Genomic DNA, 60,948 nt, shown 5'->3' with positions numbered 1-60,948 from the left:
AGGGCTATGCAAAATGACTAGCCTCACTTTCTCTTCTAGAACTATTTGAATCCAGTGTCAACATATAGATCAGGATGACTGGAGATGGGCCTGGATAGAGTGGGAGCCCTGGGCCTTTTTAAACCAAGGTCTTTAACAGGTCTCAGTTTGACTGAGGCAATGCCCTTTCAGTGATTAAGGCTAGGTAAGAAATGAAGGGAAAAATGCACTCTTTTACCTAGTCAAAATAAAATCCATCTGGGAGTGGAACACCCTCTGGGAATAGTCTCCAAGTTGATTGTCTCACAGCAGGGTACTGTGCCAGTTAGTTTGGTGAGAACATACTTTGTTTGTTTTGCTTAGCAGTTACAAGAAAGAGGGATTGTGAGCATGTCAAAAGGTGTAATGAATGGCTGTAGTCTGCAGCACATTGACTCTGTGGAATAGGCATCATCAGAGTGGAGAAGAATAGGAAGTAGTGAAGGTGTGGGGAGAAGTCATGTGTTTTTAGCTGGTTCTTCAAGGATGAATATGATGGGAGTGACAGTGGAGAAAAGAGGAAATGCTTAATGGTGGGGAAATGCCCAAAGTGGAGCTATTTATTAGTTCCTAATAGTGCACAATAAGTTTTGAATTCTTGCCTTCTCCTGGCTATTCCTAGCTGCCTGTTCCCATGTACTGAACATAAGAAATTAGGAAATTCTATGTGTTACTGTAAAATATCAGACTACATTCTTCTGAAAGGCATTGCTATTTAGCAAGCAGTGTGATGGACCAGAAAGTCCTTTAGACTTGTTGTCAGGAGACTTGGGTTCAGATGATGTCTGAATCCTTTATTGACTATGTGACCCCTTTTCCTTAAACTCTCTTTGTATCAACAGTTCCCATGGTGGAGACTAGGTAGGAAATGATTCTGGTTGTCAAAAGTTCTTCTTGCATACAACAGCCATAGCAACTGATGCAACAATGGGCAAAAGAAACTTTACAACTTTCCAAAGTGTATTTCCAAGATTCTCAGCCTTACTTCGGGCACCATCAGAATTTTTCTTGTACTTCTGCCATGAGTCTTTGAACTCTTCCTTCTTCTTATCCTCATAGAACTTCTTTTTCTCCTTATAGAATTCCCATTTCTTATCATCATGTTCTTTTTCCTCTTTCCACTTTTCCTTTTCCTTCTCCAATTCTTCAATCATCTTTTCATATTTCTGTCTAATTTCTTCTCTCTCCTTTTCAAACTGCTCCTTGTAGTGTTGTTGAAGAGCCTCTGTTTCCTTCTGGAGGAGATCTTCCACAGATTTGTATGTATCAGTTGTGTAATGGGTGCCCCCATTAGCTTGCACCATTGTCTCAACCATGGCCATCAGCTCTGAAACCTGGGCATCTCTCTGGGCTCCACAAGCTTTATTGTTAAATGCACAGCATCTGTGCTCACAGTTCTCTAACAACTCCTGGAAAAAGGGGTCATCAATGGTTCTTACAAAATCCTCTACCCTTTCTCCTTCCAGGTCTTCTTTCCGAGTGAAGACAATGATTAGAAACTTCACTGATCCATCTCCTAGAATACGATAAAGACGTTCAACAGCTGCCTTCTCCTCCTGGGTGAAACGACCCACTTTCAGCACCAGGAGTATGGCATGTGGTCCTGGAGAGGATAGTGTCATGAAATGAGATATTTTTTTCAAGTTTTTCTCCTCCTTACCATCAGTGTCAAAAATGCCTGGAGTATCAACAACAGCAATATCCCTCCCATTCCATGTGGTCCTGGCTTTCTTGCAGTCCTTGGTGACTGACTGTCCTTGAGGCTTGGAGTCAAATTCTGTCCTGCCCAGGAGGGTGTTTCCTGTTGCACTTTTCCCAGCCCCTGTTATTCCCACAAGGACAATTCTGAGTTCTGACTCCCTTGAGCCTCCTCCACTGCTGTCTGTGTCTGTAGGAAACAAGTAAGAAAGAAGAATGAATGACCGGGTTTTGTAGATGATTGTAATAAAACCTTGCTCAGAAATCCCAGCATGACAAAGAGGTGACCCTTAGGTTCTTGAAGGCCATGCCAGTAGAGCACTAGCTGAGAAGGATCCTAGTAATCTGGACAAGCTTTGAGCATGGCTATATATTGTCCTGATGAAATTCAGAGATCCTTGTCAGCAGAAGGGAGGCCCCCATCCCCATGTGACTGTTTTTTGAGGAGTATTAGGAGGTGGCATCTCTTAGATTTATGTAACTGCAAATTCCACCCTTTCTCTGGGGCATGTAATGAATGAATTATTATTGCTTGGAAAAACCATGCATGTGTGTACACAGTTATGGCCACATTATGCTCAGCTATATTAAACGTTGAGGCCTTTACCCATGTTAGGATCTTTGCATGATGTGGAGGTCTATTCCTTCCTTCCCCAAGGAATTTGAAGGACTATTTCATAGTGAGAATTGTAAAGGAAAAAAGCTATCATTCCCTCTGAACTCTGAGTACAGATAGAAGAATATTCACTTAATCTTGCTTTTTCTTTTTTGTTTTCTTGCCACATGGCAAATATGGATATATGATTTTAATGACTTCAAATGCATGTTGCTCCTCTTTTCAATGGTTGGGTAAGGGATGGATGAAGGGTGAGTATTTGGAATTCAAAATAAAAAAGAATTAAAAAGGTACAAATGTAATTAGGAATCATTTAACAAAGTAAATAAAAATTAAAAAGAAAGTTTATTTCTCATCCCCTTGAGAGTCTGAAGTAGTAATAAATATGTAGAAGCCCAGAAAAAAAACTGGAAACAAATATGAGCCCCTCTGAAAATTTCTGATTTCTCACTTATGGGAACAACCCAAGGCAATTCTCCATTCACTTGACAGATAATTCCCAAGTTTCCCTAGGGATTGTCTATTACTTTTTGCTACTGCCTGTAAAACCAGTCAAGAAGGTCTTTCAGTCTTGTCCAATTAGCTTCATTGATGAGGGTCCATTTTGAATCTGTTGGCCCCGTATCACCTGACATCACAGATAAGTTCATATATAGCTCCCTTGTCAACCAGTCTTGAATAAATTGAGAAATCTTTCAATTCTTTTTGCTCTTCTCCTCAATCAGTTGCTTTACTCCTGGATTCCATAACTGAGTCTTGGAAATTGAGCAAATAATACCTTTGTCCTCCTCAATGATCAGCCTGGAATCTCCACCTCCCTCTCCACCCACCCAAATTGGACTACTCTAGCTGAGATCACAGCAGTGACTGTTCATATACAATAAAGGGAAAATGAAAAGTCATCTCTGGAACCTCCACACAACCCCAGTTCAGATGCAGATTTGGAGCAGTACAGCTTCCCATTCTGATCTACAGTCCTCCTGGACCTTGGGAAGCTATATAGGAGTAACTGTTAATAAATCAGTATTCAACATATAAATCTTATGTTTAGATTGTCCTTCCTAGTGTACACATTGAGTTACCACATAATCACTCATTGAGAGGGACATTTAAAACCAAATGAAGGACATAGGTAGGGTGCCCTGAATAAGTCTTCTTCCTTAAAAGAAATCAACAACAAAAAACACTTTCTCAAACTCAGGAATCCCTTGTTCTAATAGTTGCCAGTGAGGAGCCCTGGTTGGGGTCTCACTCTGTCTTCCCAATTAGGATTGTATAGATGAGTGTCCACATGAGCCCAGACACCAATCTAACACCTTGGATTCATAAATGTGATATTCCACATGCCCTTTCTTATCTGACCTTACATATGGGGAGGTGACATTCCAGTCCTATAATGCATGTGCCTCCCACTTATGACAGTGATCAAAGATCCCAGCATACAGATCTGGAAGCAAAAGTGGCAGACAGCACCTTTTTCTCCCATCAATCACCATTCTGTAATATTCTCTCCTCTCCCATCTCAAAAGAAGAACACGTCCCTTACATGCATCACAAAAGGCATTTCCTTGTACAGAAGGGGCAAGCTAAGCAACTAACTTAGGAGTCACTTCCTGACCACCCCCCAATCTGGAAGCCAAAGCCTTCATTAGAATGTTAGATTTCCCCAGTAGAATGTGAGCTCCTTGGAAGCAGGAATTTCTTCTTTCTTTGTATTTGTGTGACACAGCACCAAACACGGTGTTAGACACGTAGTAATTACTTAATAAATACTTCTTCTTTGACTGGCTTTCTTAACTGCAACATCTCCTTCCCTTTAATAGATCTCTTTTGGACATCTAAGTCTTCCATGGATTTTTCTTCCTTTCTCTTCCTAGCATAGATGCTACATTATCACACAGTCACAGATTTAGAAAGGCCTTTTCCTCCTGGTGTAACCACTGAAACGCATTTGAGGAATTGACCCAGTGTCCTCACTTCTAAGCCCCCTGAACTCAGACAGAGCCTGCACTCAGGCTTCTGCAGTGAGTGGCCTGACTTCAGGACAAAGATAAGGACACGGTAGGGCAAGAATATCAACCAGGGGATGATGGGTGGTGGTGGGGTTGGAGCCATGAACAGGGAGGAACAGGAGTGTATATGTTTCTGTGAAAATAAAGGGGCTTAGTTAGCAGTAGATGCCATTCTCCTGATTTCATGGTATCCTCTTTCCAGAACACAACTTTCCTTCCTCTGTTAAAACATTTAGCCACTAGCCAGAAAGAGCCTTGGGCCCAGTCAGAGAGCCCAGGGTGGTGGTGAAGTAGGGGTGGTGGTACAGAAATGGTGCTCCGATGGACAGAATGCATACTGTGGATTGCAAAAGTCCTAGTGAAGTTTTAAGTGTGAGGCCCAGTCAGAGGGCCCAGTGTGGTGGGGGGAAAGGGGAGAGAAATAGGACTCCAACTAACAGAAACAAGTAAACAGCATTTGAAATAATTTAGTTCCTGAAAATTAATGAAGCACTAGGATTAAAGGAGGAAAAAAGAGAAAAATTAATCTCTGTCCTCAGGGTAAATTCTTCCAGATGAAAACATAGAATAAACCAGTTAAGATTGGAAAGTTGTTCACAGCCTCGAAGTTTTAGTGGGCTGCCCAACATGGGCCTGAACGAAGCATCAAGGTAACATGGCCACTGAAACATTCATGGAATATGAGGTTACTTTAGTAGAATCATAGTAGCCTAGACTTCTTACCCATGATGTTAATTCTGTGCCATAGAATTTCTCTAGAGATATGAGGTATTAAGTAAAATTAGGTGCTTACAAACTGTCTAGAAGTTTGAGGGAGGCCATGTGGGACAGTGGGCTAGCCTTGGACTCAGGAAGACCTGGGTTCATGCCTCATGTCAGGATTGGTAAAGTCATTAAACCTTAGTGCACTTCCAACAAATCCCTGAATTGTAGGTGTCTTTACCCTGGGATCCATGAACTTGTAGAGTTGTTTAAAAACATACATGTTTTGATATTTGCATCTGAATATAATTGTTCTCTTTTGTGATCCCTTATTTCATTTTATTGTTTAAAAAACCTTATGCTGTCGTAAGTGTCCATAGACCACATTATTCCTAAGGGATCTAATACAAAAAAAGATTAAACACTCCTGCTCTTAAGCCACAAATGACTAATGAGTTCCTGCTCTGCACAGAAGGAGTTTACATAGTGAGGTTTTTCCATGAAATTTTGATGATTTTATAGGTCCATATTAAAAGATAAAAGGCTTAATGTGAGGTCAGCTGTCAAAAAAAGCTAATAAAATCTTAGACAGTAGTAGTAGGAGTACAAGGCTTTTATCCTGAGAAGGAACAGTCCCATTCTCCCTCACACTAGTCAGGTCCCATGTGCAGCAGCATGTTCCAGTTTGGGCACCACATTTGCAGAAGTTTGGGAGCTAGGAGGAGTGTGTAAGGTTGTGTAAGTCCAACTCCTTCATTTCACAAATGAGCAAAGTAAGTCTCACAGAGGCTAAATGACATGCCAGAAGTCATGAAGGGCAAAAGGAAGTCAGAATTTGACTCGAGGTCCTCTGATTTCTATTCTCTTATCCTCCTTCAGGACCAGCTAGAGTTCATGCTGAGGAGGACAGTGAGGAAGGTGGAAGGTGTGGAGTTGATGGCCCTGAAGGAAGAATCCAAGGAATAGAGGATGGTTAGGCTAGGGAAGGGAAGCCTTGGGTAGAGCATGATCAGTGCCTTCAGGTGTCTGGAGGTATGTCATGAAGAAAAGGGATCTGTCATTTTGCTTGACTCCAGTGAGCAAAGCTGGTGTGAAAGATGTAGGTTACAAGGAGAATGATTTCAGCACCATTAAAAAGGAAGAATGTCTTAACAATTGGAGCTGCCCCCACCATGGAATGTGCTAGGAGAGAGTGACCATCACTGGAAGGGACCATAGTTGTAAGTCACATCATAAAGGGGATTTTTTCTTCTGGTAGGATGTTGGATTCTAAAGTTGCTTCCAACTCCCATGATTCTCAGAAGGCCTCAACTGAGAATGTGACCAGCATCATCTATACCATGAGAAACTGCTGCTTTCCTGTCAGCAGGAAGCCTGACTAAACATTTTAATAAGAGAAAAAGATGAGGGGGAAATTGTACTGCCTTGAGATTCACAAAGTGCTTTACAAATATCATGACTGTGGATCCTCACAGCAGTTCTGGAAGATAGGTGCTATTATGAGCTCCATTTTACAGATACAAACTGAGGCAGACTGAGGTTGAGACTCTCCCAGCTGGTTCTGAAGCTGGATTTCGCAGGAAGCCTTTTCCCCTCCATGGTGAACTTTTTATCCACTGCAACACCTGGCTGCATTTGTTACAAACCTGTGTGGGGGCCCAGAGCCTTGTGCATAGGACAGAGAAATACTTTAATTGCAGTATACCCTTTTCCTTCAAAGAGATAACCCTACATGTGGAGCAGAGACAGATGTCTCAGGATCCACAAGGAAATGTTGTAGAGATGAAGTCTGATGCAACCAGAGGTCAGAAGAGGTGAGGCTCTATGACTCCTTTCAACTCTAGAATATTTGTATTGTACTAAGGAATGCCTTGAAACTCTCAAGTACAACAATCTGTTTTCATTTTAAAAATAAAAATATGTCAAAGATCACTTTTCATATGCTTGGAATATAAACCACAGCTCAGAAAAATCTGGGTAATTACTTTCAACTGGGTATGATTTTCAATGGTAATAATTTCAGGCACTAAATTGAATAATTTGAATGAGTAGATATCTTCTCTGTCTGACACTCTCCTGGGAGGGGGAGGAGAGCATTTGATTGATCAAAGTGCTTTGATCAAATCCCTCCACAATAAATGGACCCTTACAAATTGCAAATGAAGCCTTTCAAAGTCTGACCCCTGTAATTTCATTGTGTGATTTCTCTTTCATTCTCTAAGATCACAATGAAATCATGATGACATGGCATGGGCTTGATTTTGATTTCAGTGAGGTAGGGCCATGCAAAGTCACCAGTCACACTTTCTCCTCCAGAGGCATCTAGGTCCAGTGGCCTGATATTCATCAGCATGCCTGGAAATGGTCCAGGTTGCAGTGTGGGACGCTGACCTTTTTAAGCTAAAGTCTTTCCTGAGTTCTCACTTTGAGTGAGTCAACGCCCATTGGAATGGATTATGAAATCAAGGAGCGTCTGCTGATCAACCCCTGTGACACTTCAAATATTACAGTAATAAGAAACATCTCAGTGCATTATAGTTGCTAACAGCCCCTTACCAGAGATTGTAGCTTCTTCTGTGTTTGAGAGAGTCTTCACCGGGTCACTCTTGTTACTGCTCTCACTGGTCCAGCCACCATCACACACAGCAGAAACTCGGAACCTATACACAGTCTGAGGTGACAGTCCATCAATCTCACAGTAAGTCTTGTTATTTCCTGTTCTCTGTTCATGCCATTCTCCTTCCTCCTCCTCACCCATTGCCTCAGTCTCCTCTCTGTACTCTATTCTATATTCCTGGATCTTGACTCCTGCTCCAACAACACTTGGACCCTCCCAGCTCAGGGACACAGTCTGTGGTCCCAGCACAACAGCTTTTGGCTTCCCAGGAGGGCAGGTCGGGGGAGGTGTCCTCACAGCAAGGCTCACATCACTGCTCTCACTGAGCCCTAGCTCACACACCTCAGCAAACCGGAACACATACTCTGTGCCAGCATCAAGGCCACTCACTTTGAAAACCTCTGGCTTTCCAGACACAGGGATGGTGTTCCAGTCCTCTTTCCCTACAACCTGGTACTCTACCTGATAGCCATTGATCCCCTGCTCCCTCCCAGATGATGGGGTCAGTGTAAGCATTACACAATCATGTGTGACCTCACCAATCTGGGGAGGGGGAGGTTTGACTGGTAGCTCAAAGTTGGTGCTGACCAGCAGTCCCATTTCATAGAGGTAGATGGAGACCCCTTTGTTCTCCTTGTCTGGGACAGATGCCACAATGAACTGAGTCTTTTCAGTGGAATGATTGGCTTTGGCACACATTGAAAAGGATTCTGCCAACTGTCTTGCTTTTCTCCTTGTCTGGCTATCCTCAAGCCATAAGGAATATGTCTTCTGCTCACAGTCAGGACTGAATGTTGCTGAATTCCGTAGCCACTGTTTCCAATCTGCTAAGTAGGGTTCCTCCTGTAAAGAGGTGAATGCAAACACTAGGACAAATCTGTGGGGAGAGCCTAGTACCACATTGTCCAACTCATTCTGGTCAGTTATGACTGGCACCTCCTTCAGAAGGGTGAGGTAAGAATTTACCACCTTCATCTCCTGGAGCTTCTGATCCAGAAACTCTGAGAGCCTCCTAGTGCTGAATGGGGACTGGCTTTCCCTGGTTAAAATCCTGGTTAGCTCCTCTTCCTCTGCTCTGCCTGCCCTGATCTCAGGTAAGGCCTTGGCTATTTCCTTCTGTAATAGCTGTCTGTGCTGCTTATTTAGCTCTTGGAATAGCCTGATCTTTTCCTTGGCTGCAGAAAAGACTGAGAGCCCTGGTGCCTCCAGCATGTCATGACACCTCTTGTCAAACTCAGATAACTTCTCTAGAGTGTTCTGGGCATCCCACACCAAGCTAATGCTGATTCTTCGAGCCAGGCTGGCAGCCTTGGAGCTCAGCTTCTCCAGAGGGTAGAGCCATACTAGGAGGGGCACCCCACGACCCCTAAGCAGCTTAGGAAGGGAGGCATAGACTTTTACTGCATCTTCATAAGTCACTGGGTTGGTCTCAAGGACAAAATCCCCATAAAACTTGCACCTGAATTCTTTGGTTGACTTTTTCTGCTTATCTTCTCTTTTCATCTTTCCCCCTACTTTTCCTGATACTTGAGGAATCTTTTTTACTTCAGCCTTTAGTGTTCCTTCTATATCCTCAACATTTTCATTGGTGGAAACTTTCTTATCAAACACAAAGAAAGCCTGGGCCCCATAGAGCACTGCAGTGACCACATGGGTGGCTGTTCCATTATCAAACACATCAGGGTAAGCAATATTCTGATATCCTAGGTGGTTCATTGTGAGGTGGGAATACTTTGTAGTCATACTGTACTTGAGAGTGACCCGAGCTTGCTGTTGGGATGTCTTGATGTCATTTAAATACTTGGCAGAGCCTCCTATTTCAACCAGCCCCCCCAGGACACTTGCTTTCAGCTCTGCAGGGATATTCATGGCATTGGCCTTCTCATCCATAGAGTCAGAGGTGATGATGTCAAAGTCAGTCTTGCACTGCTCCTCTGTGACCACATTTTTCTGGAGGGTTTCCCTGTCCCACAAGGTGATGCCTAGAATGGGATAGAGACATTAGGGAGTTAATGACGTATTGTAGAGGGACCACATCCTGTCCCTCTAGGGTGTCCTTTCCTTCAGGGTCAGCTGAGCCTGGGAGGCAGTTTATGGAAGGAGATTAGGGAGGGCAAGAGTCCCAGATGGCAGAGGTGGAGAAAATCCCACTTCTGATCTGGAAAGAACTTCTGCATGCTTCTGGAACTCCCTTGCTCCCTTGAGCCTACTGATAGGGAGAATCCTTTCAAAACATCTCACTCCTCTGAACCCTTGAATCTGGATCCTCATTCTTCCCATTCAACAGCCCCAGTAGACACCTAGCTCCTCAGTTCCTTTCACAGGTAGGGAAGCCTCTCCTCCTCCCATCCTGTGGACTGCATCCTGAAACATGACCCAGGTGATATAGGTTTCACAGTGTTGACAAAGCATTTTCCTCCCAACAGTCCTATGCATTAAGTAGTGTTGTCATCACTAGCCCCATTTTCCAGACAATGTGAGACTCAGAGAGATATTGGTTAACTTTTTGGAGAACATAGAGCTAGTCAGGGTCAAAGCAGAGTCCTGCTCTCCTGACTCCAAGAGTAGCCTACATAATGCCTCCCCTAGATAGAGAAGAGGAGATGACCCAGAGTGAGGTCAATGCCTGGTGAGTGGAGGAGGAATGTTGCATGTACCTAGCACTTTTGTCAGTTAGGTGATGATGCATTATTTAGAACGTCCTCTGAGACAGAAAAACAGTTGTCATGTCTGAAGAATCACACCTCCTTTTGGGTTGTCTTGGCCAGGCCACTTGTTTTGAGCATTTTATGCTGCTAACTAATAATAATAGTAGTCACTAGCATTAACATAGCACTTTAATATTTGCAGAACATTGGGGATGGGCTGAGGTAGCTGTAGTGTATGGTTGGGATGGTGTACTATTGTGCTATTAGAAAGAAAGAGCAGGATGCTTCCAGAAGAACCTGGAAACGTGTACATGAACTGTTGCAAAGTGAAGAGAGCAGAAAGAAGAGACCAGAGTACATAGGGAGAGCAGTGTTGAACAACGATCGCCTGTGAATCACTTAGTTCTTCCAAACCATGCAGTGATCTAAGATCTAAGACTGAGGAAGTTTTGGTGAAAATGCTGCCCACCTCTGACAAATGAATGGAAAAGTTCTTTTATTTTGAAAGTATTTTTGTTTCAGTTTTTGTCTATTTTCATTCATAACATGAGTAACACAGACATGTTTTCTATGACTGCACATATACAATCTAGGTGAAATTTCTTATTTTTTTCATAAGGAGAGAGGGGTGAGTAAAAGAGAATTTGGAACTCAAAATTAATAAAAAAAAGAATGTCAAAAATTTGTGTAAAATGTATGTTTTTGGGGCATAGCCAAGATGGCAACTTGAGAGCAAGGAGTCACCTAAGCTCTTAAACAAACTCCTTCAAATACCTCTAAGGAGAGAATTTTACCAGACTTTGAAGGTATAGAATCCAACATGAGACAGACTGTGGCAGATTCAAAGCCTGGGACAGACTGCAAGGTCGCTGGGAAGGATCTGTTCTGTGGGGGTGAGCCCATAGTGCACAGAGCAGCGCATCTAGCTGGAGGGCCCTGGGGAGGCCTGAGGCAGCAGCTGGTTGGGTGGAGTGGCAGCTCAGGGTGGGAGACCAGTGGAGCTGAGTGAGTGACAGCTGCTGAGCCCTGGATATCAGCCACAGCAGCTCCTGAGACTTTCAGCCCTCAGATTAAACATCTGTAAGTCACCTACTTGAATTTCCAGGAGCCAGGATAGAGGATTGATCAGTAAATGCTCTCTCCTCCCCACCTGTCAACCTCAAAAGAACCATAAAATATTTCCCCAGAAAAATCCTGGAGCAGTGGGAACAGCTGAGGGGGCAAAAGGTGTCATAAGAATTGAGCCTAGGAAAATAGCTAAGGGGGATTCCTCCTACCGTGTCAGGGGTGAACGAGAAGGAGAGGGGCTGCAGGAGGGGTGGAAACTCACACTAGGATCCAGGCATGTCTCAGTGCTCCAGGGGAAATGAGAAGACAATAGGGCAGCTAGGATCACCAACCCCTGAGCTTACCTTTGCCTCAGCTCAGGTGAGGAGATCTCCTGTGACCATACCACCCCTCCCCCATGCTTAACACACTAGCCCTAGGGTTGATTGGGGAAACAAAAAAGAAAAAGATAAAAAGACACCTGGCCTTATCTTTTTCACACTATTCAACTCAACACCAAGTTCTGCTGCTTCTAACTGAAAGAACCAGAAGCCACAACACACAATCACCCCCATGAGGAAGAAAAAGCAAACCAAGGGTGAAAAACCATAGAATCTTTCTTTGGGGAGAAAGACCAAAACACGAATACCAAAGAGGTCAGTAGTGAGACTGTACTGAAATTTCAGGAACCACTGTGAACTGCTTGCAGGCACAAAAAGCTCTCCTGGAACAGCTGAAGAAGGAAATAGAAGAAAAACTGGCCAATGATTTTAAAAGTATGAAAAAAAAAATCACTGATGAGAACATCTCTTTGAAAAAGAAAATTGAACAAATAGAAAAAGAAACAAAAAACCTGACTGGGAAAACTGGACAAATGGCAAAGGAAGTTCAAAAACAAACTGGAGAAAATAATTCCATAAGAGGAATAACTGGACACATGGAAAAGGAGATGCAAAAGTTAATTGAAGAAAACAATTTGATAAAAATTAGAACTGGGCAAGTAGAAACTAATGATTCTACGAGACAGCAAGGATCAGTCAAACAAAACCTAAGAATGAAAAGATAGAAGAAAATGTAAAATATCTAACTGGAAAAAAAACTGACCTGGAAAAGAGATCCAGGAGAGAAAATTTAAGAATTATTGGCCTGCCAGAAAGCCATGGTGCAAAACTCTTCCAATATCTTCCAGGCAATCATCAAGGAAACTGCCCAGAAGTGCTAGATCCAGAGGGCAAAATAGTCATTGAAAGAATGCACTGTTCACCTACTGAAAGGGATCCCAAACTAAAAACACCAGAAAATATTGTTGCCAAATTCCAGAACTATCAAGTGAAGGAGAAAATACTAAGCAGTATCTACCTAAAACCTTCATCAAGCCTTATATGCAATGAGGATGAGCTAGATGCATTTCCAATAAAATCAGGGGTAAAACAAGAATGTCCATTATCACCGGTATTATTCAATATGGTACTGGAAATGTTAGCTGTAGCAATTAGACAAGATAAACAAATTGAAGGAATAAGAATAGCAAAGAAGAAACTATGTTACCACTCTTTGCAGATGATATGATGATATACTTAGAGAATCCCAGAGAATCGAGTAAAAAACTACTTGAAATAATAAACAACTTTGGCAAAGTTGCAGGTTACAAAATAAACCCGCACAAATCTTCTGCATTGCTATATATTAGTAACAAAGTCCAACAGCAAGAGATAGAAAGAGCAATCTCATTTAAAGCTAAGGTAGACACTATAAAATATTTGGGAGTTTACCTGCCACAACAAACCCAGCGACTATCTGAACACAATTACAAGACACTTTTCACACAAATAGAGTCAGATCTAAGTAAGTGGAAAAACATCAGTTGCTCATGGGTAGGCTAAATCAATATAATAAAAATGACAACTCTCCCTAGATTAATTTACTTATTTAGTGCCATACCAATTAAACTATCAGATAATTATTTTCCAGAGCTGGATAAAATAATATCAAAATTCATCTAGAAGGACAAAACGTCTAGAATATCAAAGGGACTAATGAAAAGAAATGCTAGGGAAGGTGGCCTAGCACTCCCAGATCTCAAATTGTATTATAAAGCAGCAATTATCAAAACCACGTGCTACTAGCTAAGAAACAGAAGGGTAGAAAGGTGAAATAGACTAGGTACTCAAGGCACAGTAGGCAATGAATATAACAATATCCTGTTTGATAAACCCAAGGACCCCAGCTTCTGGGATAAGAACTCACTGTTCAACAAAAATTGGTGGGAAAACTGGATAACAGTGTAGTGGAAACTAGGCACAGATCAATGCCTGACACTGTACACAAGAATAAAGTCCAAATGGGTACACCATGAAGGTATAAAGATTAATACCATGGACAAATTGGAGGAGCAAGGCATAGTGTATGTATTAGATTTATGGAGAAGGGAAGAATTTTTGGCTAAAAAAGAGATAGAAAGCATTGTGAAATGCAAGATGGATAATTTTCATTACATTAAACTGAAAAGTTTTTGCACAATCAAACCCAATGCAACCAAAATTCAGAGGGAAGTGGTATATTGGAAAAGAATTTTTACAGGTAATTTCGGGAATAAAGGCCTCATTTCTAGAATATATGGAGAATTGAATCAAATGTACAACAATACAACAACAATTCCCCATATGATAAATGGTCCAAGAATATGAATAGGGAATTTTCAGAAGAAAAAATTTAAGGTATCTATAATCTTATGAAAAAATGCTCTAAATCACTTTTACTTAGAGAGATGCAAATCAAAACAACTCTGAGGTACCATGTCCCACCTATCAGATTGGCTAACATGACAGAATAGGAAGATGATAAATGTTCGAGAAGATGTGGGAGAGTTGGAACACTAATTCATTGTTGGTGGAGCTGTGAGCTGATCCAACCATTCTGGAGAGCAATTTGGAACTATGCCCAAAGGGCTACAAAAATGTGCATACCCTTTAACCCAGCAATATTGCTTCTAGGATTGTATCCCCAGGAGATCATAAAAATGCGATAGAGTCCCACATGTACAAAGATTTTTATAGCAGCACTCTTTGTAGTGGCCCAAAACTGGAAATCAAAGGAATGTTCATCAACTGGGGAGTGGCGGAATAAATTATGGTATATGAATGTAATGGAATAGTATTGCCCAATAAGAAACGATGAACAGGAAGACTTCAGAGAGGCCTAGAAAAACTTATTTGATCTGATACTGAGTGAAAGGAGCAGAAGCAGGAGAGCTTTGTGCACAGTAATGATCAGAGTGTGAGAGAGTTTTTTCTGGTAGACTTGGAACTTCGTAACAATGCAAAGACTAGAAAAAAAATTTCCCAGTGGTCTTCTAAGGCAAAATGCCTTCCACGTCCAGAGAAATATCTATGGAATTCAACTGCAGAATGTAGCAGATCATTTTTTGTGTGTGTGTGTGTGTGTGTATTATGTTTTGGTTTGTTATATGATTTTTCCCATTCATTTTAGTTCTTCTACACAGCATGACTATAGTGAAAACATATTTAATAGGAATGTATGTGTAGATCCTATATAGAATTATATGCCATCTCGGGGCAGAGGGGGGAAGTGCGTGTAGGTAGGGGAAAAAAAATCTAAGTTCTAAGTATGATTTTAGAACACTAAAAATAAATAAAATTAATATATACAAAAAAATAAAGTGAATGTTTTTATATGTGATTAAAAAAAATTAAAAGTAATAAAGAAATATTTCCAAAATACTTTGCAATATTATCTCATTTGATCCTCAGAACAATCCTGAGAGGTAGGTGCTTTTACTATCATTCTCAGTGTTTGAGTGAGGAAAGAAACTATGGCACACAGAATTAGGTGACTTGCCCAGTGTGTTATAGCTAGGATGTGTTGAAGCCTGGATTTGGACTCAAGTCTTCCTAATTCCAAGTCCAGTCTGTTCAAGTCCATGCATCGTACCACCTACCTGCATAGTACTGACTGGGTTCTGGGTGTGACTTAGGAAGGCAAGAACTGGGGTAGAATAAAGTGGCACTTCAAAATACTTCTTGTTCAATAGATTCTGACTCTTCCTATCTCCATGTACCATAACTGTGCATGGGGTTTTCCTGGCAAACATACTGGAGTGATTGCCTTTTTCTTCTCCATTGGAGCCAGTGGATCTTTTTGTGAGGCAATCAGAGGCTGAATGACTTGTCCTGCCTAAGGCTGAATTTGAATTTATATCTTCCTGACTACAGGTCTAGTGCTTTATGAACTAAAGCACCAGCTGCCTCTCTTCTAGAGGTCGGTAAAGATCAAAAGCCAATGTATATTCTAACAACCTGTAACCCTCCCTCTTCTGAAGGGAAAGTGATGAAACTACCTACCCTTTCACCTTCCCCCCCAATCCCTCACTCTCAACCATCAATTCTTTCTCCTTCAAGGCTGCCTTTCAACTGAATTTTAACTATAATGCTTAACATGCACAAACAGCATAGATGTATGTGCTTGTGTGTGTGTGTGTGTGTGTGTGTGTGTGTGTGTGATTGAGTTCACAATCTGCCTTATCTACCTCCCAACACTGTTTCTGAGGCAATTAAGGCCCTGACCTCTCTCTGGCTAAAAGTATTTGTTTTTGAGTTTTAAGAAAGCTCAGTCATATTTTTGTTAAGTCTTTTTTGGTAAGTACTTTTTTTTTTTTTTATCTCCATCCTTCCAGGGTGAATTAGCCTCTCCTTTCCCTGACCTCTTCAGACAGCTCTCATCACTCCTGACTGAGATTTGCCATCATATAGCATCTTCCATCAGAACAAAGTGATTCAGGTAGGTTCTAACAGGGAGAAAAAAGATGATGAGACACTAATCATTGCATCTTTCTCAGAATCTGACTTTCTTACACTAGATCATTTTTTCCTCTAGAAAGTACTCTTTTGTAACACTGCCCTCTCTTGACATCTGGAATAAGGCCTTGCATTCAAAAGAGTAATTACCAGGGATGGAGGTATCCGAGCGACAGTCATACAGTGTTCCCAGATGTAAGGGTCGACCAAGAGCTGGGATCTCCACTGTAGTTTTCAAGGTCAGGCTGCTTGGAAGTTCTTTCCCTGCCATTTCCCTAAGGAAAGAAAATTGAAGTCTAGGGTAGTTATCACTTTCCAGGAGGCCCCAACCATAAATGACCCATTGCTCAGTGACTAAGCTCCCCCCATCTCTGTTAGCCAAGATTCCTGCAGTAGATAGTGACTCTCCTGGGATGGACAGACATCACACTTGTATGGAGTCCACAAAGGAGTCAGAAACCATGGACTGAGTTGCTCAGCTTAGATAGAATCTTGTTAAAGAAGTAGGAGAGGGCAGAGGCAGAGCTAGAGAGTAATCAGAGGGACTAGTTTGTTTGAGGGGAATAAGTACTTACATGCCACTAGAAGGTTTGCAAAGCACTTTACAAATATTATCTCATTTGGTCCTCAGAACAACCCTGGGAGGTAGGTGCTGCTATTATTTCCAAGTGATAGTTGAGGGAACTAGGCAAACCAAGACTAAATGACTTGCCTGGGGTCACACAGCTAGGTAGTGTCTGTGGTTCAATTTGAGTCAGGTCTTCCTGATTCCAGGTTCAGCATTGTACCACCCAGCTCCTCCTAGTGTGAGGGGACATACAAAGGGTGAATTGGATTCACTTTAAGAGGGGAACAAGGCTATCTTTGGTGGAATCAGCCGTAAAGCCTGGCCTTGGCTTAGTGCCAGAGGCATCAAGACAATCTATGGGGAAATGGCAGAGAGACAATCCTAGTATTATCTGTTATTTTGCTCCTACTAATGTTTTTTGGAAAGCTGCTCATCACCTACCCAATAAAACTGAGTGCAGTACTTCAGGAGGAAAAATGATATTCAAAGACATAGAGGACTTGCAAACATTCTTGATGAAAAGAGCAGAGCTGAATAGAAAATTTGACTTTCAGATACAAGAATGAAGAGAAACCTGAAAAGCTGAACAAAAAGGGGAGATCATAAGGGACTTATTAAAGTTGAACTGCTTATATTTCTACGTGGAAAGATATTTGTAGCTCATGAGACCTTTATCAGTATTAGGATAGTTGGAGGAATTATATATATATATTATACACACACACATACATACACATATACATATATATGCGTGTATGCATATATATGTGAATATATATACACATATATATACCCACACCCACCACACACATATATTTATACATACATGTATATATATTTATGCATATATATATTATATATCTATACAGAGGGCACAGAGTGAATTGAACATGATGTGATGATATTTAAAAAATAAAATTAAGGGTTCTGAGAGGAATATGTTGGGAGCAAATTATCTCACATAAAAGAGGCAAGCAAAAGCTTTTGCAATGAAGCAGAGGAGCTGGGAGGTGACAGGGAACGAATGAACCTTACTTTCCTTGGATTTGGCTTAAGGAGGGAATAACATTCACACTCAATTGGGTATTTTACCCTCCAGGACAAAAGGGGGAAGGGGATAAAAGTGGGAAACAATAGAAGGGTGGGAAGACTGGGGGAAGGGATAATTAAAAGCAAACATTTTTGAAAAGGGACAGGGTCAAAGGAGAGAATACAATGAGTGGGGGGTGGGATGGGATTGAGGGAAATATAGTTAATCTTTCACAACATGACAGTTATGGAAATGTTTTGCATAACTACACATGTATAACCTATACCAAATTACTTGCCTTCTCAATTAAGTTGGGTGAGGAGGAAAGAAGGGAGAGAATTTGGAACTCAAAGTTTGAAAAATAAATGTTGAAAATTATTTTTGCATGCAACTGGGAAATAAGATATACAGGCAATTGAGTATAGAAATCTATCTTGCTCTATAAGAAAGTAAGGAGGAAGTGGGTAGCAGGGAGTATGGTGGGGTGTTAGAATGGAGGGCAGACTGAGGGAAGGGGTATTCAAAACGCATGGCATCTTGGAGTGGAGAGGAAGGGAGAGATGGGGAGAAAATTTGTAATTCAAAATCTTATAGAAACGAATGTTGAAAACCAAATATAAATGAATTAGTTTTAGAAATTAAAAAAAAGAAAATTCAGAGCCAAGAAGCAAATTGAAAACCATCCAATTCTCTCATTTTTTGCTATGGATGAGGAAATCAAGGCTCAGTTAGGTGAAATGACTTATCTAAGGTCACACAAGTAGTTACTGTGCAGAGTCTAGAAAACTGAGTAATCTGGGTTCTCTACATCCCTTTAAAATATTCCTTGAAAACATGCATAATAAAAAATTTGACTATATCTAGCTGTGTGTCTCATTCTATATATTCAGTCCATCATCTGTCAGGAGCTTGGCAGCCTTCTTCATTGCAATGTCTTGGAATCATGATTAGTCATTGCATTACTTGATGGTTTTGTCTTATAAAGGTCTTTATTGTGTAGAGATTATGGTATATTAATGGAATGGAATATGTGTCATAAGACACAGCAAAGGGGATGGTTTCAGAGAAATTCAGGAAGGCTGGTATGAACTGATATAGAGTGAAACAGGTGCAGTAGAAAAAATTAGACACCATCAAATATTACAAATAGGATATAAATATTTTGCCTGGGTGTTCAAATAAGTTGACATTTGCTTTAATTAAATACCTTACATCTTGATCTACTAAAATAATAATTTAAAAAATGCATCTCTGTATGTGATTGTTTCTAATAGGAGCATTTACATTCATGGCCTCTTTTAAATGAAGAGATTACTAATATGATTATTTTATAAAAGAAAATACATGAAAAGGCCATATGTAGCCTATTGCACTTAAAAGTCAATGTCAATTTATCACCTCTTTAGAAAGCACTCTGTTGGGGACACACTTTATTTTTCCACTTCCTTACCATGTCTAACATTTCTCAATAAAATTCATTTTATATTTCCTCAAACTATTTAGTTTCACCAAGCAGAAGAATATTCAGTAAAAAGGGAAAAAATTTAGAAAGATCCAATCAAGTCCAATTTGGAACAGGGTTTTATACTAAAACGTAAAGACAGGTGTTACTGAGGATTTTCAGGGAGCAAATGATATATACATTTTGCAGATGCACTTGGTATAGTAGACAAAAGGGTTGAATTTGAGCAGGAAGAGCTCAGTTTGGATCTGTCTCTGACTTTTCAGAACTATATGGCAGTATACACATCTATGTTTTCTGAGTTTCATTTTACTTATAAGATGGGGATAATCGTTTCTTATATTATACATGTCTAATTTTCATCACTGAGATTTTGTTTTATTGTCTTAAGGTAAAACAGTAAATAAAAGAGCTTGAATTTTCTTCCAAGTGGTCAAAATTCAAATCTGATACTTTTGAAATTGTAAGATAAATAGTTTCTTAAAGGGAAATTATAGGGTTTAAATGAGATAATGAATACAAAACCTGTTGCAAACTTTTTGAAACATGCGAGTTTGTAATAGGAATATGATTACAGGCATGGTACATGTTCAATTCAACATGCATTCTGTTTGATTCTCATGTTTTTCTGGGAATATAACGATATTGCTTGAAGTTAAAGACCAGATTTTGGATGATCTGAACTAGAAGTGTATAACCTTTCAGGTAGTGTTTTTTGTGCTGTTTTCAAGAAGAAGCAATTCATATTTTCAAACTGTATCACATTCTGGGATTTTTTTCATTACAAAGCGACTATGTGTAGTATTTCCCATGTCATCAATTAACTATTTTGGATCTTTATTGGTTGTTAGATGGGTCTTATATTTCAATGTACCTTGAAAAATAGTATATCTACCTCCTTCATAATATCTCAGTTTGTTGAAATACCCACTCAGTCTTTGTCTTTCCAGAATAAAAGTTGTGATCTTCCTACCAAAAAGAAAAGCTGATCTTCAGCTTGAGCAAAATCAAAATAGTTCCCTAAACACTCAGTTCTTCTGAGTCACCCAAATCCTTGCATCCAGACTCTGGAGCCATGAAATTCTTCTGAGCAGAGTTGCTCTAGGCTGAGAGTTAGGATTCCTTGTTCCAACTGAGGGTCCATCTACACAAGGTATGGTGGTTTATGGAGGGGAATGGAGGGGACTGGAGGGATCAGTAGATGAGTGACTGCTAGGCCTCTGAACTGGAGCTGCTGGCTTTGAAAGATCTGTCTTTGATTCCAAATGATTGTCAACCTGCCTCTGGCTAGCCACGTGAGGACCTTTGCTTTCTTCCCCTTACTCAAAGTCAGAGATTTTCCCTAGCACCAAGAGATTCTTCTTCAGGATATTGCCTTGTCATGTCAATGATGAGGCCCCCTGGGGCAGCCACCATCTAAGCCCTGACAGCAGGGTGCTGCTGGGCCATTGCTTTTGAGTCTGTCACTCATTTGATTGCAGAGCAAGTTGGAGACTGGGCCCACTCTCATCATATTCCATGGTTTCTCCCTCTCCTCTCCCACTCTTGGGCAGATGGCACTATTGAATGCTGGCATGGCCTTTAAAGCATCACTTCCATCATCATCCCCTTGATAATCAGCATTATGTGTCCCAGCTTTGAGAAGCTGTATGTTTGATAAATCAGTACAGTCCTAAGTAGGGGATGGGCTCCTTAAGTAGGTCCTCAGAGCTGGCCTTAGTGAACTCTCTCATCCCTAGAAAGATGGATCATTCTTACAGTTGGGCCTAGTTGACCTCCTGCAGCCCTGCCTTATCCCATATGCTGTTGGCAGTCTCCTGGGTCTTGACTTTTCTGCTTCCTCAGAAGGGTCTACACAACCCAAGAAAGTGGTTAGGACCCTCTTAAATGTGAGGATTCCTTTCCCCAAGGACCGTTCAGCTAGATGTTTCTTACAAACAGTTTGAGAGACCAAGATGTACACATATTAGCAAATGTTTTGCTCTTTAATGCCATGGGAAAGGGGAAACTCTTTTTATTCAATTATGGGCAAAGTCAATTCACCTGAAATAAAGAAGCTCCCTTAGCTATAATGGTGGCAATATTGCATCCCTGGATGCAGGTAAGAGGGAGCTTTCATCAAGGCTCTAGAAAAGAAGGGGGCAGCTCCTCAGGAAAGCCTTCAATACAAGGGCAAAAATGTGGTGTCCTTGCCCATTTGGGGCTTGTAGTGAGACAGGAATTTGGGATGGTTGCCTAGGAATCACTGAGTGAGTAGTGTTAAAAGGTAAGGGTAGAACAAGTCTAAATAGTCAACTCCTACTGTAATGTCCTTCCTCTCCTCTCTATACGTTGTTCAACGGTGTCTGAATCTTCATGACCCCATTTGGGGTTTTCTTGGCAAAGTTACTGGAGGAGTTTGCCATTTCACACAGTTATTAAGTGTCTGAGTCCAGATTTGAACTCGAGTATGAGTCTTCCTGACTCCTGACCTGGCACACTGTCCAGTGCACTATCAACTTACTGCGCCTCTTTTAACAGAGCCCTCTAGAAGGATTTCCCTTAGTTCAGCATCTGTGCTGAACCGATTTCTCACTTCTAGACTCACAGAGTCTCCCCTTCCTCACCATCCCACTCTTGACAGCCATCCTGAGTTGGTAGCTGGTTCTTGTTTCTGCTGTCAGAGATCCCACTTGTTGACAATGTTTTTGCTCTGAGTCTATGGCTTCTATCTATGATTTCCTAGATTCTGTGTCTCTGCTCCCTGACCAGGGGTGGGGAGGAGGAAGGTTGGATTGTGAGCTATAGAGTTTAATCTTTCTTTCCTTCAGGGGTCATATTCCATGATGTGACCTCAGATAGGCCTGGCTCCTGCTGCCTTGATTGTTGGTAGTCTTAACTATTTATGGAAGGGCCAGATATGTCTCCTGAATGACACAAGGATTTTCAAATAATTTTCATTTTGCTCAAATTTTTCCTACATGTCCAAAAGCACTTCAAACATTGATAAGTAGAAATAATAGTTGTACTGTGAAATAAAAATGTTCATCCTCCTATTGGTATTTTATTTGTCTTGGCAATAATAATAAATGCTTTTCTTCACCTGAGGATTCTTAATCCTTCCTTCCTTCCCTTCATTTCCAGGGAAAAAAGTATTTACTCTTGTGAAATAAATAATCCCAGAAGGCATAATGTTGTTACTGCTTCTTACCACATTGATTCCTAATCATTTGTGATTCTCTCCAGTGATTACCTCCTCTGAGGTGAGGGAGGAGGAGCTAAAGCCTCCCTCTCTTTCATTTGCAGAGGCAGATTGGCTGAGCAGGCAGCTGGGGCTGGTTCCAAGTGTTCCCCCGACTCTGACATTTAGCCACCTCCTCCATGCCATGTCCTGGCATCATTCCCTTCTCTCATCTGTACCTGCTTATCATTCAGTGCTGGCCTGTCAAGTGCTGCTGCTGAGCCTGACCCTATGCTTGAATATAATAACAAAACTTACATTTTTGCCTCTTCAGTATCTGCCTTATGGTAAAAATGTATTTGACAGAAGTTACCCACACCAGGAACTCAGAAAGGAGATATTTCTCCCATAACTCATCATGATCCTGTTGAGAATGTAGGCATTTGAAAGCGTGTTTGCAATGCAACGTTTAAACCTTGCTTTCCTTTTGGGTACATGTGCAAACAACCTGCAGGAAATGTCAGTATAGAAATAAGCCTTGCTCATCCAAATTGTTATCCTGAACAAAAATATCAGTCCAAGCAGATGATCATTAAAGAAGGTGAGGCATTTTATTCATGCCACCAAGCAAACCTGTTCTCCACTCATATCTCCTTCACTGTCCCTGAAATTCTCTCCTTAGCAGGTTTTCCTTTTTGGTTAAGCATTGCCTCCTCATTGAGGAGGAATGGTTTATGGGCAGGATAATACCCTGCAACACTAATACTTCTGTAGGAGTTACCTGTGATTTTTTAGACAACTTTACTCTCTGCCAGGAGACATAGGGCAGCATTGGGCCCTGGACTCCTGGTGAAGAAGGGATAATTTCCTGGCCAAAGGTCATGGAGCAAAGTACAGAAAAAAAAGTTGGGAGTAACAAAGATAAATTGTGCAGACATCTGTTTCTGTGGTGCAGTGATTCTGCTGGGCAAATGACACTGTATAGTCAGATAATTCCCTCAGGCCCTACTTTCAAGTCTCCGTGACTTTTAAAAATCTATACAAGAATTAAAATCTTAAACCAAAGCCAGATTTTTAGGGCTTTCTAGAAAATTTTGCATTTTGCTCTGGGGATCTAGTGAGAGTTGGTTCCAGCATGCACCTCTGCCAAGCACAAAGTAAACTCTTAGTAAAAGCTTTATCTAAATCAGTTTCTGATAAACCAGTTCATAGTACAATGTGAACGATTTCAAACAGTTTGTTTTAGGATACTTCTCATCCTAGAAGAGGATTTACTTAGCCTTACTTTGGGAAAAGCATTTTTGCTGTGTTTATGGGTGAAGGGAGGATGGAGAAAAATGGCCAGAGCACCCACCAGGAAGGTCAGAGGAAGGAAGGACAGCCTGAGCTGATTTTCTGCTCTCCCTTTGGGGAAGGTTCCTTTAGGGTGAGAATGCAGCCAGAGGATACCTGGAGAAAGCAATGCTTTCCTCAAAGAAATGGATGTCTACTGGTGAGATAGGGATCTAGAACAGATTTTGGGAGCAGAAAAGGCAAGAGGAGAGGATGTTTGGGAAACTTATGCCTTTCAACTACAACACTCAGGACACCTCTTTTCTGAGTAAGTGTGATGCTGGTTTTCCATTTTGGGGTCATGACTTTGTCTGTGGGTCCCTGTAGCCTCACTAGTAACCCCAAACTCAATCCATAATGATACTTACCTGAGTGTGTGGGCAAGAGATTGGTTTGTTCCTTCCTTGAGATTAGCCAATCCAGGGCTGATTTCTTCTTCTGCCACCTACCTCTCCTTTCTCGCAAATTTGTCAAAGTGTGAAAGAACAGCTATTCACCTGAAAAAGGATTGTCCTCTGGGAGCCAAACATAGGGTTCTTCGAGGAACGGAGACTCAACGAGCGCACGTAACCAGTACCTCCTCTCAAGAGGAACCAAAGCTAAGGTTTTAAGTAAGCAGAGAAATACAGTAGACTGAGATGGGAAGATTTGCCCCCTAGATAGAACAGGGAGCCCACCCTCCCAAAGAGGTACTACCAACGTCTCACCTGGTCAATCTGGGCACTGTGGTTTCACCAAAATGAACAGCTTTCTCCCTCCTTCTCGCAGAGCTGAGTTTTGTGGTCAGTGTTGGTGTGGGGTGTGGCTGGATCCTCCAGAGGGTGCGCAGTGGAAGGCAGATTGAAAAGTAAATGAAGTGTTAGAAAATGAAAGTAATCTGGCCCAGGGACAGCCCATTTCCTGAAAATGGGGACAGTTAGAAGAATTGTGCAAGGTACCCTGACTGGCCACCTGATGGGTTTCCTAAGCCGAGGAACCAGGAAAAAGTGAACTTAATTGGACACCAAATCACTCCTCTGGACTAAGAATATACCAGCTCTTTTAATTAGTAGAGCTGCGGATTAACTAGACCTTTCCTCATTCTATCTCCCTTGGTGTTCACTCCAGTTTGGCCTGTTTCCTACTTGTTCCCTAGACCATTATATTCAAGTTCCTCCTTCCTCTCCCACTGAAACTTTCTGATAACTGAGCCTTCTTCTTTCTCTCAACCTGCAAGCTACACTGTCCCTTTAAGGGCCTTTTCACCTGGAACACTTCTGTGAGGAAAAAGAAGAAAGTTTTAAAATTTTTCCCCCCAATTTATTTATTTATGGTTAGTTTTCCACATTCATTTCCACAAGGTTTTGAGTTTCATATTTTCTGCCCATCTCTCCCCTTCCCCACCCCAAAACACCATCCATTCTGATTACCCCTTTCCCCAATCTACCTTCCTTTCTCTCATACAGCTCCCTTACCTTATTCCTATCTTCTCTTTTCTTGTAGGGCAAGATAGATTTTTATACCCCATTCCCTGTATTTCTTCCTTTTCAGTTACATGCAAAAACAATTCTCAACATTCATTCCTAACACTCTGAGTTCCAACTTCTCTCCCTTCCTCCCTCCCCACTCATCCCCACTGAGATGGCAAACAATTCAATATAGGCTATATATGTGTAGTTTTGCTAAAGATTTCCATAATAGTCATGTTGTGAAAGACTAACTATACTTCCCTCCTTCCTGTCCTGCACCCTCATTTATTCTATTCTCTCTTTTGACCTTATCCTTACCCATAAGTGTTGACTTCTAATTATCCCCTTCCTCTCATTTGGCCTCCCTTCTATCATCCCCCCCACATCTCACTTATCCTTTTCTCCCCTACTTTCCTGTAGTGTAAGATAGATTTTTCATACCAAATTGAGTGTGCATGTTATTCCTCCCTGAAGCCAAATGTGATGATGGTAAGCTTCGCTTTTTCCCTCTCACTTTCCTCCTTTCCCCTTCATTGAAAAAGGTTTTTCTTGTCTTTTTTTACATGAGATAATTTGTCCCGTTCCATTTCTCCCTTTCTCCTCCCAATATATTTCTCTCTCACTCCTTGATTTTATTTCTTTAGATATCATCACTTCCTATTCAACTCACCCTGTGCCCTCTGTGTGTATATATATATATATATATGTGCGTGTATGTGTGTGTGTGTGTGTGTGTGTGTGTGTGTGTGTAATCCCTCCCATTACCCAAATATAGAAAAAAGTTTCAAGAGCTACAAACATTATCTTTCCATGTAGGAATGTAAACAGTTCAGCTTTAATAAGTCCCTTATGATTTCTCTTTCCCGTTTACCTTTTCATGTTTCTCTTGATTCTTGTGTTTGAAAGTCAAATTTTCTATTCAGCTCTGTTCTTTTCATCAAGAATGCTTTAAAGTCCTCCGTTTCGTTGAATGACCATTTTTTCCCTTGAGGTATTATATTCAGTTTTGCTGTGCAGGTGATTCTTGGTTTTAGTCCTAGTTCTTTTGACTTCTGGAATATCATATTCCAAGCCCTTTCATCCCTTAATGTAGAAACTGCCAGATCCTGTGTTATCCTTATTGTATTTCCACAATACTCAAATTGGTTCTTTTTGGCTGCTTACAATATTTTCTCCTTGACCTGGAAACTCTGGAGTTTGGATACAATATTCCTAGTAGTTTGGTTTTTTTTAGATCTCTTTCAGGAGGTGATTGGTGAATTCTTTCATTATTTATTTTACCCTCTGTTTCCAGAATAGCAGGGCACTTTTCCTCAATAATTTCATGAAAGATGATGTCTAGGTTCTTTTTTGATCATGGCTTTCTGATATTCCCACAATTTTTAAATTGTCTCTCTTGGATCTATTTTCCAGGTCAGTTGTTTTCTCCAATACGATATTTTACTTTGCCTTCTATTTTTTCATTCTTTTGATTTTGTTTTGTAATTTCATGTTTTCTCATAAAGTCATTAACTTCCACCTCTTCCAGTCTAATTTTTTAAAAACCATTCTTTTTTCAGTGAGCTTTTGAACCTCCTTTTCCATTTGGCTAATTCTACTCTTTAAAGCATTCTTCTGCTCATTGGCTTTTTCAGCCTATTTTGCCATTTCAGTTAGTCTATTGTTAAAGGTGTTAATTTCTTCAGCATCTTTTTGAGTCTCCTTCAGCAAGCTGTTGACTCGCTTTTCATGATTTTCTTTCATCACTCTCATTTCTTTTTCCAATTTTTCCTCTACCTCTCTTACCTGATTTTCAAAGTTCTTCATGAGCTCTTCCATGGCCTGAGACCATTGCATATTTATTTTTGATGTTTTGGATGCAGAAGCCTTGACTTTAAAATCTTTCTCTGATGGTATGCATTGTTCCTCCTCATCTGAAAGAATGGAAGAAAATACCTGCTCACCAAAAAAGTAATCTGTTGTCTTATTCTTTTACCCTTTTTCGGGCATATTCCCAGTCAGTTATTTGACTTTTGAGTTCTTTGTCAAGGGGAGGGTATACTCTGGGGACCTGTAAGATATCAGGTGGCACAGGTCGCACAAGGTCGCACAGGCAAGGGAGAGGAGTTTATTTCTCTCTTGGCCTGTGCTCTGGTCTTTGAGCAGGATTCCCTCTCCAGAGCTTCCAGCAGTTGCACCACATAAGCACTCCTCTTCACCCCAGCACAGCCACTCAGGGCTGAGATTTAGATCAGCTGCTCAATTCCCCAAGGGGTTTTAGGCTAGGACTCCAACGATGGAAGCTGCCACTGCCTGGGGCCAGGGCTAGACTGCTGGGTTCCCTTCTCACCCAAGTGAAAGAGTTTTCTCACTGACCTTTGAAGTGGTGTTTGGTGTTTGTGAGTTGGGAAATCTGGGACCCACAGCTGTTGCAAGTGGTGAGGCACCTTGAAGCCCACTCCAGTCCTGTCCTTGCCATGGCAAGCAGCCCAGCCTGTGCTGGGGTGTGCTGTACTTACAACAGATGAAACTTTGGATGCCCAAAAGAAATAGGGAAAGAACTTTGTTTTATTTAATAAAATCCCTTATAGAATGTATGTGTAAAGGAACTGCTTTCACATGGGAGTTGAGCAGTCAGGTGAAGTTCACTGTGGCATCAATATAAAGTACTTCAAATTCTCACTTGATCCTGTCATCCCAAGCAGCTTTCTTCTACTTGGTTGCTGAAACTCTTGAAAAGTTGACTCCAATCAGTGCCTTCCCTTCTTTTTTTCCTACTCCATTCTTCTTTATAAACATAATTTTTTAAAAATCTTGAACTACAGCACCAAAAGGAAAAACATATCAATATTCACAGCCAAAAAAAAAAAAAACCAAAAAAAACCCCCAAATGGCCGTGGTATCTGAGATTGTGAATGTGTTTTATATTGCTATTTTTAGAAGTACAGACAGTTCTCTCTTTGTGTACATGCGCATTGACTTTCTTTAAAGAATTCTGAATAAAAAATCTGCATTCCAGTTTTGAAATCATGCAGGATTTCACTATGTGTAGCTGCCAGGAGAGGCTGTTAGTGCAGATATTGAGGCCCCAAACACGTTCTCAGGGTTCCTGCGGAAAACCCTGGATCAGTCCCTACTTGTGGGTCGGGTGTATTTGATCCCGGAAGGCCACCTCCAGCAGCGGATAGCACTGCACTGGGCCATAAAGCTTTGGAAAACAGAATTTGTGGGGAAGTGGAGTCTCCTCGGGCCCCTCTGGAGCACAGACTTCTTTCGCGGCAGTCCGCCCCCAAGCAAGTGAGCAGAATGTGGAGGGACCTTGTTTGGACGTGCTGTGCATGCTGACCACGCCAACAGCCCAGCGCCAATGGCCAGCTTCTGGGACACCTCGTCCGTGCTACCCATCACACAGCCCACGTCGAAGCCAGGCACAACCCAGGCTTGGGCACGAGAAAGATGGGAAGTAAGTACACGCTGACTGCGGTTCCTGGGTTAAGAGCAAAAATACCACATGTTTTTGGGCTGTTTGTAATGTAGGTGGTGGCTACTGTGCAGAAAATGCAGCAACTCCAGATTGGGCTGTTGTTAAAAGTGGTTCCTCGTTATTAAAGTTTGGCTGTCTATTTCTTCCTGTAACTCCCCAGCTTCTCCTCTAAGAATCTGGATGCTGTACCACTTGGTGCATATATCTTTAGTAATGAAATTCCTTTGTTGTCTATGGTGCCATTTTGCTGGATATGGTTTCCTTCCTTATCTCTTTTGCTGAAATGTATTTCTGCTTTTGCTTTGTCTGAGATTAGGACTGCTAGCCCTGTTTTCTTTATATAAGCTGAAGCACAGTAAATTCTGCTCCAGCCTTTTACTTTTGTGTATCTCCCCTTTTGAAACGTTTTTCTTGCAAACAATATATTGTTGGATTATGGTTTTTTTTCCATTCTGCAATCCACCTCCATTTATGAGAGAGTTCATCCCATTCACATTCACAGTTATGATGACTATTTGTGTCTTTCCTTCCATCCTCTTTCCCATTGTTTATGCTTTTAGTTCTCCCTTGTCCCTTCCCCTCCCCAACAGTTTTAATTTTTGACCACTGCCTGCCTCAGTCTTCCCTCCCTTCTCTCAGCTCCTCTCCCTTTTAATCCTCTTTTCCCTTTCTACTTCTTCATTCCCTTTTAGCCTCTTCTCCTTTTTCTTTCCCCCTTCCACTCCTATTGCCTATGGAGCTAGTTGTATTCCTATACATAGCTGAATTTGTTTTACCCTCCTTGAATCCAATCAGATGAGAGTACCTCTCAAAAACTAGTCATCTCCCTCCCCCTGTTCGCTCTACTCTAATATATTTTTCTGCCTCTTCTTGTGATGGAATTTATTTTTATTGTGACTCCTCCTTTTCACATCTCCCATTACAATCCCTTCATACCCTTAAATCACATCTGTTATCATCACATCATTTTAGTTATATCTGCTTCCTCTATCTATGTATATCCTTTTTACATTTCATAATAAATATATAATTCTCAAGGTTACCAAGTGTCATCTTCCCTTATGGGGATGTAAGCAGTTTTCCTATATTGTGCAACAATTTTTTTTTTTACCTCTGTTTACCTTTTTATGCCTCTCTTGAGACCTACATTTGAAGATCAAATTTTCTATGGAGTTCTGGCCTTTTCATCAGGAAGGTCTGGGAATGCCTTATTTGATTGAATGCCCATCTCCTTGCCTGAAATATTATGCTCAACTTTGCTGGGTAATTAATCCTTGGTTGTAGTTGCAGCTCCTTTACTTTACAGAATATCATATTCCAATTTCGTTGCTCTTTTAATATAGAAGCTATAAGGTCCTGTGTGATCCTTACTGTAGCTCCTCAATATTTGAATTGTTTCTTTCTGACCATCTGCAGTATTTTCCCCTTCACTTGTTAATTCTGGAATTTGACAACAATATTCCTTGGTGTTTTTAGTTTGGGGTCCCTTTGAGGAGGTGAATAGTGGATTCTTTCAATGACATTTTCCCCTCTGAGTCTAGGATTTCTGGGCAATTTTCCTTGATGATTTCTTGGATGATATTGTCCAGGCTCTTTTTTTCATTATGACTTTCTGGTAGACCAATAATCTTTAGATTTTCTTTCCTGGATCTATTTTACAGGTCAGTTGTTTTTCCAATTAGATATTTTACATTTTATTCTCTCTTTTCATTTTTTAGATTTTGTTTGACTAATTCTTGATGTCTCATAGAGTCCTTAGCTTCTACTTTCCAGATTCTATTTTTTATCAAATTGTTTTCTTCAGTTAACTTTTGTATCACTTTTTCCATCTGTCCAATTTTTCCTTTCTAAGGAGTTATTTTCACCTGTTAGGTTTTATACTTCTCTTTCCATTTGTCCAATTTTCTTTTTTAAGGAGCTGTTCTCTTCAGTGAATTCTTTTTCATAATTTTAAAATCATTGGCCAGTTTTTCTTCTATTTCTCTGATTTGTGTTTTAAAATTCTTCCAAAGCTCTTCCAAGAAGGCTCTTTATGCTTCCTACCAGTTCATATTCCCTTCTGAGGTTTCAGATGGGAGTACAGTCTCAGTGCTTACCTCTTTGGTATTTGTGTTTTGGTCCTTGTCCCCATAGAAAGATTCTATGATCTTTTCTTTTCTGCTTTGATTTTTACTCAGGATAATAACCCTTTTCTTGAGTTTTAGGCAGATCTCTGTGTCTGCGGCATGGGAAGCTCTGTCCCACAGTTCTTGTGCCTAAAACTTGAGGGTTTGTATGTTGTGGCCTCTGGTTCTTTCAGCTAGAAATTAACTGTTGCAGCTTACCTGATGGTAAGCTGGCTGGTGTTTGAAAGCAGAGACTGGTTAGGTGTTTTTGTGTTTCCCTGAAGTTACCATGGAGCTAGCTCTTCAAGTGTGGGGGAGGGGTGGTCTGGATTCAGGAGGCTCTACTGCTGAGCTAGAGCATAGGAAAGGTCAGTTTTCTGTGCTAGTGTCTTCCTGATTCCACTGGAGTGCTGAGGCCCTCCTGGAGTCCAGGTGTTGGCAGTTGCTGGCTTCAATCCCTGGGATTCAGGATCTTCTCCTGTTTTGTGGAGGTGAGGCTGTCTGAAACATCTCCGATCCTGCACTGGTCACATGCTTTTGGGCTGTTTGTTATATAGGTGGTGGGTGCTATTGAGAAAATGCATCTGGGATTTCAAATGAAAACCTGTTCTTGTGCACCACTCAAAAAATCAGAGCATGGGATGGAATCAGGAAGGCAACATCATCTGTGGGTTATTTTCCTAACCTGAAAGCATGGATAACCCTTTGAACAAGCTTGGTTCAGGTACTCTTCATTCCCAAAACTGAGAAGTTTTGTAATGTCAATGGCATTCCTTTGAAAGTTCTATTTCCTTTGGATAAGCCTCAAGTCACCCCACCCATCTGGATGATTTTAACAAAAATGTAAAGGTGGTCTAACTTCCCAAAAACACTATCTTGTTATTATAACCTATGAATCAGGATGTAGTTGAGAATTCCAAGGCACATTATGTAAGAACTGCACGAGCCCAGGGAAATGCAGCTTTGGATGCAGATAAGGAGAACACATTGAGAGATATCTGAAAGTCTTATAATATTGGCCATGTAATCTGGAATATTGCTGAGGCATGGTTTATTGTTCATCCTTCATTCTCAAAGAAGGCCATGACATGGGGGAAGTGATACCATGACATGCAAGTGAAATAGATTTAAAGAAGGGAGGGCTGTGCAAAGTCACTAGCCTCCCTTTCTCTTCTAGATCCATTTGGGTCCAGTGTGAAGAAATAGATCAGGATGACTGGAGATGGCCCTGGATGCAGTGGGAGCCCTAGGCCTTTTTAAGCCAAGGTCTCTAACAGGTCTCAGTTTGACTGAGGCAAAACCCATTCAGTGAATAAGGTTAGGGAAGAAATGAGACAAAATATACACTCTTTTACTTGGTCAAAATAAAATCCATGTGTGAGGGGAAGAGTCTCTGGGAATAGTCTCCAAGTTGGTTGTCTCACAGCAGGGTACAGAGCCCAGTGAGGGTGATGAGAACAGTACTTTGTTTGGCTTACTTAGCAGTTACAAGAAAGAGGGATTGTGAGCATGTCAAGAGGTGTAATGGATGGTTTTAGTCTGCAGCACATTGGTTCTCTGGAATAAGCATCATGAGAGTGGAGAGAAAAGGAAGTAGTGAAGGTTTGGGCAGAGGCCATGTGTGTTTAGCTGGTTCTTAAAAGATGACAATGATAGGAGTGACAGTGAAAAAAGGGGAAATGCTTCCTGGGGGGATAATGCCCAAAGTGGAGCTATTTATTAATTACTAAGAGTTCACAATGAGTTTTGAATTCTTGCCTTCTCCTGGCTATTCCTAGCTGCGTGTTCACATAGACTTAACATAAGAAATTAGGAAATTCTATGTGTTACTGTAAAATATCAGGCTGCATTCTTCTGAAAGGCATTGCTATTTAGCAAGTAATGTGATAGACCAGAAGGAACATTAGACATATTGTCAGGAGACTTGGGTTCAGCTGATGTCTGAATTCTTTATTGAATATGTGACCTCTCAAACTCTCTTTCTATCACCAGCTCCCTTGGTGGAGACTACATAGGAAATGATTCTGGTTGTCAAAAGAACTTCTTGCAGAAAACACCCATAGCAACTGATAGAACAATGGACAAAATTAACTTTGCAACTTCTCAAAGTAAACTCAAGATTTTCAGCCTCCCTTCAGGCACCATGATAATTTTTCTTATACTTCTGCCATGAGTCTTTCAACTCTGCCTCCTTCTTATCCTCATAGGACTTCTTTTTCTTCTTATGGTGTTCCCATTTCTTATCATCCTGTCCTTTTTCCTCTTTCCACTTTTCCTTTTCCTTCTCCAATTCTTCAAACATCTTCTCATATTTCTGTCTGATTTCACTCTCCTAAAACTGCTCCTTTTAGTGTTGTTGAAGAACCTCTGTGTCCTTCTGGAGTAGATCTTCCACAGATTTGTATGTATCATTGGTGTAGTGGGTGCCCCCATTAGCTTGCACCATTGTCTCCACCATGGCCATCAGCTCTGAAACCTGGGCATCTCTCTGGGCTCCACTAGCATTATTATTAAATGCACAGTATCTGTCGCTTCTCCAACAACTCCTTGAAATAGGGGTTCTCAATGGTTCTTACATAATCCCCTACACTTTGTAATCCCAGCTCTTCTTTCTGAGTGAAGACAATGATTAGAAACTTCACTGATGCATCTCCTAGAATACGATAAAACCATTCAACAGCTGCCTTCTCCTCCTGGGTGAAATGACCCACTTGCAAGACCAGGAGCAGAGCTTGTGGTCCTGGAGAGGATAGTGTCATGAAGCAAGCTATTTCTTTCAAATTTTCTTTCTCCTCAGTGTCAGCATCAAAAATGCCTGGAGTATCAATAACAGCAATGTCCCTCCCATTCCATCTGATTCTGGCTTTCCTACAGATCTTGGTGACTTGACCCTCCTGAAGACTTGAACTCAGACTCTCTCCTGCCCAGGAGGGTGTTTCCTGTTACACTTTTCCCAGCCCCTGTTATTCCCACAAGGACAGTTCTGAGTTCTGGCTCCCTTGAGCCTCCTCCACTGCTGTCTGTGTCTGTAGGAAACAAACAAGAAAGAAGCATGAATGACTTGGTTTTGTAGATGATTGTAATAAAGCCTTGCTCAGAAGGCCCGGCATGACAAGGAGGTGACCCTTAGGTTCTTGAAGGCCATGCCAGTAGAGCACTAGCTGAGAAGGATCCTAATAATCTGGACAATCTTTGAGCATGGCTATATATTGTTCTAGTGAAATTCAGAGATCCTCGTCAGCAGAAGGGAGGCCCCCATCCCCATGTGACTGCTTCTGAGGTGTGTTAGGAGGTGACATCTCTTAGATTTATATAACTGCAAATTCCATCCTTCCTCTGGGTCATATAATGAATGAATTATTATTGCTTGTTGGAAAACACATGCATGTATGTACACAGTTTTAGCCACATTATGCCCAGCTATATTAAGAATTGAGGTCTTTTCCCATGTTAAGATCTTTGTGTGATGTGGTTTATTCCTTCCTTCCCCAGGGAATTTAAAGGACTATTTCATAATGAGAATCCCAAAGGAGAGAAGCTATCATTCCTTCTGACCTCTGAGTGCAGAGAGAAGAATATATTTTTTATTGCTTTTTATTTTTTGATTTCTTGCCACATGGGAAATATGGATATATGATTTTCATGACTTCAAATGTATAATGGGAGTCATGTTGCTCCTCTTTTCAGCAGTTGGGTAAGGGATGGATGGAGGGTGAGTATTTGGATTGAAAACAAAAAAAAAAAGAATTAAAATGGTACAAATGTAACTAAGAATCATTTAAGAAAATAAATAAAAATTAAAAATAAAGTTTATTTCCCATCCCCTTGAGAGTTTGAATTAGCAATAAATATGTAGAATCTCAGAAAAAAATGGCGAACAAATGTGAGCACCTCTGTAAATTTCTGATTCCTCACTTATGGGAACAACCCAAGGTCATTCTCCATTCACTTGACAGATAATTCCCAATTTTCTTCTAGGGATTGTCAATTACTTTTTGCTATTGCCTCTAAAACCAGTCAAGAAGGTCTTTCTATTTTGTCCAATTAACTTCACTGATGAGTGTCCATCTTGACTTAGATGGCCCATATCACCTGACATCACAGGTAAGTTTATCTATAGCTCCCTTGTCAATCACTCCTGAATAAATTGGGGAATCTTTCAGTTCCTTTTATTCTTCTCCTCAACCAGTGCCTTTGCTCCTAGATTCCACAACCTAGACCTAGAAACTGAAGAAATAATGCCTTTGTCCTCATATTTCATCAGCCTGGAATCTCTACCTCCCTCTCCACCCACCCAAATTAGACTACTGTAGCTGAGATCAGAGCAGGGATTTTTCATATACAACAAAGGGAAAATGAAAAGTCCACACCACCCCAATTCAGATGCAGATTTGGAGCAGTACAGCTTCCCATTCTGATCTGCTGCCCTCCTGAACCTTGGGAAGCTACATAGGAGTAACTTTTAACAAATCAGTTTTGAACATATAAATCTTAACTGCAACAACTCCTTCTCATCTCTAGCCAACTGTGACAATATCCTGTAATAGATCTCTTTTGGACATCTAAGTCTCCCATGGATTTTTCTTCCTTTCTCTTCCTAATATAGATGCTGCCTTATCACATAATTAATGATTTGCAAAGGCCTTTTCCTCCTGGGGTAATCACTGAAATGGATTTGAGGAATTGACCAGATGTCCTCACTTCTAAACCCCTGAACTCAGAGCCTGCAATCAGGCTTCTGCAACCAGGGGCCTGATTTCAGGGCCATGGTAAAGAAAGGGTAGGGCAAGAAGATCAGCCAGGGGTTGGTGGGGGTGGTATTAGAACCATGAACAGGGAGGAAGAGGAGTGTATTTTTCTGTGAAAATAAAGGGACTTAGTTGGCAGTAGATTCCATTCTCCTAGTTTCACAGTATCCTCTTTCCAAAACACAGTTTGCCTTCCTCTATTAAAATGTTGAGCCACTAGGCAGAAAGAGCCTTGGGCCCAGTCAGAGGGTCCAGGCTGGTGGTGGAGAAGTAGGGGTGGTGTTAAGAAAGTATGGCATCAACGGACAGAATACATAATCTGGGTCGCAAAAATCCTAGCAAAGTTTTAAGTGTGAGGCCCAGTCAGAAGGCCCAAGGTGGTGGGGGAGCAATTGGCAGCATGGGGACAAAAGGGTAGGGAAATAGGGCTCCAGTGAACAGAAAAAAACAAAGCACATCAGAACAAATTTAATTCCTGAAAATTGATCAAGCACTATAATTAAACGAGAAAAAAAATGAGGAAAAAAAATTAATCTCAGTCCTTAGAGTCGGTTTGCAATGCCACGTGTACACTGTGCTTTACTTTTGGACACATGTAAAACCAGCCTACAGCGAATGGCCATCTGGAAATAAGCCTTGCTCATGTGAACTGTTAACTCGTACAAACAATTGCACCAACCAGGTCATCCATAATAAAGTGAGACCTTTTCAAAATGGAGGAAAAGCAACCAAGCAAACTTCTTTTCCTCATGTGTCACTCTTACTCTTCTGGAAATTCTGTCCTTGTTAGGTCATTCTTTTGGTTTAAACACTGCCTCCTTCCTGATACTCTCTTTTAGAGGACAAATGATTTATCAGCAGGATGGATAACACCCTGCAGCACTAATACTTTTGTAGGAGTTACCTGTCAGTGTTTTAGATGACTTTACTCTCTGATAGAAGAAATGGGGCAGCACTGGGACTCTGGGTTCCTGGTGCAGAAGGGATACTTTCTTGGCCAAAGGTCATGGAGAAAAGTACAGAAAGGGGAGTTTGGGGGCACCAAAGATTAACTAATTGCTCAGATATCATTTTCACTGGGACAGTGACCCTGCTGGGGAGAGGACACTGTGTAGTCACAGAATTCACAGAGAGAAGATCTAAAAGTCATCTTCATCCAAAATTGGCGGGGAGTAGGGAGGGTAAGAAAGGAGGCCTCCAAGGTCAGTGCCAGGAGCAGAGCCAGCTCTGGCTCCCATCCTACCCCTAACCGCCTGGGGGCTCCTGACCATTCTTCTCTGTTCTTCTCCCTCCTGCCTCCCACAGTTCTTGGGTAGGACAAATGAGGCCATCCAGCCCCACACAGCTGCTTCTGCAGGGACCTTCCAGCTCCATGACAGAGCCCCCCTGTCATTTCAGGGGTTCTGTGTGGGTATCACAGTGACTAAACTTGGGTACTCTTAGCTAGCTCCCTGCAGAAGGTAGCTAACTGTGAAGTGAGCTCAGTTTGTCTTTGAGATCCCATTGCCCCCGTTCCTTCCCCTTTCTTTTCTCCAGTGCACTGTTTGGATCATCCAGGGACCTAATATTCTCCTTGGCTGCAGAGGCATTTCCATAATGTAATGGTATCCCATTTTGTTCAGAATTAAGAATTATCCTTTCTTTTTTCAATTTTAAATTATGGAATCAAGCATGCATTTCCATAACGAAGTATAATAAAGGTGATTGCACATGAAACTACATATCAATTACATGTTTGTATGTGGGGAGGGGCGGATGGGGAGAAATGGCCAGATCGTCCACCAGGAAGGTCAGAGGAAGGAAGGGCAGCCTGAGCTGACTTTCCTCCCTTCTTTTGGGGAAGGCTAAGGAAATCTTCTTTTAGGATGAGAATGTAGCCAGAAGATGCCTTGAGCCAGCAATGCTTACATCAAGGAAATGGATGTGTGATGGTGAGATAGGTATTTAGAAAAGGTATTTGGGGGCAGAAATAGGCAAGGGGGTACTTTTGGGGAAACTGAGGCTTGCCTTTCACCTACAACACTCAGAACACCACATTTTCTGACTAATGGTGATGCTGGCTTCCCATTTTGGGGTCAGGACTTTGTCTGTGGGTCCCTGTATGCTCACAAGTAACTCAAACCTCAGTCCATAAAGACACTGACCTGACTGTATGGGCGGGAGATTGATTTGTTCCTTCCTTCAGATTTGCTGATCCAGTGCTGATTTCATCTTCTCTCACCCACCACCCCTCAAGAACATCCCTCACTAACAAATTTGGCCAAGTGTGAAAGGACAGTCATCCACCTGGGAAGAGATTGTGCTGTAGGAGCCAACCCTGGGGCTCTTACAGGGAGTGGGGACTCAGACACACATATATTTCACCCCAACTCAACAGGAACCAAAGCTAAGATTTTAAGCATGCAGAGAAACAATAAAGGGCCAAGTCTTCCACCTGGAGGGAACAGGGAGCCCACCCTTCAGAAGAGGTGCCACCAAACTCTCACGTGGACAGTCTGGGCCCTCTGGGTTTACCAAAATGAACAGCTTCCTCTTTCCTCCTTACAGAACCAAGATTTGGATTAAGTTTTAGTACAGAGTGTGCCTGGAGAATGTGCGTGTATAAATAGCAGGAAGGAGATGGAAAATGAAAGTTGGCACACCCAGGGGCTGCTCATTTCCTGAAAATGGGGAGATTTAGAGAAAGAGAAATTGAAGGTTTCCTAACTGGGTGTGCTCTTACCTGCTGGGTTCTTTTGAGCCAATAGGTCTCTAAGCTGAAGAACCATGAAAAATAGGTCTTTTTGCTATTTGTTTTTTTTTTAAACTGAGCACAAACCACTCCTCTGGACTAAGGTAACCAACTGTTAATTATTAGGTTTGTGAATCAGTTTGCCCTTTGCTCACTTTCTATCTGTCTCTCTGCCCCCCTTGGTACCCACCTCCCCACCTGCCATTTTCCTGCTTGCTCACTAGTCCATTATTTTCTTTTTTTCGTCTGTTTTTTTTTCTTTATTTCAAAAAAGGTTCATGATTCATTGGGAAGTCATACAAGATGGTTTTCCAAATCAAAATCATAAACTTTACAATTTCTGTAACAATAAAATAGAAAGTGTTTTTCTTTTTTTCTGTTTGGCACCTACACTTGAAGGTTCATTTTTACCAATAAGAAAAGACTTCTAACTTTTGACTTAAAAAAAACCCCCAACATATTATTCTCCCTTCTGGTAAATGTGCATTATTGCTTAACTTATGGCAGCAGCAACTAGGACACCGACACTTAACCGTTGTCTTCCCATCATTAAAAATTTCTTTCTGAATGTTATTATGTCTATCAGAGGAAAACTATATGAAAAACTGCAACCAGAGAGAACATGACAGTGGCCTACTTTCACTCTCCCCACTATTTTTCTGATTTAAATTTAGAATTACTGAGTAATTCTGTGAGAGGTAGCAAAATGTCTGGCACTGGCTCTGGCTTCATGATTTTAGATTACAACTTTGTTGGGGTGCCCTAGACCATTACGGGGATCTCTAAAGCCGACCCAAGGCTCTTGTCCAGCAAGAGGCCTTGATCTAGTGAGTAATGAAATGAGGCAGGAGTCAAGTTGGTGAGAGCTCCGTTTATTCCAGCTAGCTCACATGCATATATAGTCTTAATTATGTGAACCTATCACCTACCTCTATTCCTTATATGGGTGTCTTCTCCACTGGACATCTGGAGCTGAACAAAGAACTGCCACGTTGCAAACAAAGATGAGACCCTTCTTCCTGAAATCCATCTAGCCCTACTGACAAGCCCCCAGGTTATCTAGGCAGGCTCTCAGTGTGGCGTCCTGCAATGGACAGGGGTCAGCTCTACCTCGTCCCGTTACAACTCCCCCTTTTTGTTTTGGTACAGTTGTTCTTTCATCGCCAACACGGTACGCTTAGAGGAGAAGAGGGAGTTATGAATTGTTAACAATATCCATTTTAATAATATTGGTATAATAGCTACTAATATAAGCAATGGTAGTACTCCTGATCCTAATGAAATTAGCCAGGTTTTTAGTGAGTGCCAGGGATCAGCATGTTGGAAAAAAATCTAAGATATTTTGAGCAGTTTTATGTGGAAGTAGGTCTTTGTGGGAAGCCTGATTGATATAGTCTGCCAATTGAATCAATTGTTGGAGCTCTGAGGTCATATTATCACTGATTACACCTTGTAATTGAGCCCAAATCTTTTCCCATGCTATTTCAGTTGCATTATATTGTTTTGGAGTAAGACAAAAGGTATTATACCTATAATCACATTGTCACTTTGCTTGTAATTCTAGATATGCACCTTCATTTCCCAAGAACAGTACTGCTTTCTGTAAAGCACGAATAGCATTGTAAAATTCCTTATCCATTTGAGCATGATGTTGAAATCCTTCTGAGACATTGTGTATGAGATCATGAAGAGCATTTGCTTCTTGGACACTATTCTGTGTGTTAGAGACAGACATTGCGAGAGCAGTAGAACTAACAATTAGCTCAACTAATAAGGTTATACCTAACACTACACATGAGATACATCTTTTGAATTGCATCAAACTTATTATCTTTTAATCTAATACTGACATAATACTGTCAGCCGGAGTGCGATACCATCCTTGTGTTTTCACTACTGTGAGTGCATACTTTGGCCTAGCAATGATGTAAAGCCTTCCTTTATCAAATTGTGGCCCTATGCATTCATGTACCGAACAATTTGGACAAGTTAAATTGAATATCCCTGTCATATTCATATGTGGCACAAGTGTAGACTGACTTGCACGATCCTACATAAAGGCATGAGATAATCCTAAATACACTCGCGCCGTAAGAGTAATATGGCTTGTAATTACATTACCATTTGGTCCTACAATAATAAATGGTCCTACAAAACCTTGTACGTCTGTCCCCAATTGCGGCAATCACCCGTTCAATCCCTGCTGTATAAGAACCCTTGTTAGTAACATATCTAGGACTAGGATATCCTGAGACATAGCGATCAGGCCCAAAATATGATAGGTTGTGACAGGAAATAAGGCTCTCATTATAATGCCCTAAGAATAACACAGTCTGTTGACATTGATGTGACTGACAATCTTCAAATGGTATGAAACCTGAATAATTACGATAAATGGAGACATTGGGATCATTTCTCTTGCTACGTGGTGTTCCAGATCTAGAAATCACTTCTCGTTTTTGTCCCATGTCTCGTGCCCCATTCATTTTTGTACAATATGGTCAATGTCTCAAACCTATTTCTCATTTTAGATCCATATCTTGTCCCTCAATGACCCAAGTCCATAGGTGAAAGAGTTTAGAGTCCCCTCGATAACCCAAAGTCTCATGTCCCAGAGTTATGTTTGCACACCATGTCATATCGGCCACTACATTATTAAAAACCCATGTCGTGCAGTCCAACAACCTTCTTTTGAAGACAGAGTGGTAATCCTGCGATCAATCCAGTAAAGTTCATTCTTGGCTGTGAACCATTTGATTTACCTATAAATTCAAAGCCTGCACCCCCAAACATGTGTGACAAACTGCCATGTAATACTGGTGTTGGTATCTTTTCACCCCATCTTATGACCCTCACCCACAGAGGATTGGGGATGAACACCCAGTGATGTGCATTCCCACTTGTCTCCTGGGTCAGAGTTGGATGTCCTCCAACCCCAAGAGTCAATAAGAGAAACAGAATCAACCTTCTCATTTTGAAGACAAAGACTCCTTATTTGTTCTTCCAGCTTCTTTCTCCGCTTTGCTGCTCTCAGTCTCTTGCCCTGTGATTTTCTTCCCATTGTCTCTTTCCTCTATCAGCTGAAGCCTGCATACTGGGACCCACTGTTCTTTCTCTTTTCCTGTGGAAACACAAGCATAACCCTTTCCCCATATGATTATTTTTCCCGGACCATGCCATAGTCCTTCTGCATCACACCACATTGCCTGTTTTCCTTCATTCTCTATTTGTGTTTTTTCTAGAAGTGAAGTTCCTCTTAATGTTTTTATAGCAATAGCATATTTCATGGCTGCTGAAAGATTCTTATCATCAAATTTTAAATAATTTAATGTGTATAAGGCTAAATTGAGAGATGCCTGAGGGTCTTGTGTACTTCCCCCTTTTTGTTTTTGCAAGTAAACCTGGAGGGAATGATTTGCCCTTTCAACAATGGCTTGGCCTGTAGGGTTATATGGTATTCCTGAAATATGAAAGATTTATAAAGAGAAATGCAATATTAGAACTGGGGCCCAAGTACATGCACTCAAGCACCTCACCCTGTCCCCCTTTAAACTGATGGGACCCAACACATTTTGGGATAAGGGATGAAGGTCTCAGCTTCTGAAACTGCTTCCTGCTGAGATTGGACGTAGAGCTGACCCTGCCTCACAAGGTCCCAACATTGGAGGGGTTAGGTCTTTAACCAATATGAGGAACTTGATGATTCAGAGGGTGATAGGTGATGGTCTTGGACAAAGAAACCTAGAAGACACAAATCTGGCACAAAGATTAAACAAACAAGAGCCAAAAAGGAGTAAGAATAAAATAACTAGAAGTGAGGTGGGTGTGAGAATACCCTCAGACTTCCTCACTCTCTTGACATACTTAGTAATTATCTAGGGATAGGAGGGGCTTGGATGATTCCCATTTGTCCCCAACCTCCTTATCTCTTTTCTATATATTTTTATCTAGCTTTTATTTAGTTTTCCAAATCTCTACAACTGATCATTCAGACTGCTTCATATTCCTTTATATTTCTACCATAGACAAGATAGTGCATAAGTTATTACTGTTAACTAGCAAAGCTGTATTATCTTAAACAAAAGAGATTTCTAAGTTGAATCTCATAACTGAATGGATGATCCATCGTTGTTTTGTCGGCTTGTTTATCTTTTTCTGATTATATTCACTCTGGAAGAAAAAACTTTAGAAATTAAGTTGTTAATAAGTTCACACATTAATTTTAACTTTTGCTTATTAAAACAGCAAGATTTTTTCTGCTTTATAGATCATTACATATTAAGTAACAATACATTATCTTGAAAATGAAAATTTTAATAGGCTTTAGCCTTATTTTGAAAAAATATTTCTTCTAAAAATATTCCTTGTTCTTTTATAAAACAATTGAAATTTTATCATAATGTTAAGAGAATTACTAAACTTTTAAAAAGATCAGGTGAAACCTTTTAAAATGATAGTTATCTTTTCACTTTGAAGGAAAAATAAACCTTTTAAAATTAAAATTTATTAAAACTTAGTTGGTATAAAAATGTCCTAAGGAATATGAATTCCCAAAGTATTATAACAAACCAAAGTCTTAGGTATTCCAGAATTCCTAGATATCACAAAATGCTTTAATAAAAGTGCATAATAGAATCTCACATTGATACCAGTAAGAGACTGATTACAGAAAAAGAAATTACTGCTTTTAAAATCCTTTAAACAATAGGGACATCTTAAGGTGAGTCTTAAGTCGTTTTCATAAATTTCTGAACATGTTCCAATTTCAGATAAAAATAATATTGTTTTCCAGTAAGATTGAACAAAAGGGCTCACATGTTATACTGACTACTTGTAATTGGTCATAGAAATTCTCTATAGAAGGAAAAAATATGGACATGTGATATAGCAAATATGATAGGATAAAACATCTATGACTCTGTTTGAATTCAGATAGGAGTGAAATTTTCCAATCATGCAGTATCTGTATTATAGCCAGACTCAGGAATAGTCAGGTGGGAAACATTCCTTTATAAAAGGACATAATGGGGAAACTGACCAGGAGGATCCCATCCTAGACTGAGTCTAGAATTGTCCCCTCGGTGTTTCCTCTCCAGATACAAATTTCACCTGATAACAGTACAGGATGCAGGATCACAGTCCCTCTGAGTAACTTGTGGCATATTCTTTCAGATACTGATTTAATGCAGACAACTATACCCAAATTCAAACTTAAACAAAAATATTTATGGTCCCAAATGCTTTTACCTTAAACAGCAAATTTCACTAATCACAACTTAAAGCCAAATACAGTTATTTGTATTCCCATGGAGTTGCAATAAGCAATGAAGATTAACAGGACTCACATACATAAGAGATTCCATTTAAAATCCTTTCTTCTCAAATTTAAAACTTGTCCTGATATAAAAGTCAATTGTTAAAAATCTTTTCTATCTATTACAACTTTTGAGCAAGTCACATTCATTGTTTATGAATTATATAAGCCAAACAATTTTCTTTCTTAGGTCTGATGACCTTGTACACATGAAAGAAATCTTGGCAGTTTTACAAAATAAAAGGAATTGGCATGGATCCCATGCCTGCCAACCCCCAAACATACAGGAGGACTGTTCTGAATGGGCAGAACCAGTCTAGATAAAATTTTTACTCCATTTTTTTTCTATACACAGTAATCAATTAACAATTTTAGGTTTAGCATTAAACAGCAACTTCAGAAACTTAGTTAACAATCTTACAACTTTTATAAATGATCAATTATTTTAGCTGTAACTTCTTAAACAGGCAAAGGTGAAAATACCTGGTTTTCTAAATGGCAATTACAAAACATTATAAGATAAGGTTAGTAGGACTGATAAAATTTTTAAATAACATAAATGGCTACACACAATTTTTCCAACATCTTTTAGTTTCAACAAGATTCAGATTACAAATTGCTTTGTCTAACACCATTTCTGGATTACAGAGTAAAATAAAAATCACAATGGTTCTAATTTTTACTCAAGAAAATTTCACTTCTATGTCTACTACTTAAAAATGTTTTTGAAAGAGAAAGTTGTAAAACTGCAAGTGGAAGTGAGGGAGACTCTGGAACAAAGTCCAGTGGCACCTCGTCTCCTCCTTTCCACTTGGGAGTTCAAAAGCTCTATCTCTAAGGTGTCTTTTTTCATTTTCAGATTTATGCATTTTCTCAATTTGCCTTAGTGTTAAATAATACAATAAATTCTGACCTGTGTTAAACATCCAAATGGAGTGACATGTTTCACTTAAAATATGACCAGAATAACTACCTTTTAGTTGTATCCCATGCACAAAAATTTTTCTCTTTTAGGTGAGGCATGAGATAATTAAAATGCTATTCAATCTGCCCTTCTGATATGAGGGAAAAAATTTTCCCCAATTTCTTCTTGTCTTTCTCTCCACCTTCACAACCTGGCCAGGGTTAGAAGGTAGAAAGAGAGAGAGAATTTTACCAACAACTTTCCAATAAATTGCAAAACTTTTATGCTTTCCTGAAACTTCATACCTATGTTGTACTCCTAGTGGGCTTTGATTAAAGCCCCTTTAAAACTACACATACATTATTTCCTTGCATTTCTTATCTAAAACTGCATTTAGCAATCATATAAACTAAGTAATATAAGATTAGTTTCTCACTTTCTCTCTCCCATTCTCCTCCCTGATGCTGCAGCCATCAGAGAGAAAGGATGAGGGGGAGGGAAAAGAGATCACATTCCAAATTCCAGCTACAAAGGAGCTGGCCGTAATAACTCACAAACACACGCACACAGAACATGTAAAGACTGAACACATACACAGACAATAAAAAAATTCAAAAACTGAGAAAAGATTGTCAGAAATCCTCTGCACAAATTAGACCTATGGCTTGATTTCTTAATGGCGACAAGTACTCACTAGGGGTCTCCTCATATTCCTTCAAAAAATTCTTTTTCTGTAATACCTCTACTTGTCCATCAGATATCTCTATTCCTTTAACCAGTTTTTTCCTTTTGCAATGTCTCTGCTTTTCCACTAGGCGTCTCCCTTGCGCTCTCTCTCCCTGGAGACCGTTCAAGTTCCCTTTGTTTGCCACTAACCTCTGCTCTTCTCTTTGTTTCAGTGTCCTCCCTTCTGGCGGGAACTTTCACTTCCTCTTTGAACTTAACTGATTTTTTCTTTTCCACTTCTAAGTCCCGTGATCTACTCTTTAACTCATCTATCTCCTGTTGCATTCTTTCTCTCTCCTCCTCCCTCTGATTCTGCTCCTGAAGCTGTCCTAAATTAGGATAAATTGAAGGTGGACTGGGAGAATTCACATGGCATGGTTCAGGGGAGGAAACTGATGAACTGGACGGCATTGTTTGTGTGGAGGCTGGGAATTTGCCTGGGTTGCTGATCACAACAGCCATCCCCAGCCTGAAGGGCCGCTTTTACTATATTATACAGAAAGAAACTTGTTAGCTCCAGATCCCCAGGATTTTCGGAGTCATAGCTAGTTAACTGTTCTCCTACAACTTTCCACGAGCTTATAGGGACCGCAGGTCTCTGCTTTGTCCAGGGACAAATTCTTTCTACTTCCTTTAAGAACTCCCTGATCACTTTCAACTGAATGATGACCCCCTGTGTCTTAGCTGATCTGTAAATTACCTTAACAAGAGTTTCTCTATCAGCCGTCTCTATTGATTCAACTAGCCCCATAGTAAGATTATTTTTCCCTCTTACTTCACTGCTCTAGAAGCAGGTTACTCACAAGACTGGTGTCTTCTTTTCCTTGTCTTCCTGAGGTTGAGTGCACCAAAATTCTTCTCAGATTGGTCCGTCTGAGGCTCCCCAGGGCATGCAGGTACGTCTTCTCCCCCGCTAAAGGACTACGCTTTTGGCCCCGTGCTGTGTTCCGTGGATTTTTTTTTCCTCCCCGTGAATGGGTGCCAGATGTTGGGGTCTCCAAGACCATTATGATGAACCCTAAACCTGACCCAAGGCTCTTGTCTGGCAAGAGGCCTTGATCTAGTGAGTAATGAAATGAGGCGGGAGACAAGGTGGTGAGGACTCCGTTTATTCCAGCTAGCTCACATGCATATATAGTCTTAATTACGTGAGCATTCCTAAGCCTATACCTTGAACCTATTACCTAACACTATTCCTTATATGGGTGTCCTCTCCACTGGACATTCGCAGCTGAACAAAGAACTGCCACTTTGCAAACAAGACAAGACCCTTCCTCCTGAAATCCATCTAGTTCCACCCCTACTGACAAGCCCCCAGGTTATCTAGGCAGGCTCTCAGTGTGGCATCCTGCAATGGACAGGGGTTGGCTCTAACTCATCCCGTTACACAACTTCAGCTCATCATTCTTCCAAAGCATTTGTATTAAACTAATAGTAAAGAAACAAAAAGCAGAGCATCAACAACATTTGCTACATGCACAGGAATTTATCAGTGCTTTAAGAGAAAAAATAATTTTTAAATGATGAGAATTACTTTGGGGTTAAAATGGTGTTTGTACATTTTTAATGCCAATTAGTGTGTGAAATTAGCGCAAGCATGAAATTTTTAAGTGTGTTGTAGAATTGTTATTGGGATTGTTTCTTCAATTAAAAAGCTGCAAAAGGTGAAGTATAAGAAAGTGGACCTTTTTTTTAAAAGTTCCCATACAATCTTAGGACCCTTAGGGAAGAAGCAGACAACAATGTTTAAAAAAAATAAAGGTAGAACAGATTATATTTCATACCTTAAGTATGTATGAATGAGGTTTATGAACTTCATAGTTCATAAACTATGAACTTAAATTTACATTTTAGCTACTTTTCAGCTTCTTCTGGGAAATACTAAGAAAATCTGACTATAAAAGTCACTCAATTTTGCTTGTCATCGAACATAACCAAACTACATGCTTTGTAATTTAATGATTTTTGTACTGCCATTAATAAAATGGTAAAGTGTTAGATTGCTGTGTGTAGAAGAATGTCTGGTTTTTCCTTCTCAAACTTAAAGAACAAGAAAATTTTAATTTCTGAATGAAATGGTGATGTCATAAAACTTGAAAAAATATCATAAGCTACAATACAGTGTTTTTAAAATTAACACTGGATTACTTTCTGCTTGTGGTAGTTTGTTGTTTTTAAACTTTCAGTTTTAAAAAAATGTCAGAGGAGTAGTTCCATTCCAGGGAAAATGGGTCATTTATTTCTGCCAGCTATTGATTGATTCACAAATCTCTCTTTTTTTTTCATTGAAAGAAGTAAAGCATGAATCAAGTGAAAAGAAAAGACAGTACAAGTGAAGAAATACAGTCTACCTTTCATGAATCCAGCCCGATGTCCTCAGTGGCAACTGACAGATTTGATCCACCTTCTCAGCAATGACAGTAAACAGCATCTTTCTTTAAAACTCTTCTTATTCTTGCTGCTTTTTTTTTTTGCTATTCTTATCTTTGTTTTCTGACATCTTCTCTGCTCTTATTTCTCTCATTAGATCAAAGAATACCTTGTGTACATTGGCTTGAGTTTTGGCAGATGTCTCTACATACTGGACACCCAACTCTTCTGCTTTGCTGCTGAACTTTTCAATGGGTACAGGTCTTCCCTCTTCCAAGTCAGATTTGTTTCCCACCACAAGCAAAGGAATTTTATCTTGTTCAGCCTTAACAAGCAGAATCTGTCCTCTGAATTCTGCTGTGTCTGTAAAGGATTCATGTTCTGTTATGGAGAAGACTAAGAGAAACCCCTCCCCATTATGGACATAGTTGTCTCGAATAGCTGCATAATCTTCTTGTCCAGCTGTGTCCAGAATGTCTATCTGCACTTCTTCTCCATCAAGAAGCACATGCTTTCTATAGCTTTCAGCTTTAGTAGGTTCATAGTCTTCTACAAACTCATCATACGTGAACTGAAAGGTAAGTGCAGATGTGCCCACCCCTCCACTACCAACCATGATCACTCTGTGAAGAAGTAATGATCTCTGGTTCTTATTCTTGTTTGCAGCCATTGCACTTGTTGTCTAGGGTTGCTGAGCACTGTCCAAGGAGGGGCTGAAGAAGGTAGTTGAAATGTTACTTCAGTTTCTTCAGGAAAGATGAATAACACAACTCATAACAATAAATAACAATAATTAAAAACACAGTAAATAACAATAATTAACAACACAATAAATAACACAAATTTGAACCTTCCTCTTTTAATGAGACCTGGACCTGAGAATGTCCAGCCCACTCCTCCTCCAATTCTTTTTGTTCTCCTTCTCAGCCCCAACCTAGCCATCCCTTACTCCTGGGTGCTTTTCAATTTCCCTTTTCTCCTCCCCTGCCAGGAAGCAGGCCACCCTCTTCTGCTGCAGCGGCCTCCTCAGTATTGTCATTGAGCCGCCCAGGCACTATTTTCTTTTTTTTTTTTTGAAAAATTATTTAAAACATTTTAAATTATTTTCTATTAATTTATGCAATAAAACAAGCATTTCTATAACATACTATAATTTTTCTAACTAAATTTATTTATTCTCAATTTTAAACATTCACTTCAACAAAATTTAAAATTTAAAATTTCCTCCCAATATGCCCCCTTCCCCCACCCCAGGACAGCATATGTTGTGGTTGCCCTTTCCTCCAATCTACCCTCCCTTCTTTAACCCCTCCCCATCTCCTTCCCTTCTATTTTTCTGTAGAGTACAATAGATTTCTATATCTCATTGCCTATATATTGTATTTCCTAATTGCATGTAAAAACAATTTTTAACATTCATTTTTAAAACTTTGAGTTCCACTTTCTTTCCCTTCCCTTCTCCCTACCCACTCTTATTTAGAAGGGAAGCAGTGTTGTATAGGTTACACATGCATAGTCATGCAAAATACTTCTATGACAGTCATGTTGTCTCACCCCCCATTTATTCTATTATCTCCTTTGATTGGTCCCTCTGCAAAAACATTTGCTTCCAATTACCCTTTCTGCTGTCCCTTCTATTATTCCCCCTCTCTTTTCCCCTTCCTATCTGCTTTCCTTTAGAGTAAGATAAACTTCTATACCTAATTGAGTGTGTAGGTTATTCCCTCTTGAAGCCAAATCCAATGAAAGTAAGCCTCACTTATTCTGTCTCACTATTTCCCTCTGCCCCTCCATTATAAAAGCTCTCTCTTGCCTCTTTTGTGAGAGATTATTCACTACATTCTCCTTTTCCCTTTCTCTTTCTCCCAGTACATTTCTCTCAACACAGTTTTCTTTTTTAGATATCATCCCTTCATGTTCAGCTTATACTGTTCACTCTCCTTCCCTTCCTCCCTTCCTCCCTTTCTCTCCCTCTCTCTTTCTCTCTCTGTATATATATATATAAAACACACACAGACATATATAAGATATTTTATATAATAATATTTTACAATTCTCTCTCCAACTATCCTAATACATAAAAAGGTTTCATGAGTTTAAAATATCACCTTTCCATGTGGGATTGTAAACAGTTCAACTTCAATAAGTCCTTTATGGTTTTTCTTTCCTGTTTACCTTTTCATGCTTCCTTTGATTCTTGTATGGGAAAGTCAAATTTTCTATTCAGCTTTGGTCTTTTCAACAAAAATGCCTGGAAGTCCTCTATTTCATTGAAATTCCATTTTCCCCTGAATCATTATACTCAGCTTTGCTGGGTAGGTGATTCTTGGTTTTAATTTTAGCTCCTTTGACCTCTGGAATAGCATATTCCATGCTTTCTGATCCCTTAGTGTTGAAGCTGCTAAATCTTCTGTTGTCCTGATTGCGTTTCTACAATACTTGAACTGTTCCTTTCTGGCTCCTTGTAATGTTTTCTCCTTAACCTGGGAACTCTGGAATTTGGCTACAATATTCCTAGGAGTTTTCCTTTTGGGATCGCTTTTGGGGGGTGATCAGTGGATTATTTCCATTTCTATTTTACCCTATGGTTCTAGAACATCAGGGCAGTTTTTATTGATAATTTCTTGAAAGATGATATCTAGGCTCTTTTTTTGATCATGGCTTTCAGGTAGTTCAACAATTTTAAAATGATCTCTCCTGGATTCATTTTCCATGTCAGTTGTTTTTGTAATGAGATATTTCACATTGTCTTCTATTTTTTCATTCTTTTAGTTTTGTTTTTACATTTTTTTCTCTCTCATTAACCATTAGCTTCTATTTGCTCCATTCTAATTTTTAAGAAATCATTTTCTTCGTTGAGCTTTTGGACCTTCTTTTCTATTTGGCCCACTATGCTTTTTAAGTCATTCTTCTCCTCACTGGCTTTTTGGACCTCTTTTACCCTCTGGGTTAGTCTAATTTTAAAGGTGTTATTTTCTTTTCCTTTAGCAAGCTGTTGACTCACTTTTCATAATTTTCTTGCATCACTCTCATTTCTTTTCCCAATTTTTCCTCTACTTCTCTTACTTGATTTTCAAAATCCTTTTTCAGATCTTCCATGGGCTGAGGCCAATCCATATCTTTCTTGATGGCTTTGGATGCAGGGTTCTCAACTTTATTGTGTTCTTCTGGTAGTATGCCCTGTTCTTCCTCATAATCTATGACATAAGAAAATACCTTTCCTTTAGAAAGTAAGAATCTATAGTCTATTTTTTTCCTCCCCTGTTTGCTCATCTTCCCAGTCAGTCACTTGACCTTTGAGTTTAAGTGGAGGGCTCCAACAGGAGCCTTTGCTTCAGCAGCAGCCACCCTGGGATGGGTGTGGAGCTAGTGTGGGACTGTGGCTGGTCCCAACCATGCTCTCCTCCCAGACAGGTGAGAGACCCTTTCCACTGACCTTCTAAGCTGTCTTTGACATTTGTGGGTTGAGAAGTCTTAAAACCACTGCAACCACCAGTAATTTATTTCCCTAAAGCCCTCTCCAGCTCCATCCACATCAGTGCAATCCACATCAAACTGTGCTCCTTTCCCAGTCTAGTATGATAGACCCTTCCTGTCCACCTTCCAGAATGTCTTGAGCTGGAAATTTGCTTCAGTCTGTATTTTGTGACTTCTGCTGCTCTAGAATTTATTTAGAGTAATTTTTAGAGGATTTTTTGAGGAATTTTGGGGGAAAGCTCAAGTAAGTCCCTGTTCCTACTCTGCCATCTTGTCTCCACCCACCCCATAGTATAATTTAAAAAATATATTGCACATGAAACTGTAAATCTATTATGTACAACCTGCTATTCCTTTTAAATATATAGTAAGGTTATCATGTAAATTATTTTTTCTATTTGCTGTTAACCCCACCCCAGCCCCACCTAGGAATGGCTACCATGAGACACAACTATGTGTATATTTGTAAAATCATTCTATACATACTTCTATTAATCAGTTCTTTCTCTGGACACATACATTTTCTTTCTTCATATGACTTTTGTAGTTAATTTGGGTATTTATAGTAGTCACAATGACTTCTTTGCTCAAAGTTGTTCTGAGAACAATAGCGTTGTTACTGTATACTGTTGATTATTTAGTCAAGTATACCTATGTTTTTCTAAGATCATTGTGTTTATCAATTTTTATAGCACAGTAGTATTCCATCATAATGAAATACCACAACCTGTTCAGCAATTACCCAGTTGATGCGCATTCATATAATTTCTAATTCTTTGCCATCACAAAGAGAGCTGCTAATTTGCGCCATTCCATTTCTCCTTTTCTCCTCCCAATATATTCCTCTCTCACCCCTTAATTTTATTTTTTTAGATATGATCCCTTCCTATCCAACTCATCCTATGCTGTGTATGTGTGTATGTGTGTGTGTGTGTGTGTGTGTGTGTGTGTGTGTGTGTGTAATCCCACCAACTACCCAGATATCAAATTATCTCTCATAAAAGAGGCATGAAAAAGCCTTTTCAATGGAGGGAAAAAGAGGGGAGGTGAGAGGGAAAAAGTGAAGCTTACTCTCATCCCATTTGGCTCAAGGAAGGAATAACATGCATACTCAATTTGGTATGAAAACCTATCTTACAGTACAGGAAAGTAGGGGAAAAGTGAATAAGAAGGGTGGGGGGATGAGGTAAGGGAAGGCAAATGGAAGAAGGGATCAACTAGAAGTAAACACTCTTGGGGAAGGACAAGGTCAAAAGAGAGAATAGAAGAAATGGGGGTCAGGATAGTATAGAGGGAAATATAGTTAGTCTTACACAACATGACTATTATGGAAGTCATTTGCAAAACCACACATATGTAGCCTGTATTGAATTGCTTGCCTTCCTAGTGAGGATGGGTGGGGAGGGAGGAAGGAAGAGAAGTTGGAATTCAAAGCTTTAGGAACAAATATTGCGTATTATTCCTGCATACAACTGAGAAACAAGAAATACAGGTAATGGAGTATAGAAATTTATCTTACCCTACAGGACAAAAGAGAAGATGGGGATAAGGGAAGGGAGGTGTGTTAGAAGGGAGGGCAGATTGGTGGAAGGGGTAATCAGAATGCTCAACATTTTGGGGCAAGGGGAGGGAAGAGATGGGGAGAAAATTTGGAACACAAAATGTGGAAATGAATGTGGAAATAGAGCATACTTGCAATAGCAAGAGCAGAGAATGTGGTCTGAGAGGGGACAGTGTCAGGAAACAAAGTATTTCTTTCAAATTTTGTGACTCTATAGTGTTAGTGCCAAAAATGCCTGGAGTATCAACAAAAGAAAGTACTCTCCCATTCCACCTGGTCCTGAATTTCCTGCAGACATTGGTGACTGATGTCCTGAACATGGGCTCAAACTCTCTATTAGTCAGGATGGGGTTTCCTATTGCACTTTTCCCAGCCCTGTCTTCCTTATGAGGACAGTCCTGAGATATGACTCCTTTGATTTTCCTCCACTGTTTTCTGGGTGTATAGGAAAACCCCCCTAGCAAGAAAGAAGAATGAATGACTAGGTTATCTAATAAAACCTTGCAAAGAGCCCTGTAAAAAACATCTGAACAAATTCAATTCAACTAGAATTGATTAGCAACCATGCTTATAGGGAAGACAGACACATCTTCTAACTCTTCCTTTTTTTTAAACAACATAGTTCTGCTTTAGCTTCCATGTGTTTCCTTTTGCTTCTCGTATTCTCCCTTTTGCTCCTTATACAGTTCATTTTCCTTCTCCAAGGAAAGTCTCTGTCCTCAGGGAGAATTCTACCAAATTCAAATTCAGGATAAACCATGTAAGACTGGAAAACTGTTCAAAACCTATGAGTTTTAATGGACTGCCCACCGTGGGCCTGAATGAGGCATCACAATCATATGGCAGCTGAGAATAGGCTTGGAATATTAGGTTACTTAAATGGAATCATTATGGCCTATGTTTCTTACCCAAGATGTCAATTTTGTGCCATACAACAACTCTGTGAGGTATGAATTAATACCTGGCTATAAGCTTAAGAGCAGAACTGTGGGATAAGAGAAAACATGCTGGTTTTGGTATCAGAAACATCTGGGTTCCAATCCTATGGGATAATGGGCAAAGTCCCTTAACCTCTTAGTTGCTGTTGTGTTTGTCCTTCATTCTTGAAGAAGACCATGACATCAAGATGATGACATGATTTGCAGTGTACTAATAACAGATCCCTAAATTATAGGTGTCTTTATCCGAGTATCCATGACTTTGTGTGGTTGCTTTGAAAAACAAAAATTTGATAATTGCATTTTGACATAATTGGTTTCTTTGGTAATTCTGTGTTTTATTTTATGCATTTCACAACAGTATTCTGCAAAGGGATCCATAAGCTTCACTATATTGCAAAGGGATCCAGGACACAAAAAACTGTTAAAAACTGCTACTATTCACCATAAATTACAAAGGAGTCACTACTCTCCACAGAAGTTTCCATCACGAGAATTTCCCATGAAATTGTGATATTACTGGCCCAGAAGAAAAATAAAGCTTAATATGAGGTCAATTGTCCAAAAAAGGTAACAAAATCTTAGGCTGTATCAGTCAGAATACGATTGTTTTATTGTGGAAGGTGACAGTCCTACTTTACATCAAACTAATTAGATCTCATGTTCAATCTCATATTCCAACTCAGGCTCCATGTTGTGAGGAGTGAGGAGAAATATCTAAGGTTATATAATTCCTTGCCTCCTCCACCATTAGACGAATGAGGAAACATAGCCCTACAGTGATTAAATGACTTGCCCCAAATCAGGAAGGCCAAAAGAAAGAGCATCAGAATTTGACTCTAAATCATGGGTGGGGAACCTGTGACCATAAGACCACATTTGTCCTATTAGGTCCTTAAGTACAGCCTTTTGAGTGAATCTACGTTTCACAGAACAAATCCTTTTATTTTTATTGATAGATTTCTGTTGATCTTCTATAGTTTTATTGTATTTTTAAAAATGAACATATTTAAAATATCCAAGAATAAATTAAGTTTCAGCAAGAATATCCTCCCAGATTGGTCAGCACAATTAGAACATTCATAAGTCACAAGGACTTAATTGATGGCTGCCATGCTCATGATTTAGTTCTAATTTCCCCCACCTGAATGGCGCCACTACCACATGAGACAGGTTGGTGAAAGTTTGTGGTGCTCAAGTACTCAATTCTGTTATAGCTTTTGGCAATGGTGCACCGTGTTTCTATTTACAGTGGAATTTATGAATAATGAACAGTATTTTTATTTCTGTCTGCTCAACAGTCCATCACTTCAAAGCAGACCAAGAGAATGCTGATGGAAGAAAATAGATATTTCAAAAAAGGATTGGTAATTGCAATAGTATCTTGTTTCTGCCAAAGATAAGAGGATTTGCTTGCTTTGTGATACTGCAGTATTAGCATTAAAGAAATTTAATGTTCCTCAGTGTCATATCATTCATAAGGACCTGAAATATTTTAAATTTGAGGGAGAGGCATGAAAGGTTGTATTAGAGAAATTAAATGATGAAAAGCAAAAGCAAAGACAATTCTTTAAAGCATCAATAATACCTGAAAATAATGGGACTGACACAACTTTTATATACTTGAGTTTATATACTTGAGTTTATATACTTGAGAGAAAAGGGAAGCCATTCAGTGATGTAGGAATTGTGAAATAATGTATTGCTGAAGCTGTAGGATGTCTAGACCACCATGACATTTCAAAAGTGCAAACAATTACCTCTTTTAAGGAGAACCAAAACTGATTGGCAGCATAAATTAGCCTTCCACTTACCAGAATGAGTTCAGGAAATACTTCACCAGGAAAATATATACTGTTCATTCACTTTAGATGAATCAGTTGATACTACTGACTTGGTGCACGTTTTATACTTCATTTGGTTCGTAGCAGATGATTTTCTTTGCTACAAAGTTACTTGCTTTGGGCAGTCTGTGTTCTGTTTGAACACAGGTAATAGATAATCTTCAGCAATTTTCCAGATAAATGTTGTGAATTTGGAATAAATTTGGTAAATTTAGGGAGTGTATGTACAGACTGCACTTTCCATGGCAGGAAAACATGGAAGGTTTATTGCACAGATATAACAAATGTCAGTAGATCCAGATGTTCTTTCTTTTCATTGTATCTTGCATTAGCAAAATCTCAGGGCTAAAGCTACTATTTTATGTGACACTTTGCAACAAGTTAAAAGTGTTGTTAACTATATTTGTGCAAATGCAACATGGCACCCTCAGTTTTGTAACATGCTAAAGTTGAATATTGAGGTATTCTCTGTGATTGGCCGTATCATTCTCAAGTGTGTTTGACTCTTATAGGGATAAGTGTTAGCCCAAATTTGAAATCTGAGAGAAGAGATGGTTAAATTTTGTGAAGAACAGAATTAGCAATGAGAATTATTGAAGGAAGAGTTATATGGGAATGCTGAATTTCTATGTGATATAATTTCAAATCAAAACAACTTGAATATTTCTTTGCAAGGTAAAACTAAGTCTATATATAATATGAGGTAAAAAATCCAAGCACTTTGAAAAAAAGCTATATTTTTTTTCAAAGCATTTCTTCAGAAGGATATTTTGGAGGAATGTTTTCCCCACTGAACCACAGTGAAAAGAATTCACTGAAGAGTTCTTTAAAATAGAAAATTGGATGAATGGAAAAGGAAGTACAAAACCTAACTGGAGAAAATAACTCCTTAAAAGGAACAACTGGGCAAATGGAAAAGGAGATGCAAAAGTTAACTGAAGAAAACAATTTACTACTCTATGCAAAATCAAGGGGATGCCCATCAATAGGGCAATGGTTGAACAAGCTGTGGTATATGAATGTAATGGAATACAATTGTGCTATAAGAAATGATGAACAGGAAGACTTCAGAGAGGCCTGGAAGGACTTATATGAACTGATCCTGAGTGAAAGGAGCAGAACCAGGAGAACTTTGTTCACAGCAACAATTGCAATGTGCAAGAACTTTTTCTTGTAGACTTAGTCCTTCACAGCAGTGCAAGGGCCTAAAAAATTTTCAGTGGACTCTTGAGGCAAAATGTCTTCTATATCCAGAGAAAGAACTATGGAATCTGAATGCAAAATGAAGCAGACCATTTTTTCTTGTGTTATGGTTTGTTTTGTTTTATGGTTTCTCTCATTCACTATAATTCTTCTGTGCAACATGACTAAGGTGAAAATATATTTAATAAGAATGTAAAAATATATTTAATAAGAATATATTTAATAAGAATGTAAAAATATATTTAATAAGAATGTAATAGGAATGTACATTTAATAAGAATGTAAGAAAAAATATTTAATAAGAATATATTTAATAAGAATGTAGAACCTGTGTAAGATTGCACGCTGTCTCAGGGAGGAAGGGGAAAAGGTGGAAGGAAGGAGTGAGAGGGAGGGCCAAAAATCTAAGGTGCATGGAAGTGATTGTAGAAAACTGAAAAATAAATTAACAAAAAATAAACAAATAGTTTTCATTTTTTGAAATTATTAAGTACATAGTTATTAGATTTTTACAAAATAATGTGCCTTTTTTGTATATCAAATTATGCTTTCTTGAACGAGACCTAATTTGATTGAGACTAAATATTAATGTTGCCTTCCAAGATGGAAAGGTTCCCCACTGCTGACCTAATGTATTCCACTGATCTACCTCTCTGTTTCTTAGCCATTATGAAACAGTTTGATGGCTGTTTGATGGCTTCATAACATAGCTTTATATCTGGTATGGGTAGACCATCTTCCTTTACATTTTTTTTCATTAATTCCCTTGATATTCTTGACCTGTTGTAACTCCAGATAAATTTTGTTGTGATTTTTGGTGGTTTGATTGGTATGGCAGTGAATAAGTAAATTAATTTAGGTAGAATTATCATTTTTATTATTTTAACTCAGCCTATCCCTGAACAACCGATATTTTCCTCCTTATTTAGATCTGACTTTGTGTTTATTTTACTCGTGTTCATATAGTTCCTGTGTCTGTCTTGGAAGGTAGACTTTGATATGTTTTTATATTCTCTACAGATATTTTACATGAAATTTCTCTTTCTATCTCTTGCTGCTGGGCTTTGTTATTAATATATAGAAATGCTGATAATTTATTTGAGTTTATTTTATATCCTGCACCTTTGCTAAAGTTTTTTATTATTTCAAGTGGGTTTTTACTTGATTCTCTATGATTCTTTAAGTATATCATCATATCATCTACAAAGAATGATTATTTTTCTCATTGCCTATTTTAATTCTTTCAATTTCTTTTTCTTCTCTTAATCCTAAACCTAATATTTCTAATACAATAATGAATAAGAGTGGTGAGAATGGACATCTTTGTTGCACTCATCATCTTATTGAGAAAATGTCTAGCTTATCCCCTTTATATATAATGCTCACTAATGGTTTTTGATAGATAATACTTATAATTGTAGGGAAAACTCCATTTATTCTTATGCTCTCTAGTGTTTTTAATGGGAATGGGTGCTGTCTTTTGTAAAAATGTTTTTCTGCACCTATTGAGATAATTACATGATTTCTGTTAGTTTTGTTATTGATATGGTCAATTATGGTGATAGTTTTCCTAATATTGAACCCCACATTACTGGTATAAATTCCTGGTCATAATGTTTTTTCCTCATGATAATTTACCCTAATCTCTTTGCTAATATTTTATTTAAAATTTTTGCATTAATATTTGTTAAGGAAATTTGTCTATAATATTCTTTCTCTGTTTTGGCTCTTTCTGGTTTAGGTATCAGCCACACATTTGTATCATACAAAGAATTTGGTAGGAATTCGTTTTCACCTATTTTTCCAAATAGTTTATGTATTGTTGGAATTAATTTTTCTTTAACTGTTTGGAATAATTCATTTGGAAATCTGTCTGTCCTTGAAAATTCTTTCTTAGGGAGCTAATTGACATCTTATTCAATTTATTTTTGTGCAATGGGATTAAGTATTTTATTTCTTCATCTACTAATCTGGGCAATTTCATTTCTGTAAATATTCATGCATTTCACATAGATTGTCAGATTTATTGGCACACATTTGGGCAAAATAGCTCCTAATTATTGTATTAATCTCCTCTTCATTCATAGTGAATGTACCCTTTTCATTTTTGATACTGGTAATTTGATTTTCTTCTTTCTTTTATAAAATTAAATCAACAAAATGCTCATCTATTTTATTGGTATTTTTTTGTTGTTGTTGTTCACAAAACCAGCTCTTAGTTTTATTTATTAGTTCAATAGTTTTCTTAATTTCAATTTTATTAACCTCTCCTTTGGATTTCAAAATTTCTAATTTTGTTTTTAATTGGGGATTTTTAATTTGTTCTTTTTCTAGCTTTTTTAGTTGCATGCCTAATTGATTGATCTCTTCTTTCTCTTATTATGTAAGCATTTAGATATATAAAATTTTTGACATATTTGATTTTGGTATATTATCTCATTATTGCCATTCTCTTTGGTTAAGTTATTGATTGTTTCTATGACTTGTTGTTTGACCCTCTCCTTCTTTAGGGTTAGATTATTTACTTTCCACTTAATTTTTAATCTATTTTTCTAGGGTCCTTTATTACATACAATTTTTATTGTTATCGTGATCTGAAAAGGATGCTTTTACTATTTCTGCCTTTCTGCTTTTGATTATGAGGTTTTTATGTCTTAATGCATGGTCAATTTTTGTGTAAGTGCCATGTACCATGCAGAAAAATGCATATCCCTTTCTATCTGCATTCCATTTTCTCCAGAGGCCTAGAATATCTAACTTTTCCATAATTCCATTCACCTTCTTAACTTATTTCTTGTTTATTTTGTGTTTAGATTTATCTAGTTGTAAGAGGGGAACGTTGAGGATCCTGCTAGTATAGTTTTGCTATCTAATTCCTGCTGTAATTCTTTTGACTTTTTTTGAAATTTGGATGCTATGCCATTTGGTAAACGTATGTTCGGTAACGATATTACATCATTGCATATGTACCTTTCTAACAAGATGTAGTTTGCTCCCTTATCTCTTTTAATTACACCTATTTTTGCTTTTACTTTGTCAGAGATTGATTGTTAGCCCTGCATTTTTTTTTTAACTTCAGTTGAAGCATAATATATTCTGTTCCAGCCTTTTACCTTTGCTCTATGTGTGTCACTTTGCTCTATGTGTTTCAAATGTGTTTCTTATACACAACATATTTTGGAATTTTGATTTTTCAATCACTTTGCTATCCACTTTTGTTTTGTGGGTGAGTTCACCCCTTTCACATTCACAGTTATGATTATTGTGTATTTCCCTCTATTCTATTTTTCCTCTGTTTATACTTCTATTTCATCTCTGTCTCTGTCTTTCGTTCTCTGTCTCTCTCTTTGACTCTGCACTTCATCAACAGCGATTTGCTTCTGATCACTACCTCCCTCAGTCTGCCCTCCCATCTATCATCCCTCCCTTTTTTCTTGTCCCCCTCCACTCCTACTTCCCTGCATGGAAATATTGATTTATATACCCAACTGAGTGTATATGTTATTCCCTCTGAGTCAAATCTTATGAGAGTAAGGTGTAAACAATGTTCACTTCCTTCCCTCCTTTGCAATAGGTCTTTCATGCCTCTTCATGTGATACAATTTATCCCACTTCTGCCTCTCCCATCCACTTTATCCCAGTGCAATTCTCTTTTTCACCCCATTATTTTTTATATCTTCACATCTAAATCAACTTATACCTGCATCCTTTGTCTATGTATACTTCTTCTAACTGTCCCAATAGAGATACATTTTTAAGAGTTACAAGTATCACCTTCCTGTGTAGAGATGTAAACAGTTTAACCTTATTAAATAACTTTTTTTCTTTCATGTTTACCTTTTTATTCTTTTGACTCTTGTATTTAAAATTGAATTTTCAGCTCTGGTCTACTCATCAGAAAAGTTTGAAAGACTCTTATTTCATTGAATATCTATTGCCTTTCATGAAAGATTATGCTCAGTTTTGCTAAGGAGTTGATCCTTGTTTGTATTCCAATTTCCTTTGCCTTCCAGAATATCATATTCCCAGCCGTCTAATCCTTTAATATGTATGGATGCTGTGAAATCCTATGTCATCCTGACTGTGACTATTTGATATTTGAATTATTTCTTTTTGGCTGCTTGCAGTATTTTCTATTTGACATGAGACTTTTGGAATTTGGCTATAACATTCCTGAGACTTTTCACATAGGGATCTCTTTCAGGAGATGATTGGTGGATTCTTTCAGTTACTATTTTATCCTCTGGTTCTAGGATATCAGTGCAGATTTTCTTCATAATTTTTCGAAAGATGCTATCTATGCTCCGTTTTTTTTTTTATCATGCCTTTCAGGTAGCCTAATCATTCTCAAATTATGTCTCCTGGATCTATTTTCTGGATCAGCTGTTTTTC

General features: G+C 39.4%; 1 protein-coding gene and 2 pseudogenes across 3 annotated transcripts; all 3 read right to left on the bottom strand.

Moving 5' to 3' along the window:
* Positions 1–545: 545 nt before the first annotated feature.
* LOC140533029 (stonustoxin subunit alpha-like) lies at positions 546–24,563 on the bottom strand. 3 transcript variants are annotated; one of them, XM_072652308.1, is made up of 5 exons: positions 24,432–24,559; positions 24,093–24,323; positions 16,323–16,447; positions 7,603–9,645; positions 546–1,906 (listed from the first exon to the last, which is right to left on the bottom strand). In XM_072652308.1, exons 3-5 carry the CDS (start codon positions 16,441–16,443, stop codon positions 900–902), a joined length of 3,171 nt encoding a protein of 1,056 aa, XP_072508409.1. In that variant the 5' UTR covers positions 16,444–16,447; positions 24,093–24,323; positions 24,432–24,559; the 3' UTR covers positions 546–899. The 3 variants fall into 3 exon arrangements, with proteins under 3 accessions (XP_072508409.1, XP_072508408.1, XP_072508410.1); XM_072652307.1 differs by lacking the exon at positions 24,093–24,323; XM_072652309.1 differs by lacking the exons at positions 546–1,906; positions 24,093–24,323 and adding an exon at positions 1,913–5,988 and having other exon boundaries at positions 24,432–24,563.
* Positions 24,564–32,530: 7,967 nt separating this feature from the next.
* On the bottom strand, positions 32,531–33,794 carry LOC140531029 (GTPase IMAP family member 4 pseudogene; annotated as a pseudogene).
* Positions 33,795–47,227: 13,433 nt separating this feature from the next.
* Positions 47,228–48,526, bottom strand: LOC140533040 (ras-related protein Ral-B pseudogene; annotated as a pseudogene).
* Between the last annotated feature and the right edge of the window lie 12,422 nt (positions 48,527–60,948).

The sequence above is a fragment of the Notamacropus eugenii genome, chromosome 3 (genome assembly GCF_028372415.1).
Source record: "Notamacropus eugenii isolate mMacEug1 chromosome 3, mMacEug1.pri_v2, whole genome shotgun sequence".
Lineage (NCBI taxonomy): Eukaryota > Metazoa > Chordata > Mammalia > Diprotodontia > Macropodidae > Notamacropus > Notamacropus eugenii.
The sequence above is the reverse complement of the archived record's forward strand: the minus strand, read 5'-3'. Positions and strand labels throughout refer to the sequence as shown.

Bases quoted from the DNA above. Each gene is read 5' to 3' on its own strand.
- LOC140533029 (XM_072652308.1), bottom strand. From the start codon at position 16,443: ATGGCAGGGAAAGAACTTCCAAGCAGCCTGACCTTGAAAACTACAGTG. The intron at 9,646-16,322 runs GTAATTACTCTT...ATCCCATTCTAG, and splicing joins CTCGGATACCTCCATCCCTG to GCATCACCTTGTGGGACAGG. The intron at 1,907-7,602 runs GTAAGGGGCTGT...TGTTTCCTACAG, and splicing joins AGAAGAAGCTACAATCTCTG to ACACAGACAGCAGTGGAGGA.